The sequence below is a fragment of the Sinohyriopsis cumingii genome, chromosome 1 (genome assembly GCF_028554795.1).
Source record: "Sinohyriopsis cumingii isolate HCF-2022 chromosome 1, ASM2855479v2, whole genome shotgun sequence".
Taxonomy (NCBI): Eukaryota; Metazoa; Mollusca; class Bivalvia; order Unionida; family Unionidae; genus Sinohyriopsis; species Sinohyriopsis cumingii.
The window spans coordinates 6,412,871-6,484,959 of NC_142961.1; the positions used below are offsets into that span (position 1 = coordinate 6,412,871).

A 72,089-nucleotide genomic window follows, 5' to 3' on the forward strand; every position below is an offset into this window, starting at 1 on the left:
GAAATTCATTCGACTTACTTTTAATCAGTAGCAATGTTTATAAGTATGACTAAAATTAACCATAATTTTCCTACACTGTACCTCAACACTTGATACATTAATACAGTGTTCCCTAAAGATCACTCTGTCAAAATGTTACTTTACCCTAAATATAGTTTAAACTTTTGTTTGTCTCTGGTTACACGACTCTGTATTGCCTAAGAACCCAAACCTTTGTTTGCTGAGGTTTGGTAGAAATTACTTGCAAAAATATTAGGCAAGACAAAATGATAACAAAATATACACTATCTATGACTTTAACCATTAATCCGTGTTTCTAATGTAATACACATTTGCTAGGTAAGGTTTGACTATTCAAAAAATAAAATCAAGAGGGACTATTTACAATTCATGTTTCACTTAAATGACAATTCACCCACGGTTTATAAATAACGTGTCACCTGCTGTGGGTTTGTCAGTGAATGTGACCATGACCTTTGACGTACTGACACCAACATTAAAATGGATCAGCTGACTATGACCAAGGTCGCTATGAAGTTTGAGGACCATGGATCAAGCCATTCAAAAGTTACTGATCCGAGAATAAATTGTCCAAGTCAAGGTCACCATGACCTTGACTTTGACCGACTGATCCCACATTTCATATGGCAAACTTCCTTCAAAGCTTAATTGGAATATTTCTATTTTGTAAATTGCGTGGCGGAAGTGTTTTAATTTTATTAGACTTTATTTCATATTTAACTGAACAACTTGAATACATTCTGAAAAAAAATGATCGAGGCAACTGTCAATGTGGTTTCTTATTGAAAATAAGGCATTTTAATGAGTAAACCGTGAATTTCGGTAAAAATTATAAAAGTACAAAACATGTCAGGTGCACACCAAATTATGCATAGATGGGATATAAAATATTCATGAAATATAAAATCTCGGATGAGGATGAGGTGGGCAATCCTATAATGATGTTCCTTGTAAGTTTAAAATGATCAGTGTGGCACATCTTTAAAAAAAAAAAACAGTGTACTAGCGGGCCGTGGTCGTACTCATTATATTAGGTACAATGCTGTGAGTAAAAGGAAATGCCTAACAGTTTATTTAAAGCCACTTCTTACGTAAATATATATCACACATGGATACATTAAAAGATCATTATGTAAATATATTTACGTATTGTCACTATTTAAGTGATATTTAAATTCATATAAATATAACGCACTAACATAGGATCAAACTGCATAGTCCCTAATGACATCATAATGTAGCCCACTGCAATTATCTAACAGTAAGTCACGAATGTGTTCCCAGTGTACATCAATCTGTGTGCGAGTAGCTCCCAACCCATGAAAAGCAACGTGGACTCAGCTGGTCTCCAACCACAGCCTCATTTTTGCATACTACTTCACAAGATGGCTGTAGATAACTTGTTTCATTTGTCCGCGACGTCTCTGGTATATCTGAGCTCACATTCAAACTTTTGAAAAAGTGACAATGTTATAAAGCTCCAAAGGAACACGATGAAGTGTGTAATGGATCATATGTAAATTGAATATCAGAGATAACAAATCTTTAATTATGGTTTTCTGGAAATAAGAATTTTCTACATAAAAGCAATGCGTAAATAATGTGTTTGTAGTAAAAGGTTGTCAGATATATTGTAAATGACTTCAAAACGGCAGGGACTGTGTGACACAATCGTGAATTACAACCAAAAATCACTTATTAAAAAACCAGCGAAGAATCAGATACACACACCACGTAAAACTTGTGAATATATATCCTACTGTAAAATGACTTTTAAACGAACCATTCGATATAGTGCTACAGAAATATACATGGAAGAAATGATTTCCTCTCAGCATCAAAGAAAGCACGACAACTGATTGTAACATACTTAGAACGAAATGAGTTTGATGAGAGCAGCACGTAACATGGGTGTGTCTTATGGGTGTGGTCAAAATTATTTTAAAACCTTTTAGTGACTTCCATGGTTTATCACGCACAGGTTAGCTGTCAAGGGCCTAAAGAAGAAATTTGTTTGAATGTAGGACATTGAAAATCTTGGTTTTGAAGAAAAGTGAATTGTGTTTATTATTTGACAAAGAAGTTTTTTTCTAACATACACTCAAACCGCAAAGAACCTACATGCCTTTTGAGTAAATGAAATTTTTTTGTGGTATTTTTAGTTTAAACAAACTCAGGCAAATCTTGGTGAAACCAAATCAAGCATTTACGTTCCAGATGGAATAATACAATTGCAAGCTTTAATAATTTAAAATAGCGCACATGAATATTGTAAATATTTATGAGTAACGGCGTGTTAACACACACACACACACCATCTTTCATTTTCACAACATTGTGTGTGATAGTTTTCTGTTTCGAATTTCTTGTGTTTCCCGTAAAATCCACTTTGAAAACTGAAACAATTAGTGAATATTAATAGTAACTGGCTATATCCGAATCTTCTTTATGAAAAAGTAGCTGGGTTATAGGATTGCATTTTGTCAATATTTAAGGACGGCAGATGGCTGTAAACAAGGGTGGCGATATTATGTTTTGATATTATATCAGGGGTAATAGAGAATGTGTGGGGGTCGGTATGTGCAAGCAAAGTTAGATTCTCATTTAGACACGAATTATGATCCTCTGTCCTGTAAGATATTAATATTTATTTCTCTCTGTATAACTTCACTTCATATCGTCATCTATGATTCAGGGAGAACACTTTCCGCTCTGTTGGGTGTATATTGGCCACTCAAAATATCAACTTCTACATGCATTGATTTCTGTCAAAGGAATCTGGAAAGGCTGTGCATTAAGAAGAGAGGTCATTCCTGAGCTGTCATGCAAGTTTTATCTGAGACGCGTGAGTGTGAATATTCACAAGTAAGTTCCACCCCATTATAGGGGATGTGCAATTAGTCGAGGGAGGATTGGAGATCAGTGGGTGCAGGTTTATAAATTATGTGACTCGTAAACCTGGTTTTATAAATTTAATTTGGGGACAAATTCTTCTTCAGACTGCATCATAGTATTCTTTGTCCATATGTACTGTTCATTCAACACAACCTACACTGAATGTCCCCAGGAATTTACTTAAATAATTTATTGAAATTACTTAAAATATCTAGATCATATTGTTAATCAGTTTCATATTATCTTAAACTAAGTAATGGAAAGTTACAAAACCAACAAGTTTTCTAAAATTCAACAAAGAATTTAATTCCTTAAAATACCAAGCGAAATGTTTTTAGGAACTTAGAGTAGTGTGAATTAAATCCCAAACAGCTTTTAATGTTCTACCTCAAGTCAAAACGTATATAGTGTTCCGAAGTAATTCCAGTGTTAAATGTGCTGATTTACCGACAGTCTTGATGAATCACAATGTTATAATCGAAATTTTGTTAGAATGAGTTCACAATAATCCTAAAATAATGTTCATCCACTCATTTACCAGACCTCTTTTCTATACATACCTACTTTACATGTAACACAAGAGCATCTTCTGAAGAAAGAAAAAACTCAATCATCTTAAAGAAACATGCAAACAGGCTCGCTTCAATAATCTATAAACTCATAATCAACTCTAGATCTTGAGTGAACATTCAAGTAAAAACACATCTTAAAGAATTATGACATTAGTCGGGTAAGCCTAACTTCCTACCCTCAATTACCTTCAACGGTCAAGCATACCAAACAATTTAAATGCACATAGCACATAATAAATAAATATACTTAAAGCGCTCAAGAATTTTTTATCAGAACAATCCATTAAGCCGTGTGCTTTATTCTTGTCTTGCAGCTCAGTTTAATGCTCCATGTGATAAAAATAATAGTTTCTGCTACGATATTCAGAAGGTGTCGAATATGTAGTACAGGTAGATTAATTCCTGATGAGAGAATAATATATGGATTTGGTAATAATAATGTTAAAAGGGGGATTCATCAACGCTTGTATAATCTAGTTATAGACTAAACTAAACTATTAGTTAACTTTCTGTAAATGAAATAAGACTGTACTAAAGCTATAAGCTAATAATGTTAAGCAAAATGTTCTCACTTTGTGATTGGGGAAAACTTCAAGTTAAAATAAGAAGGAAAATGTTCTAATTTAAATCACTGTCAGTATGTTTGAGAAGACTTTTGTTATTTTGTAAAAGATAGCGCCAGGTCTAATTTGAATGTATCATTTAGAATTATTTTTATTGTTTTTAATCTAAAGATAGATCTTACAGAGGGTATATAAGGACTAGCTTTGCTTTTCAATAAATAATGTTTTGGGTTTTTTTAAGTTCTCTTTAATGACACAATTTTGTATCTTCATATACTTTTACTTTCTTTTCTGTTGTAAGGAAATAAAGCTTACTTTTAAATTCACAAAATTTCTGTATTGGATTGCCATTAAAGTCGTCCTTAAAAATTCCTGGTATATCGATTTGATTACCTTGTGCTTAATAAGTTATCTTTTTGTAAACATTTGTATCATAAAACTGAATATCTTTCTTCATAAAAAGATTATTTTATGAATGGTGTTTCTACTTGAAAAAAATTAGTAATTAGTATCAGAGAAAATTGTCGTTTCATTTTATCACCATACATATTTTTAGTTTATTATATAGAACGAAACATAACCACTTACTTACCTGTAACACTCTGAAGCTACCATACGCAAGATGTCTTATGTTTCATCATTTTAATTTTATACTTGCTAATGCCATACCTTCAGAAAGAATTGTTTCGTCTCTCAAGAGTTATATTGTTCTTAGTATCCAATATTTATTTTCATCCATAGTCGCTTTAGTTCACTTTATTTTCAAAGACTTCATTATTTTAAATAAATCTTCGTCACACTCGCTTTTTTGGGGTTTGTATCAGTCCGGTATTTAATTCAGTTGTGATTTTAACCAAGGATTTTAACCAAGGATTTTGATCATATGTTATTAGTCTATGTATCTTTATTATATTATTACTTAGCTGAATACGTAACTTTAAATTTCTATAGTGAAAGATACTTTTGATTATTTGTAATTTAACATAATCTTATTTCTTCTTATTGTTCCTTTCTTTCCATCCATTGATGTCTGTTTTAATGGAGATAATTCAGACAAATATACCATAGGACTAATCTTTCAGGTGCATTTTAAAAAGCTTTTGAATTTCTAAAATTCCACGGAATTCGGTAACATTTTCCAAAATATATTTGATTCTTGGTTTATTTGCCCATCTTAAGGTGTTCACATGCTTATATATATATATATATATATATATATATATATATATATATATATATATATATATATATATATATATATATATATATATACTCTGCGGAGATTCCAACCCAGGCCCGCGGGTAAACGGCGCCGTTCGCCACGCGTGCACACACGAGTCCATATTCCCTCACGACTAAGCGCACATCACCAAAAAATGATGTTACTCAGTCGGTGTTATATTCACTCGTGTGTAGCAGACACACTCTCATGACGACCTAGTAATTAATCCTCACGTATCGTCGCAGTCATTCCAGATTCCCATGAAAAACATCAAGGAATATATAATTAATTATATAGAATTATAAATATACACCAGACAGAACGGAAAGTGCTATAACTGGATAGCTATCCCCAGGTTCGAATCTCCGTAGAGTACGAAAAGTCTTCAAAAGTGGGAAATCTCCTGCTGAGGACAGCATTGCCTGGAATTGTTGAAGTCAGGACATACAGAAACCCCAAATATCCCAAGAAGAACATTCTAAAGATACTGGATAGGAGGAAACCCCGCCGAGTGTAAGAATGGAAAAAAAGGGTGACCATAGAGACTACAACAAATGGAGAGGTATCTACCAGTTATCCTCAACCACCAAGGTTGTATGCAGATCCATTCTCAAGAGGATCACCATCGAAGTTGATAAATCTATCAGAAAGGAACAGGCTGGTTTCAGAAAGAATGTAAAATTCTGCTTTGACCAGATTTTCACACTCCGACAGAGACAGATACTAGAGCATACAACTGAATGAAACAGTACCGTTTGCTTCTTCAACTTCACAGACTTAGCAAAAGTGTTCGACAGTCGTCACCGTGACCCCATCTGAAATTCTCCGCTTCTGTTGTATCCCACTGAAGGTTGTAAATATCATCAAACTTCTGAATCGACCCACTAGAAAGTTATCTTCGACAACCTTCTTACAGACTCCTTCAGTATCAACACAAGCGTGAAAAAGGCTGTATCCTTGTACGTTTCCTTTTCACCATTTCCATCGGCTGTCTGACAAAAGAGACAACTCTGGTCGGCAAAATAGGAATTGCTTCTACCCTCATTTCGTCCCTTGAAGACCTCGACCGCGCCATTGACACTGAGTTGTTTTCAAGTCGGCATACAGATATGCAAGAAACGACAAATACGGATAGTGGAGGTAGAGGAATTCATCTAACTTCGAAGTAAATTGTAAATAGACGGAGTCTCGGACAAAAAAAGCAGCAAACAATATAGCAAGGCAAATTGTATATTCGATATGCCGAAACCCACATGGGATAAACAATAACTTGACCCTAATGATTTAAATAAAATACCTACCTCTTTCTAACCTCCCCTTCATGTCACAAATCTATGAAAAAGTTGTTATGTCCCAGCTCGTATCCCATTTGAATTCAAATAATCCTTTCCGCAATTTATAGTCTGCTTAGAGCCATCGCTACTGTACTCAAACTGCCGTTCTGAAATTATGTAATGCCATTCTCTCTGCTTTCACACTTCTTGACGTGTTTGCGACATTTCACATAAGAGTCCTTTGTTATATTGCTTCGATGTCTCCAAACTATATTTGGCATTCGCAAGACAGCATTACTGTGGTTCAAGTCATACCTAGCCGAAAGGAGACAATTTGTGTCAGTTAATGACAAACGTTCCGGTCCAGTTAATATATGTTTTGGTGTTCCACGTGATTCTGTTATTTTACCCGTTCTCTTCATTGTATACACTCAGCCCCTTGCAACTGTCATGAAACGTCATCTGTTGTCTCTCCAGTTGTATGCTGATAACAGGCTAATATATAAATCTTGACGCAAAGCGGAAAGTGATACAACCATCCAAGGCGTAGATGACTGCTTCTCCGATGCAAATTATCGGAAGATATGTAACAAGTTGCGGAAAAATAATAAAATTAAAGCCATTCTGATCACCATATAAAGTCTTTATTGGTCCTTTCCTTGACCTCAAATAACATGTATCAGCAGCACTACTTACGTGTTTTTTTAATTTAAAAAAATCTTATTAGCCTTGATCATCGTAATTCTCTCTCTTTCTTAGTATAAACATCTACTTCACTACTCTGTATGTACTTCTCCTTACTGTACCATCAACCATGCACTCCCCTCTCCGCACTGTACATTTAACTGGCTGTCACTTCGCACCAGAAGCAAACCAAATCTGTTCTCTCTCTCTCTGAACTTGCCCATGTGTCCACCCTTTTAGACACTTCTGCTCCTCTTTCGACATTCCCATTATCCACACCATTTTCAACGGGCTACGATTTCATGCGTATAGGGGCCAAGCTACCTGGCACGAACCTCCACTTATTGCAATATTGCTCACAACCCCATCTGGTGTTCCCAAAACTAGGAAAGAAAAGGAATCTTACTGGATACGCCGCCTTACAACACGCACACGCACATACATATACATACACACACAAATATATATATATATATATATATATATATATATATATATATATATATATATATATATATATATATATATATATATCCATTTTCAAGTGTGCCCTGGTAAAATATTTCTGCCTTCTATTTAATTTAGTTTTATGTTGAATCTATCTGCTACGAATGATTTTGTTCTCTACAAACTGAGAATGCTATTCGACAATTTCCAATTCACATTTAGAAAAATTACAGTACAGATATTTGATAAACACAAAATCATATTTGTTTTACTTGTCCCAGTCACGGTAAAGAACTCTTTTCATATGGCGTGTGAATTCGTCTATGCTTTTCTTTCAACCGAATCGGAACAAAACACGTATGGAATTTCGTGTGACAGGACATCAAGTTTGGATATGGTGTTGTGACCAAAGCATCCAAATATTTTTCAATGTAATTTACCGCACTATTCTGCGATTTGGTCGAGTAAAATTAGTACTGTTCGTCGTGTCATACACAGGCATTTGCATGTTGTGTTCTCTCCAATGATATTATGAAACTCTGCCAATATGTTAAATTTCTTGCTTGCACAGGATCGTGGACGATACAAGCTATTCGACTCATGTCATATTTTGATTCGAATATCTGCCATGAGTACTCTTTTCAATTTAGTTTTATAAAACGAATCGACTATCTTGAATTCCTTTTTTGCTTTGCATGTATTAATTTTTTATACAAACTAAGTTTTGTCTCATAGTCTTCGCATATGAGGTATCTCAAGAATGTTGTTCAATTTACATCGTCATCAAGATGTATTTCACGTTGATAAGTACGCGCTAAGCTATCATGACGGCATTCAGCGTTTAATAGTATGGTGTCATACAGTCTGCCCTATATATTCCTGTACGTCGTGAAAGAAATTATTAATAAACTGAGTAATGTGTTTTCCTAAAAGGTAATTGATTTCTCGTGGCCAATCTATAAGCTCATGTCAAAACATCATCAATTAAAAAACACAAACGTGTGTGTGTGTGTGTGTGTGTTTGTCACTTTGGCAGTAAATATTTATAGGAATGATACAATTAAAACAAATTTAGATTCTGTAAAATAGTTAGGTTCTCATATTTTTTTCTGGTTTCATAATCGTTATGGTCGTTTTTAGTTTTTTAGCTTTGCTGCTTTGAGAAAGGAACGGGTTCATTCCCACAGTGCCTCAACTGGTTTCACACCAGATTCGCCTGTTGTTTCTTACATTTCTTTTATATATGTGTAGGTTATTTTCTTTATAATTTAGTTCCGTTTGAAGAGACTGTTACTTGCTGTATATTTCAAAATAGTGACACTTCCGTGAACTGGAGAATAAGAAACATTATGGAGGACAAAGAACCAACCTCATATTCTATCTTCATCATCATCACTACGGCGCCTTCTTTTGGTGAAAATTAAAAATCGTAAATAAACAAATTCTTCGGCCGAAATATGAACTCTAGTAATTATAATTAATCTAGCATGATGCACATTCTGAGGCCAGTTCATATAAATTAAATGAGAGAGGGAAAATAGGTTTTAGATAACTACTTTATATTGAACATTATTACACCCTGCTTCTGCGTTTGTAACCAAGAAATGCTGCTTTTGATTTCATCAAAATATGTCAAAATGAAAATTCATCTACTGTTGTTCATGAACATTTTTTTAACTGAGGTATACTGAGACAAAATAGCAGTACTTGTCGTTCTCATAATGTAATGAACACAACATGCAAACGTCCGTGTAGGACGCGACGAACAATGCTAAATTTACACAGCGAAAATGCAGATATCAAGGTAAGGTTCAAGACATTTTCATCAAATTTAAAAACACCATAATATTGCCTTTCAAATTTTAAGTTCGAGCGAGTGTTAATTTGAACTCCCTCCAGAAAAGGTGAATAGCCTCCAAACTAGATTATTGGAAGGATGTAATTCTATTTGTAAGCTTGAAATAACTGCAGGGTAGAAAGAACATAAGTAATGTCGAATAGTAGAATTTGAACTAAGTGGATATCAAGGGATCGGGTGTCTCTGCCTGTAATGAGCTAGTGTCCGCCGCTTCAACGCAAATGTGACATTGATTCTAACATACTGTATTGTATCAAAATCGGCCGTTTTAGAAAATATTTGCATTCTCAAAGAATGGAGCAACGTCTGTCTTTTTTGATCATTAACAACCTGGCAAAAGTAGAATTTTTAAAATTCATCCCGTATCACAAGTGACATCTACCAAAATAATAATAATAATAATAATAATAATAACAACAACAACAACAATAATAACTGCAGGCATGTACATGCAATCTGTCTTCCTCACGTTGACGGGACATACAATTGAAAATGTGTGGAACTTTTATGCACAAAAAAATCAATTTGTCAGCGTGAAATGCTTTTTACATAATCGTGCTATAAAGAAGACATGCGTTTACAAACTGATGTAATGGTCTGTTCAGTTCACCTACATATGAATACCAAATAATCCTACCAGATTTAGACCGTCTATTTTAGTGTGGGTTTGTTTGTTGTTTTTAGGAGGAGGGGGTTGTTTTTTTCATACTGCTCAATCTTGCATCAAAGACTGTCTGGAGAGACAAACCAAGTGACAAAAATTATTCTTTTTGTTGTCAAATCTACAGAGCAAACACCGTGTGGCAATTCAGCCGAAGTGTTCCTTTATTAGCTATTGTAGCATTGGACAGAAATTTAAATTAAGCCTTACTGGGATATGTGCTTTTTTGTTGTTGTAGGGTTTAACGCCATTTTTCAGCACACGATAGGCTATACATGGCGGCCAGTATTAATGGTGGAGGAAGAACCCGGGAAAACCCCGGAAAGAACCACCGACCCACGAGAAGCTACTGGCAAGCTTTCTCACATACCCACATTAGCCGAATCCGAGACTCGAACCCACACAGACAGAGGTGAGATGGCAGTGATCCGTAACGGAGAGCGCTTTAGACCACTCGGCCACTCGGGGCCCCTGGGATATGTGCAAACCGCTGAAAGTTTAAGTATTCGTTCGTCAGGAAATTAAAAAAAAATACATATTATGGGATTGAAAACAAATTTTATGATTTCTGTTGCTGTTAAAAAGACGACTACTGCAGTAGTGAATGGGGGCACCCTACGGACAATGGGAATTAGCATTAAAAACACCCTTGGGGCACTCTACGGACAATGGAAATTTAACATGGAGAAAAATCGTGGGGCACTGTACGGACAAGGGGATTTAACATGGGAATAAATCGTGGGTCACTCTACGGACAAGGGGAATTTAACATGGGAATAAATCGTGGGTCACTCTACGGACAAGGGGAATTTAACATGGGGAATAGAGTTTGGGCTTGTTTAGGGACAAGGGGAATTTAACATGGGATTTTTTTTCTTTAAATTTTTTTAAAAAAAGGGGTAGGCAATTCAAAGGCTATCTCTTTTCGAGATATATGGGGGCCCTGAAAAGGGCCTTTGGGTTTTCTTCTGCTTCTAATTTCTTCTTTTCCTCCACCAACTTCTTATTTTATCTCCAACACTCTTTCTCTTCTTTTTTTTCTCCTCCTCTTCTTTCTTCTCTTCCTCCTCTTCTTCTTTCTTCCTCTTCTCATTTTCCTCTTCTTTTTCAATTTTTTCGTTCCATGTTCTTATTCTTATCTTTTCCTCTTCATCCTCCTTCTCCTCCTTTATTTCCTTCATCACACCACTAATCTTGTCCTTTGCTTTTCTTAAATTGTTAATTTCCATCTTTACACGATGGGGACTATAGGAATAATGGTCTTCAACGAGTCTTATTAACATCTGTTCCATTATTCCTAAGTTGTCTAAAACGTCTTGCAAGGTTTGTATTTTGTCCATTTGGTTTGACGCCATCTTCTTTGTATTCTTTGCAGAATGGTTTGAACAACTAATACTGTGGGTTCTTATACGAAAAGCGCGAACGTGAAGGAAAACATCCCCCTAAAACATAAAATGGATCTTACCTAGATCATGACCCAACAACGCGCGGACGTGAAGGAAAACATCCCCCTACTTTCTCATTTCATATAATATAACCCTAACTATACTCTCCACATTTGCTAAGAAACCCATAATCTACTATTCACACAAACATACCTGAGCTCTTACAAACACAAACACATAAACACACAAACACATACCCTCACAATATCTTAAGAAAGAGTTAGTGTTTATTTTCACACTACTCTACCTACACACATTGGCAAATTAATAGTTATTTCTTTTCTAGAGTATTGGGTAGCCCTGAAAAGGGCTGTTTTGTTTGGAACTTCATGGACACCTGGTTAATGGTGGCACCTTCCAGGCCTGGCACCACATACACATCTTATCCCCCAGTTACTTTTTACCTTTTGGGGGGAGAGAGCAGAGGCAGGATATGTCGCTTCAGAATCCCAATTTTCACTCTCTGGGATTCTGAAATTTTTTCTTCTCTCCTTTTCCTCCTCCTCTTCTTTATATCTTCTCTCCTCCTCTTCTTTTTTTCTTCTTTCCTCCTCTCTTATCCTTCCCTCCTCGACAATGGCTTCAGCGGCCAGTTCATTTAATATGCGCCTGGCATATTCCAGATGCACATGAAGTTCCAACAGTTTCTCCAGTCTCGTGTTCATTTTTGGTGTTGATCAATCAACAAGGGTAGCTGGACTGCCGAACGAGTTTCAATTTATACTGAAAGCGCGGACGTGAAGGAAAACATCCCCCTAATAACATAAAATTCATCTTACCTAGATCATGACCAAAAAAAAAAAAAAAACAACGCGCGGACCTAAAAGAAACACTCGCTCACTTTTTTATGCTACCCATCACTTCAATAGACTATCCACATACGCAAAGCAATCCAATCTAACCCCAAATATACACCTCAAACAGCCCAAAAAAACAAACATCATTTTAATCTACTATCCACACCAACCTACTTTATCACTTACAAACACAATCACACAAACACATACCCTAAAATATTTGTTTAAAAAAAGAGTTAGTGTTTATTTTCACACTACTCTACCTTCACACATTGGCAAATCGATCGTTATTTCTTTTCTAGAGTATTGGGTAGCCCTGAAAAGGGCTGTTTTTTTTGTTTTTTTTGTTATGGCATTCTTTTTAGTTTCTAAGAATGCGATGTCCTCTGAGGATAGACTTTCTGGCGATAGGTCTGCTTCTTCGGAAAGAGAAGAAGAATTCTTTGGTGTCGATACGACAATCGACAAAGCCTCTGTCAGCTTCAGGTTGCTGCTGTTGCTGTTGTTGCTGCTGTTGCTGCTGTTGCTGCTGTCTCTGAAGTCTGTACTTCTCTGTCCATTCTTCTTTCTCCCTGTTCATTTCTTCTCTGAAGAGCTCTTCTATCAGGTCTTCAGTGATTTTTAACATTCTCACATTCTCTATTTCTTCTGGTTTCGGTATCAGACTGTGTCTGACCCTATGCAAATTCACGTAGGCTTCGTTGAGCTTAGCTAGTTTGGAGCACATCTTCTTAGGAGGATGAGTCGACAATGGATGGCTAGACTGGGAACAACCCGGTTCTTAAAGTTAAAGCGCGGACGTGAAGGAAAACATCCCCCACACGGTTTTCGAGCCGCAACGTTCATGAGAGGGATAGTAAGAAATGAAAGAGCATCAATCCAACATTCTTATAGCTAAACAAAAGACAAAGGCATTTTTTTCTAAACACAACATTTTTATTCAAAAATCACTTAACACTAAACAACAACATTTTTAACAATAATCCAACACTATAACACCAAACAATTTTTTTCAAATCACAAACATTTTTTTCTTTAAATACAATCTACTTTAAACAAGGCTGACAACGTTGTGAATGAAATTGTGATTTCCACTGTTGGAAATCATTAGGCCATTGATGGACACTACGTTTCCTAGCTTGAGACAAAAGATAAGCATAATGGTCACAAAACCATCGATCTACTTTCACATCGTTTCTAGCAGAAGAACGAGGATCGAAATGAGTCACTAAATGTTCTAAGGAATAGCCCAGGCTGCGATGATGCAGAAAATACACACAGTACTGTCCACACACCAAGGAATCTGTGCCTTGTAATTTCACATTATTGAATCGGGTGGTTTGAGCATTTCTTCTCATAAAGTCGATGATATCGTCTTCCAAAGGGGGCAATCCGTACGAATCGAAATATTCCACACAGCCTTCTTGAGGAAAGTAGACGGCTACCCAGTGGGTTCCTGGGAGATGACTTTCGTCCGTGTTGATCACGTAAGCTTGATGGTCTTTAGGTTTGCGATGAGGGAGTTCATCTTTAGCACAGACGACAGGATTCCAAGAAGACGTATACGAACTGTGGTTCAAAAGGTAATAAAGTTCCCAGGTATCCATTGTTTTGTGTTTTTTCTTCTTCACAGGTAATAATACGTTGTCAATTCGATCCTTACTTTTTGCTTGAAAATGTCTGACGAATAAACGGTTATTCGTTCTGTTTCCTCACTCTGATTCAGGAGAGCTTCGATACGATGGATCTCTTGAGTGGTTAATGGTGGACAAGAATGTTCACGCAAGTCTTTATACCACTGGTGCAACACGTCTTTGTTCGAGATGAGACTCCAAGCTTCGTCCAGATACTCGTCCAATTTTTCTTCTTGACTTAACATCAGGCATTTATCGTGTTGAATTTGACTGGGATGATCGTTTTGACATCCATAACAATTTTTCTTGATCAATTCCGTCATTTTGTCGACCAAGTGTTTGGCAAAACAGGAGACTAAATGGGCTTCTTGTTCTGGCCATCTTGACTTCATCATGACAACTTCTTCGTCTTTGTCTTGGGATTCTCCTTCCACAGTCTCCTCACATTCCATGTCCAAAGTTTCTCCACTAGGTAAAGAGGGACAACAGTCTTCCATGGCTTCTAATAATCTAGAATGACTTCTCTCAAACTGTTGATTTCTATGGTATTATCGAATTCTGCATACAGGATGACGTTCACCGTGTCTGGTAGATCAGTCGCAAACTGAAGTTCCACACGAATCTGGCCGGATTTTATAGGGTGGAAATGTCCCTCGTCGCTGCCCTGGTCAGGAGTGAAATCGAAAGCCCACAAAGCGTAGCCTCCGTCATAATCGTCGTACGTAATGCCGTGACTGGTGTTGGTTCCTAACTGTCCGGTGGCTTGGTACAGGGACAAGTACGATCTCAAGTAATTCGACTTAGTCCTATCGGCGGTATTAAAGACAGGTTCGAAAGGTCGGGTACACAAGGTCTTGCCGTCGCGACTGACTTCGATCTTGGACACTTTGTAATGATGAAAGTTGAAAGGATTTTCGTGGTAGGCTCCGTTGAAAGCTGAATTCTTGACGATACCAACAATCAAACGTTTGGGTAACTGTCCTTGGAACAGATGATCTTCGATCTTGGATCGGAGTCCAGAGGCAATGGTGAACGTTTTCACTTCCACGCGTCGTATGGGATACTTGGCGGTTGTTCTGCTCAACGTCTGACTGATGTCGTTACCTACTTTAGGTAACACTTCTACGCGACGCACGTAGAGTCTGGCTTCTTGGATGAAGGTTTTGTAAGTGGAATTTTCTGCAGCCATCAAATGGAAAGCGGCACTGCTGCGATTCAGTCTCAGGCAGACATCCACCCCGTTCAGCAAATACTTTTCTTGTAACCACATGTCCAAATGCAAGTGATCCATCAGTTCTAAACTACGACTTAGATGAGTTTTCGCTCGTCGTTCTACAAATCCCGTTGGATTTGAAGCATCCCCAGCAAGTACAACGCCGTTGAACTTAGTCGCTTTGTCAGGTTTCCATACCATGCAAGCATCCAGATGAGTGTTCTTGGCTTCTTTTCCGTACGTCAAGAGATTTTCCAGGTACGCTCGGTAAGGGTAAGTATCCATGCTGCTGCTGACCAGTTTGTTATTCAAGTACAAGTCCACTTCGCTAAACAAGGAATGCATGAAATTGTTGACGGGAGCTACTACATCATCATTGTCTATGGCATCGTTGTTCGCTTCGGTTACTTTGACTTTCAAGTACAGGTAACTGCTATTCAGATCGATGTAATCTTCGGGCTGTCCTTTGATTTCGAACTCGATGGGAGCAGAATCGGTCAATGAGGAGACGGGGTGAAATTCCACCCACTGGGATTCTTGCATCGTCATCATGGTGGGGGGCATGTCAAACATATCCAGTTCCGTCTTGGAACAAGCGCAAGACTCTCGGTGCATCATTTTGTCTCTTTTCTCAATAATCGAAAACGTCTAAGTCTCGAACGGTTCTTCTTTTCTTGGCCTTTCTCGCTTGAAGTCTGGTGAAAGGGTGTTTTCTTCGTCGTCTCTTTCTGCCTTGTCCTTGCTGAATGCCTGACTCGGTAGCGTGCAGGGCATTTATAGGTGTGTCTCGTCGGCCCAAAATGTCTTTACCCGTTTGCAGCAAGACATTTTTGCCTGCCCTCATGAAGGCTTCTTTAGGGTTTTGTTTGTCGATGATGACATTTTGGAGAAATTCTTTGCCTTGCGTCAGTGCTGCATCTTTCAAGGCGTGCAATCCGCGTGTCACCATCGGTTTCAACACCGGGGCCACCGAACGAAAGGCCGATTTTAACATATCTCCTAAACCGTGTCCTCGCTGTCGTGCCACCCCTTGGTACACTGGATATATGACTTGCTTACGAGTCGTGAGAGAACCGTTTTCGAAAATGGAGTTTCACCGTGACTTTTCCTTTGGTGAATGGAATATTTTGTCCCAGATCTCCTTTTATAGTAATGTTGACCGTGTCCAAATACGACTTGCTGACCGGCAAATAGTGAGGATGGACAAATTCGCGGTGGACGTGGTAAGTGTTTCCACCTTCCTCGTCAGCGTTTGCGGCAGAATCCACTTTGAAAGGAATGACACGCAGTAACGGCACGGAGGTGTGTCCCACCACGTTGTATTCCACCACATCGGAATACACAAACATCAAATTCAGTCCTTGGTTCAGTTCTACCGGGGTACGAAAATACTGACCAAAAGACTCGTTGCTGTAAATGACGGTTTTTTGGGCTAGTGTTTGTTCTGTTTTCTTCCTCATCTTTATGTCACCACCCAACATGTCAAACAATTCATCATTAAAATAGAAACCCATGATTTTTTCCCCCTCAGGAAATTTGATCAGGAAGCGACGAGCTGTTTTGTGGTATTCCAGGGTGACAGTTTTGTTCCTGGTATTCTTAAAAGCTTCCCCAAACACGCCATTAAACTTGGTGGCTATGGTGTTGATCAAATGTTGACCACTAAAATAATAACCTGGGGGAATGAACAACTGATAGTCGGTCCACTTTGGATTGACTTTGTTAGGGTTTTTATACTTATATTTGCTATTGTCATTCATCCACTTTTGCAGTTCTTCGTCATAAACTTCCACATCAAATTTATTTTGATTGGGAAGGACAATGAGGACTTGGGTCGGGTGAATCATTTCTACTAAAGCCACTTCCCAATGGGCTTCGTGATCTAAGGGAATGGCTTGAGGTAATTTGGCCGTGTAACAGCACAACGTGTTGTTGGGAAACACCTCCATGGAACTGTCACTGGGTAAGGTTAAGTAAAATTGGTTTTGGTGACTCATAATTCCAGAGTTCTGTGACTGTCCGAGGGGTTAGTGGATGTCAGAGGCGTGTCTCCGCCCAAAATGGGGTTCTGGTTGTGGTTGTTATTGGAGTGGTGACTGACACTGGCACTGGACACAACGTTCCCGTTCGAGGAGAATTTCAGGGAGGGATTGGGAAGCAGGTAACCGATGCAACTGCTCAATAAAATGGTCCACAATTGTTTGTCTCCTTGTTGCAAACTCAAATTGGCGATGGCTGCCCCGATGACACAATACACCACGAAGATTTGGCAGAAAAAGACGATTTGCGTTTTAGGCACACGTTCTCCACACCACACCCACAAGGGTTGTTTTTGTAAATCTTGCACAGAAGAACTAGGGGAAGAAGGACTGGTCGACGTAGCTGCGTCTGCTGCTGTGTGAAAGGGCATGATGGTCACTTCTTCTTTTTATAGTCGATGACTTGCGAAGCGTCGATCCAAGAATCGAAACTGGGTGGATATCCTTTCCAACGTACTTTGACTTCTTTGACACGTCGTTTGCCCACTTTACGGGTTCTGCGTTCGAGAATGCTTTCGATGTCGTACACGTCGTCTTCTTTTTTGGTGACACGTTGTAACTCGGGCAAATAAAACGTTCCTTTGAGTACTTCTCCGTTCATGTCTTCCAATTTATAGACGGCAGGATGACGGCCATGCACTCGTCCAGTGACGCGAAACAATTCGGTCGTCCAGTTAGGTAAGTAACCTTTGTCGAAAGTGCGTTTGGTTTTGCCAATGCGCACCCAATCTCCTACGGTCAACTCTCCACTTTTCTTGGGGACAGCCCTCGTCGGGGACGTACCGAACAGGCGCTCGAACACCAGCACTTCGTTGTCGGGAGTCACGTCTTGCGGGGCACGTCCGATGCTTCGATGGTAAGATTGGTTGTACGCTTGCACCAGGTGCGGTAAGATGTCGATGTACTTCAGAGTGTGGTGATGCGTAAAATATTTCCACATGCGTTCTTTCAAAGTGCGTTGAAAACGTTCCACGATGCTGGCTTTGGTTTCGGGATTCTCGGTGGTAAAAAAATGAATGTCACGTTTCTTTAATTCTTTTTGGAAAGCTTGGTTCAGAAATTCGGTGCCTTTGTCCGTTTGCCATCGAAGAGGGCGAGGACCGCTTTGTTTCAACACCCGTTGCAGGGCTCGCACTAACTCGCTGCTCGATTTGGAAGTCAAGGGCACGACCCAGGCAAATTTGGAAAAGACGTCGATGACACAAAACAAATATTTGTAACCACCATTGTAGCTGGCCAAATGAGAGACATCGGCTAAATCGGCTTGCCATTGATGATCGATGCCTTCCACTCGGGTGCGACTTCTGGCAAACTTGCGTCGAATGGGTTTGTGTAAAGTGTAGGTAGCTTGTTCTTGTAACCATCGTTGCACTTGAGGTAAACGGAGACTTTTCAGTCGCGTTTTGGCAGCACGATACAATTTTTGAACTCCTGCGTAACCTGCAGGATGGGAGGGATCGTAGTAAATGCTAGCTAAGACTTTTTCCATTTTTTTGCTGTGTTAATAAGTCACCCACTCTTCGGTGATGCTACTTTGGGTGGGTCGAAAGGGTGGTTTGGAAACGGATTTACGTGTCCGATGGGCTACGGGAGTAGAAGTAGAAGGTAGTGGTGGTGGTGGAGGTGGCAATGGAATGGCTTTGGTTTTCTTTTCTTTTTTCGCTTCTGGTTTCCCTTCTTTCTTTTTCACTTCTGTCGAAGGAGGCGTGGACATCATCTTTTTAACCCAAGCTTTCATTTCTTCTCGTTGGGGTGTGGGGGACGGGGTCAACAAGGATGCTGCAATCTTACTCGAAATGGGAGCTGCTGACGGTGTTTGAAACACTTCGCGCATCTCTTCTTCCTCAGGTCTTTGTGGGGTAGCATCTCTGGTGACCCTTGGGGATGGTAGTGGTGGTGGGGGTAATGATGATGATGGTGCTGGACTTTTCATCAAGGTCTTAAAATCTTTCAGAGTGGGTAAAGCTGTTTCGTCTAAAGCTTTCTGGTGAAAGAGTTGCAGTCGTTGCAAGAGTTGACCGTACTTTTGCGATTTTTCTGTTTCGGACAAATCTTGGCGATCCAGCAAGGATTGCAATTCGTGTTGTAACTGGGACATCTCGCTCAAATTGGGATTGGGAGGTAAATGCGGGGTGCGTTGTTCTTGCCACCGATGGTATTCCATCCATCGTTTGTAAGGCACTAAAGCTAGTTTTCGTCCTTCCATGGGGTTGTCAGGGGTGAATTCTGAGATCTTGGGACTTCCGAAGGCCTTTTTATCTTGCTCCCACCAGTCCTCTCCACGTTGGACCAACATCTTCTTTTTTTGACGAATGGGAATTTTCTTTTGAACCATTTTCCGAAGAACGTGACGATGTTTGCCTAAGCATTGTTTCTGGTGTTTGGACAAAGGGATCGTGCCTTTCAAAACGTTCAAACAACATTCGCACACGGTATCGATGACCTCTTTGGAGGCCGTTTGAATGAGTTTTTTTCGTAGGGGTGGAGAAGCTTTGGACAGGACAGATAACAGGTCCCCATGTTTGGCTAAACGTGGTGGTAGTCCTTTCCTTTTCTTTCCTTGGGGTTTTCTGGAGGGTGACATCTTTGAGTCTTTAGGAGCACCTAAAAACACTGATACCCTACTCGGTCACAGGCCTTTTTTACACTGGAACGCGTCGCCACTGATTGTCTTTACGTTTTATCAGTTTGAGGACAGGCATGACACGTCGTGCAGGGGTACGTAACGGACTAAATCGAGCCAGTTCTTGCTTGGACAAATCCAGTAAACTTTGTAACATGCCCGATCTTTCTTGAACTTTGATTTTGGGAGAAGGTACTTTGTGAGCAGCAGCCACTGCCGCTAAATGGGAAGGTCCTGCCACTGGGGAAGTTCTTTTGGGGGTCATCAACGGAGAAGTTCTTGGTGTAATCAACGTCTCCAAGTACTCTTCAGTTCCTGGTGACATCAACGGAGAAGTGGACAAACGTGAGGCTGCCGGAGACGTTGTGGCAGGTCGTGGCTTGCGAGTGTAAGGTTGCGTCCTGGCCGAAGTGCCTCTCTTGCGACTAGTTTTCTTCTGTGGACTTTTCTTTTTTTGAGGACTTTTTCTCTGTTTCTTTTTCTGGGGGCTTCTTTTCTTTTTCCGGGGTGATGGTGGTGGTGTCTGGTAAGAGGAGGGTCCTGCCACTGGAGAAGTTATTCTTCTTGGGGACTTGGTCTTTTTCTTTTTCTTCTTGGGGCTTCGTTGGACTTTTGTCTTAGGGATAACTTTGGGGGCATTAGGATCCCATCTTAAGATTGAGCGAATGATGACCCCTCCTAGAGTACCGCTCCCTCCAGGTTTCAAAATGATTTGTTTTTTGGTTTGAGTGTCGATGCGGGGATCGGCCAGTTGGACCAAAGCGACTTTGCTTCGATCGAAAAAGCGTTGGGTTTGATGAGGAATCTGAATGATTCCTTGGAGTAATTGACGTGCCGTCACCGTGAACCATCGTAAGACTTCTTTGAGACTAGCTTCTAAGACACGAGCTCGTGTTTGTGGATCTTTTTCTCGGCTGATGCCATACAAGGCACGAATCAATTTGACGGGAAGATGCGACTGAAGGGACGTCATGTTCACACTGTGTGAGACAGACGAAAAAGGGTCTGAGGTTTTTATAGATTTTTTTTCATGGGGAGTGAAATGAAGTCGAGGACGGAGACGTGTACAGGACAGGCCCTCCGTCTTGGCACCAGTGGTGAAACAAGTGGGTACGAAATCGCAAATCCTCGGGGGTCGTAGGTTTCAAATCGACGAGCAAATAGGCGTGTGGAGTTTGAGTGGCATCGTCGTACGCCTGAGTCATCCAAGGCGTTCCTAACTGTTTGGCTAAAACTTGCACTTGCGATTTATCTCGAGGGCTTTTAAACAAGACCACGTAATGCGCATTGAGACTGATGGTGCGATGGGCTTTACTTTGTTGAAACAAATTTTGGGTGATGTAAACGACACTGGCATTACGGTGATGCCCTTTGCGCGTGAACCACAGTTTAATTTCTTCTTCGTCTTCTCCTAACATGTCGTCGAAAATGACCAAATGGGTTAGACGGGAGTCAGAGACGATGCCATCGTCTTCTTTAGGAATGCCTTCCACAAACACGATGGAATCGCCTTGACTTTCTCGCAAGAGGCTGTACGCCGATTGCCACTCTTTGTAACACCACACGATCCGTTGAGGGGGTCGATCGATCAAATGATGTTTATGTTCGATCAAACGTTTGACGAATTCGGTTTTGCTCGAACCGCTAGGTCCAGCAATGAGCATGTTAAAGGGATGGCGAAGATACAAAGCCTCCCAACTGGCACGATCTAAGTGTTCGTCGATGACTTTGACAGTAGAGGAAGAGGGAGCAGAGACAGCAGAGGTAGCCATGGTATGAGAAATGTCACTTGTGACACGAAAAAACAAACAAGACAAGAGTTTATATACTTTTTCAGAACACGTTTATTGAATGTTTTTTTTCAAATATGAACACGAAAGACAAAAATACATACAACCCAAATAGTGATGTACAGGAATATAAAACACAGCAAAGCGATCAAAGTGAAATATAAACAAGTGTCTGTACAACATGTTTTGGGTAACCAAGATGTCCTAGGGACAGTGTGTAATGTTCTTACAGTCTCTACATGAGGTATTGTCACACAAGTGTCCTCCCGGAATGACCTTTCAGGCATGTCCATGACAGTCCTGTCCTGAAGCGAGTGGTTGTTCTCGGTGACGGGTTCTTCTGGCACCGTCACTAACACAGGTTGAAAAGTAACTTTTTTCCTTGAACAACTCTTGTGCATACTGGGCCACTTCTTGGGTCCAAGGCTCAAAACCCCCCTTTTTCCAATCACGAACATCTGTCCAATGAGCGTGTAAGTCACAAGCTACACACACATCGTCATACACGTCTTGGGTCGCTAAAAGTTGACGAATCTTTTTTTCCTGTTGAGGTCGAGAAGTATCCAGATGAAAACGCAAGGCTTTGAACAAAAGGAGTTTTTCGTGACCATTTAAGGCCATGGAGGTGGTAAGTACTGATCGTAAAGAGTCCACAAAGAATCGGCTGGTAAACGAAATCCCAAAAAACAAGTCACTAAGACACACACCACTTGTCGTCCCAAATTGAATGGATACAGTTCTTGTAATAATCGATGGTAATGATCCACGGTTTGAATATGGTCATTGAGTTCCTTCCACGGAATCTGTTGGATGACATGTGACATAAGTCGTGGCATGGCAGCCTGTTTTTATAGTCTCTTTGTTTCGGAAACAATACACGTACTTTCTAGCCAGAGATCTTCGTTCTCCAGTAGGGAATCTAAATCTTGCATACTGTAACCGAAACTTCAGAGTTCGTTTAGAAGTTTCCTCTTCCTCTAAGTAGATTCCACGTAAAATATGTTGATAATCCTTTAACTTGTCTTCCTCAATGTATTGCTGTAGGTGAATCTCGAAGTAACCAAAATAATGAACATTTCGATCAGTCACTAACTCAAAGTGTTGAACAAGGTCTGACCACTGAAACAATTTCTGACGAATCAGTTCTCTTATACCATTCAGGTACCAGTGGTTAAAGATCTGGTGACGTAACGGATGCAATTGTTCTTTACGTTTGACTTGTATTTTCACCAGCTCTCGGTAAATGCGTTCTCTCAACTCCACAGGCAAAGCACGAATGTTCTCTAGCAAAGTATCCATGAATAGGTCATACTAAATCCTCTTTGGTCTGACACAAGAAATGTACTCTTTGCACAAACATGGTTTCACTTCAGTGTCAAATTTAAATCGTTGAGTCACTAATCTACACATTACAATTCGTTCAGAAGTTTCCTCTTTCACTAAGTTGACATTGTGTTCAAGATGTTGGTAATTCGTTAACTCTTCCTCTGGAATTCGATGCAGTACGTTTACAATGATGTAGGTAGAATCGTCCATACCAAACCAATCCTTTTTAAAACTAGAGGATCGTTCATCAATGTCTGTCCGATGAAACACTTTCAATTGAATCAATCCTTGTATAGCCTTCAGGTACCAGTGGTTCAAACACCGGTGACGTAACGGATGCAATTGTTCTTTACGTTTCACTTGTATTTTGACCAGCTCTCGATAAATGCGTTCTCTCAACTCCACAGGCAAAGCACGAATGTTCTCTTGTAAAGTATCCATGAACAGATTATTATGGTAAGAAGTTACTTCAATGTCTCGGTCCCACTAAAGGTAAGTAATGACAATTCGGTGACCATCGAGCATGTTCAACGTAGGCCGAATCTTGTGGTTTCCAGTGGTGAAGTGACACACCGCAACTGAAGCACTTGACTTTATCTCCTTCGCCCAAGTAGAAAAATCCGGCTCTGGCTAATTCTTCAGGGGTCGGTCCTCCCAGATACTTTGGCCATTTTCCTTTGAACGATTGAAGACGATTTTCAAAGTCGCAGTATTCCGACAAACGCACAGGGAACGAATATTCGTCTTTCACAGGTTCGTTTCGATGAGGGTTGGGTGACAGGAACAGGAGTTTGCTCAGGGCTGGATGACATCCGTAGGGAGGTAAACGTGAAGGTCGACATTCCCCTTTAAACCCGGTAAAATGTCTAAGAGGACGAGCGGCATCGCTTTCGCATCCCTCAGGTTTGACACGCACAGCATCACTTTCCATGATAGGGGCAGTGAGAACAAAGTTCCCATGATGCTTTACGGCATCGCTCAGGTCACAAGGTACAGCATCGTATCCATCGCAAGGCTCACAATCGCACTCGTCTGCAAACTCCGTTACGCAATTACAATGGCAACCACATGGACAATCGCAGTTTCCTTCCGGACATTTTCCGTCGCAATGCCTGGGTCTTATCCATCCAATATTAGTCACATTAGAGGAAGATACAACTTTTTTACAATCCCCTAACTGAAACGATGTCTTTTTCAAAGTATTCATCTTGTTCGCTCGGTCTTGGTAGTCACAATGAACTATCGATCTTGACCATAGCCCCCTTTTTATACTAGTCGCAATGCAGTCTCCAGCTTGTACATCTTTCCTTTTTTACGTTTTTTATGTCTTGTTTCGGAAGGTACCGTCTCTAAGGTACCGTCAACATTGTACCGTAGTGTGATGGGTGGAAAGGCCATAGAAAGGTAAGGGCAGTGCGGAGACCATCGAGTATGTTCCAGAATAGCTGAATCTTTATAGATACATAGATCCATTCGTAACTTCAGTCCGCAAGCGAAACACTGTACCTCGTATCCCAATCCTGACTCAGGTCCCAAGTAGACAAATCCTGTTCTAGCTAAAACATGCGAAGAAGGTAATCCTTCCCTATCCGTAGGCCATTTCTGAAACGTGTCCAATCGACGGGCACAATCACAATAGTCAGGTAAGAAGACTGGAAAATGGTAGGGTTTGAACTTGGAGTTCTCATCGGGTTTCTCACTCGATTCTTGCTGTGGCGAAGTCATCTTTCTGGTGGGTGGCTATCCTCTTACAACCAATGTTTTATACCAACGTGTCCATACGGTAAGGTGAAATGATTGGGAAGTCGAACTCGCTTCTGGTACACGATTTGATAAACTTTTTCCAAAGGTCGACTGACGATGTGGTGAGTGGGTAAACGTACAATCTTGTTCGGTTGGTAAGTGGTCACTTTAAAGTTTCCATCCTCTCCCGATTGCAAGGCTTCTTTCAATACCCCAAAGTTGACCACTCGACTGGTACGATAATTCAGAGTCAGTCCTTTCACTTTGCACGTCGTGTGCACTTCTCCTTGTTTGTCACGGTATTCGTAGCCGTAATTTTTGGGGCCGCCACTGACGAAACTTAGAATCTTGTCGTCGGGATGCTCGTCTGTCCAGGCTCCTAAACGGTCTCCTTCGATGTCAGGGTGCTGTTGACTCGGGTGATGGATGTAAATGCAACTGTCCGTGTCAAAGTACAGGACGCGTTCTTCTAACAGTTCTAAAGCTTCGTACAATTTTAAGCGAGCATGGGCTGTCACGTAAGCCGCAATGATGACATTTCCAAAAGGGTCGTCTTGTACAAAGTCCAGATCTTCTTCGTAATTGACCAAGATCAAATTCTCTCGAACGACGTCCACGTGTTTCATGTATTTGGTTTTGTCGTGAATCATCTGGAAGTAGCGGGAAGGTTCTGTCAAATATTCCGTCTTGGGTAAACACGGTCGTTGTGCCATTTTACCCCACAAGCAATTTAACATCACTTTGGCAAACGATCTCCTGCCTTCGTTTTTCTCGATGTGGTCTAAAGAGATGCCTTCTTGTTCGTAGTATTTCTCTTTGAATTGTATTTGGTCTTCGGGAGTGTGACACCAGGAAGGATAGCCGCTGGCTTCTTGCTTCAGTTTCAAAAAGACATCCACGTAGTCGGCGAAAATGCCTTTCTGAGTAGGGTCACCCTTGCGGTATTGTTGTGTCTTGGGAAAGTGGCAAATTTCGTACACTTCTAACAGTTGGTATCCCTTGTCCATAGCTTTGAACAATTCTACGCTGACCCAGGTTCCCGTCAAGGCACGTTCTTCCTGGCTGTGCTGACAAGGTTGGTCTTGGTTGCACGTTTCGGCACAAGTACGGCACAAGGGAAACATCAGTTTGCCTTGACAATGGTGAGGTAAGACGGGATGGTATAGGTTCGTGGGGGGCAAAACTTTGCACTTGATCAAGCCTTCGTATTGTCGAATGTTGACCAGGTCGATGTGTTCCGTCAGCAATTGCGGGTGTCCTACAGGAAAGCGACAATATTTGCACACGTAAGGATACAGCGAACACACGTCCAAGTATTTGATTTCTTCTCCTTTCTCTTCGTCGGCTTGGTACAGCAAACAGGTGGCATTGGTCCTTCCTCCGTACAAACTATCTCTCGGGTTTAGGGGGTCCATCAGCTTGTAACTTTCCACGGCACGTTTAAACTCGGGATCGGTTTTCATACGGTGATCGTATTCGTGTTCCCACATTTCCACCACTTGGTATCCTTCCTGTTCCAACTTTAGGCGCCGCTGACAAGTGTCCTGGTACAAGTCTTCCATGGTTCGTTGCAAAAACTGATTTTTAGTGCCACGGTCAGGGTAACAGACGGGACATCCGTGAAATAAGCAACCGTTAAACTCGTACACGATCTTGGGGTTTTCTAAGTCCCAGCCATCGACCGAATACGTTCCGATGGTCTTTTCGCCCCCTCCGTTGCGAGCATGCTGAATCCACTTGTCTTCCTTGTCGCACAAGTAATGTAACCAACGTAGGGCTTTGACCGAGTATTGACGCTTGACAAAGTGGGTCGTTTGAGGACTGATGACAGCCACGGTGTTTTCAGGCATGAATCGTTGTCGATACACTAAGGAACACGCTTTGGCAATGGTGCAAGCTTCTTTCAAAGGATCGACCCCTCCGTGTTCCATGAACAGTTCTCGAAATTTTCCACAACAACGTCGTAAAATGTCCACATCGGAACGACAATACTTTAACATTTCTTCCTGAAAGTCGAAAGGGTCCGAGGCGTGAGCCTGGTACCAAGCGTAGAAAGCTTCTCGTTGTTCGGTACGCATGTTGTCGGGGTCGTAATAGTGAGCCTCGGGCAAATGGGGTAGAACGGCGTGTTGATTGGCTTCCGTATTGAAAAAGTGTGGAAAGTACCCTTTAGCCATTTCTGTCATTCCAAACGTTTTAGGCATTCGACTCAAAGGCATGGCCAAGTAACTCATCGAATCTTTAAACTGCACTTGTCCCACTTGCATGAAAATGATTTTGGCTCCGTTCAAAGTCACTTTAGGACGCTCGGTGCCTTGTTCCGTATAGTACCTCAAAAGAAACTGTCCATCGTATCCGGAGAAATTGTGAGCCATCACCGTGGCATGACGATGACAATCTCCGTAACGTTCGATGTCCTCTTGGCTCCACGTCTTGTCGACGGGGTCTAAGACCCATTGGGCAAAATCGGCTAACGTGTTTGGTCCCCGAAAGATTTTTTCACGCCCTCCGGGAATCTTGCTGCAGTGATGGCAATGACTGAAGATAGGTTCTTGAATGCACTTCTCGCACGCTCGATGAGCCACGCAGAAATTAGGAATGTGAATGCCAGTCTCTTGCATGCATTCGAAATCGAAAAAGATGAAATTGCCTTTCTTCTTGTGACCGTCCTCTTTCTCTGGTGGGGGTTGGTATTTCTGCACGTAACATTGGTGTTCCAAGTCCACGATGTGGTGACAAATGTGACATTTTTTCTTTCCTGAACATACGTGTGCCTTGACACTATTGGTACGTATGCCTTGTCCACACGTAGGGCACAATCTCAGGAGTTGACAAGCGCATTTCTTCTGTGAACCTTGCGTTTTCAGATGTTGTTGGTAACAGGTAGGGCTGACAAACGTGCGCAGACAAGTGGAACAAGGCACTGGTTCTTCGCTCAGACAGGGTGAAGAGGCCAAACATCCTGTGCATTTCGATCCACAATGCTTGTGTTGCTCTCGATTGTTATAACCATGGTCACATTTCTCACAGTAATAACTGTATTTCAGGAATCCGGTGATACTGGTAATGGTATCGAAATGTTCATCGTGATGATAAAGGTGAATGTATTTTCCGTCCTTAAAGTCTTGGCCTCGAAACAACAGAGGTCCGCGCACTTCTTGAGGGTGCACTTTCAAGGTGTAGCGTGGAGCTAGGGCATCTTGCAATTTTTGCATCTCAGGAATGCCACAGGGTGTGTCTTTGGACAGTCCGGCTTGTTGTAACAGGAGTTCTGCTTCGTTTCGTTGTTTGGCTCGGTCGGAACGTTGAATAGTGTCCCAGGTTCTTTTCCATTCTACCGTGTCGTTCTTGTTGGCATAGGTTCGTCCCACCACGATGGCACGGGCTAAACACATATGGTCATGAGGGTTCTTAATTCGGACGAGACTTGTTTTGGTGTTGCGAAGATCGTCCACCAATAACATCTTTTTGCGTCCAGTCCCTTGAGGAGGAGAGACGTGGGTCATGTCCAGTGTGGCTTTACCATCGGTGATGTCAAACTGATCATTAGATTGTTGTACGTGTTGAATCTTGTCCATGACTTTGGAAGCAGTTAATTCTGCAGGGGTGCTAAACTCGATCCAAACAGGGGATTTCAAACCGTCGTGTTGTATGGAAAGTCTCAAGCGATCGTCTTCTTTGGGTTGACATTGTCGCTTGAGTGCAGTGAGCAAAGAATCCCACACCTCAGTGATGAACACTTCTGCTTTCTCTAACGGCACTTCAGCCTTGAAATCTTTAAACTTCACCGTGTATTTGTAAGCCGTGGTTCTAAATTTTCTAGAGGAGCGCTTTTCCGTCTCTCGAATGGAATAGTAATTTTCAGGGTTAACTAAGGGTGATGAACTTGGTTTAGAGGGTTCGGATTCTGGTTCACTCATGTCCTCTTCAAAATCACTGGCATGAATTTGTGCCAAGATTTCAGCCCTGGTACGAGGCGATAGATCACGTTTCTGCCTCTTACTTTCTTCTTCTTTCTTCTCGAATGAATGGGATCGTTTCATCTTGAAAGCAAAAAGTCAAATGACTCAAGTTCAAACACCATAAACTACTTTATAGTCATAGCAGACCAGCGTATATAAAAGGGTGTGTGTCTTGTCCTTTCACTATTCATTTCACTCTCAAGCCGAGCACAACGATGGAAGAGACTGACCAGATGGAACGTTTCGTCAGAGCTTTGCGAGGGGTGATTAGAAAATTCTCTTCAGACCAGCCGACGGACTACTCTCCTTCCTTTAGAGATAAAAGTCAAGATACTTGCTATATCTGTCAGAAGAAAGGACATTGGTCTTCAGAGTGTCCAGACCGTCAAAAAAGAAAAAAAACAGGGGATAAAAAAGACAAAAGTCAAGATACCTGTTATTATTGTAAAGAAAAAGGACATTGGTCTCCAGATTGCCCAAAAAAGAAACAAGAGGAGTCAGAAGAAAAGAGGAATTCTTCAGAAGAAGAGAGGGATTCTTCAGAGGAAGAGAGGGATTCTTCTGAGGAAGAAAGAAGACAGGTGAAGAAAAAGAAACAGGAGAAAAAAAGAAGAAGGGAAGAAAGCGAGGAGGAAGAAGAGGAAAAGAGTGTGACGGTGAAGAAATTCAAAAAACAGAGAGACTAAACAAGGAGAAAAGAAGAAATTAATGAACTTTTCTTTATTAAAGTGTTGTGTTATAAATTGTGAATTGGATTGTAAAAAATGGAGAAAAGAATAAATGAATGATATAAGGTAAGTGTCTTTGAGTTGTGATTTTAAATTAAGAAGCTACACTCACGCACTCATACACAGACACGTACTAAAAGGGTAACATGGGTGAGTTTGTTTTTTTTGAGTTATTGGCAAATTGAAATTGTATTTCTTTTCGAGAAATGTGGGTGGCCCTGAAAAGGGCCTTTTTTCTTCATGGTGTAGGGGTGAGTTTAAGCAATCAATTTTAACTGCCTTAAGCCTTTGCCACGGCCAAGGCCTACTTCTGGACTGCGTAATGTTGATGATGATAATGATTGGGTTGAAATCACTAAGGGTGGTACGGTAGGCTTAGTCACAGGGTTGACATGTTTGGCTCGGGAAGGTCGTATTCTCTTCGGTCGTGATAAAGAAGTCTGATACATTTGTTTCAGACTTCTTAACTCCGCTAAAATGTCCAACAGTACCGTGACCGTTTGATTTTCACCCTCTTGTTTCTTTGCTGCTACTTCTTCTTGCTGTTGTTGCTGTTGTTTTTTTCTTACCTCTTCTTCTTCTTGTTGCTGTTGCTGTAGGAGAAAAGCCTGTTCGGCTTCCTTTTGTCGTTGTATAAATTTCTCCAATTCTTCTTTCTGTCTCTGTCTAAAATTCTCCACTTGCGGTAATGAAGAAAGTAACGAAGGTTCCGGAACAAATTCTTGCGAGGAGAGAAAATCCACAAAATCCCAATTCACCTCTTCTGAAAGTAAGTCCGGGTTCCCTTGGGCAGTCTCCCCTGCTGGTGCACCCCACTGGATCGTTTTCTGAGTTTCCGTCATGTTGAATCACTGTCGCATAGATTGACTGCACACAAGCGCTAGCGAATCTATATTGACTACGTGACGTCACAGACTGCTCTCTTCGGATTGGATGCGAGCTGACTGAATTCTGTAACGCGTGTTCGGATTGGTAAATGAACTCAATCCGTTTCAATCCTTCCTCCGCCTATAAATAAGCGCCGTTCAATGCATTGATTCACCTGTTCTCGTCGCTTCAAGATGTGGACTACAGTTGAGTCATCCACCCTTGTGTCTTCCATGATGTTTCGGACAGACTTGCTCATGTATGTCCGATCGAAGTGGACCGTTGTCCACAGGACAAACACCAGCCTGTGGATACGTAGGATCTACGTCGAAAGACAAGGATGCCTGAAAAGAGTGCTGATGTACGGACCAACAGTAAGACGCAGCCTAAGGACAAGAAGAAGACCAATGCGGTGCCCTTTATGTTAATGAATACATTAACATAAAACCCAAAGGCCCTTTTCAGGGCCAGCCATATTTCTCGAAAAGAGATAGCCTTTCCATTGCCTACCCCTTTTTTAAAAAAATTTAAAGAAAAAAAAATCCCATGTTAAATTCCCCTTGTCCGTAGAGTGACCCACGATTTATTCCCATGTTAAATTCCCCTTGTCCGTAGAGTGACCCACGATTTATTCCCATGTTAAATCCCCTTGTCCGTACAGTGCCCCACGATTTTTCTCCATGTTAAATTTCCATTGTCCGTAGAGTGCCCCAAGGGTGTTTTTAATGCTAATTCCCATTGTCCGTAGGGTGCCCCCATTCACTACTTACTGCATTGGAACATAATGTCTACCTCATAGTGCGTGCATTTTTCACTAAAATGAGCCGGCATAGTTCAAAGACACGCGTAGAAGACAGGATACGACTCTCAATGTCCCGATGATTTACCGTTTAGGCGTTAGTCTCGTAACCAGAGTGGTGTGTTTGTTCAATTCCCAGCATATTATTTGTTCTCTTTGGCTAACTTGATGTGTCCTAGAGATGAGTTTACCGTATTAGAGTACAGTAGCAGATTCGACACAGTAAAACCTTCAAAGTGTTGATATACTGTCAAACACAACAACTACAACCACAACAACGACAAAGAAGAAACTAAGTATTCCGTGCAGTTTATTTATTTTCACTAGATAAAGAAACATGTTATAAAGTATCAGAACGAGTATGTTGCTCGGCAACGATGAGTAAAATTACATTATCAATTCGAATGGGTAGCATTATTTTCTAACATTTGTGCTACTTATTTAAATCGCCATATGAAATCATCAAATGCTTCACAGAAGAAGATTATTCTTCTTATAAAACAGATATTCTGAGACATGTAGTCGCATTCAAAGAGTTTGAACCGTGGCAACCCTGTTATGAACACAGAGTGAACAATATATGACGGAAGTTAATATGTGATATACACAAATTAGTCTTAATATAAAAAGAACTTTCGTCTTAAACTTATTCGTTTGAAAAGTGGATCCCTAATTATAATTGTAATAATAGGTTTAAGAATCTTGACTACTAATAAATCGACATGCTAACCTTGGATTCTGGTATCCATAATGTAATTTGTCTCAAGACGTATCTGGATTCGATCTCAGATATAATTGTATGTACAAAGTTGGATACGATAAATCCCTTTTCATTTAATTTTAATATCTAATCACAGCGTTGATTAAAGCCGAAATAAAAATACTTATTATATTACATACACTTTTGGATTAATATCTGTCTGAAGGAGTGAAGCATTTCAGCAGCCTGTAATTGGTTTCATAACAGTTATTATCTTATACAAATATAAAAATGTTTTTTGGAGCTTTCGAAAGAAAAAAAAATAATATTTTATTAGACAGCAAATAAGAGCGTGGAATGAACCGCTTTTTATGCTCATGTAATTATATCTTCCTTTCAAGATCCGAATGGTGTATATTAAATATTGACAACAACATTGTGCAGATACATGCTAACCAATAGTAAAAACGCTATTTTTCAATGTAAACTTTGCATAGTATTAATGGCTATTTAGATTGAATTTCCACCAAGTCCGAGCATGAATACAGATAGGAAAGATTCTAAACATTATACAACATCTAAAAATTCATTTGGAATGTGAATAATTAACACTCAAAGAAAGAACAGTAGAGTTACATTCTTATTTAAATGTTGTAAGCCATTCTTTCAAGCAAAAATATATGAAAAACTATTCTGTCTCTTTAGGAGGTGGGGTTAATGACACCATATTTCTCTTCGGTCTTTCTGCGGGACTCTTTTTCGCGGCGGAGTCGGAAAAATAAGTAGACGGCGAAGATGAGACACAGCAGCATCAGGATCCCAAAGACCAGGACCACGATCCAAAAGGTGTAAGTCTGATAGCAGGTGTCCACTGTTCCCTTCACGTAGTTCGTGCCTGTTAGAGAAGTATTGGGATAAGTATTGTAAACATTATATAACTTAAATTGTTGAGTATTCAGACAATTCTTTATTCTCTTCAAAGCATAAATGTATAAAATTGTCCACGGGCGCAAATTGAAGATAAGAAAATCAAGAAAGGTTAAATACAACAATTAACACACCTATCTCTTTGCACAGTGTGTATTACCAGAATAATCATTTGCAAAATGCCTACTTATAACTTAATACCGCCTCTACTTGCGTATGTGCCGAATCTAAATGTGTACGGAATAGACCTTTATCTGCCGTCGGATAGGACGTCAGTGGATTCGGGTAAAACTTGTTTGTGCTATTGATTTCTCCTAAAACACTGCATAGACCGAGATCTGCTGGCGCATCATGCAGCGGGAGCTCTATGTTGTTTTCAATTTGCAGTTAGATTCGACTTAGAAAGTTTAGCATTTCTCCACGATAAAATGAAGAACATGACGTAAAATCAAAACTGGCCGTTTCACTAATAGGGTCACAAACCTTTCAACTCAAGTAGATATGATATTTTTGTCTTTGGTACTTGATAATAAATATTGCTCTTTTCGCTAATTGACATGTGCTTGGTCTAGATATTTATGAGGGATGGCCCTTTTCGGAACACGTTTAATGAAATTGTTTCATTTCATATGCCAGTCATTATTTTTATAGACCGTATAATTTAATAATAACACTACTGTTTACTTCATTACAACTTTGAGATAAAGCACAAAATGTATTTGATAAAGTTATTTGCTTGAATCCAAACATTGTGTTCGTCGGTTAACGCAAATATGCATCTGTGTAGTCTGAGCTATTGAGAAATTTCCGTAATGAACGCTATTTTCAAGATGGAATTCGCCTAAATGAACTCCAAACATTGCTTGGATTTTTATCATTTTCTTATGCTAAAATAACGTCATCTACATACCTGATGTCTGGTCATTACTTCCGGCAGACAAGGAAATCGTGAACCGGGTGCTCAGGGTGGTCAGATTTTGAAGACCAGTGTCTTCAGCAGCCCTCCTTCGTCGTCGTCCGGCAACACAAACATTGGCCTGAAATTAAATCTGTACACTATTACGGTGCTTTTGGTAGTTTACTTGCATTATATGACTGCCAAATGTTAGTCTTACCCCTTCAATCGCATATGAAACTATGAAACTACTGATGTTAACGAATATTTACGACCCTATATTAATGCACTTGATACTAGAATTCGCCTCTTGCAACATGTATAAGTTAGAGATTGTCACTTCTATAGATAAAACTTACCTGTGGGTCATCGCATTTACTTTGGTCATTGTACAAGCACCGCACGATCACAGCTTCTATGTTCAGATTTGTACTAATCCCAGTTGTTTTCACCCACAGTGCTGGTTCAAAACTGCCACTCGTGGTGACGTAAATACCGTCAGTACCTCCAGCTGCAGTTCCACCACTGGTTGGAAGAACGCTGCTTGCATCCTTAAGAAAATTTTGAGTGAGTCCGTATGCCGGTACCGTTTGATTACATCTGCAAGGTTGAAAGTTTGAAAAAACATTTTAAAAAATTGCTGTAGATTAGGTAAAAGCAGCTGAAAAAACATAAACCTTTGAATGATTTGTCAATGTGAGCTACGTATTTCTCTATATATCCTGTTGATTGTCAAGGAGTAATTCCTGAAGTTTAACATTTAAATGTTTAACCTAATATGTGCAGATATATTTCAGAATGTCTGCAGACAGAGGATAAATGACATGTGAAATAATTTTAATATCTGTTGAAAATTATTAGGAAATAGGAAATCAGTAAATTGTATATTCTTCTCCCGTTAATACGGATCTGACGCTGAAAACATTCATATGACAGGCAAAAATGTATCTTACCCGTTGTCGATGGCGATCACGTTTGGTGTAGTTATTGAATCAGCTCCCTCATAAAAGACCAATCTGTCTGCGTATATGCCAATTTGTTTATTTTCTGTGGAGGAAAATAGACCTTTCTTGAATTTGAAAATTCTGTTTTAGTGATTAAATTCCTCTTCTTAATATAAATCAATTACCAAACTAATGACGGGAACATAAAATGGAAAGTATAAGATCCTAAAGTTGTTGAATCATCTTCCAGCAATATTAATGAGCGAAATGGCTTTCTGAGTGTAAAGCATCAATAGTTTCTTAAGGAATTAATAATTCATTGAAGTATTTCAGTTAGTCATTATATTCTATCAGTGATTCATAGTACTCCAGACAGACAAAGAGAGATACAGAGAGTGAGGGAGACATTAACAGAAATACTAACTAGAGTTGGCGTAAATGTGCTTCAGTTTTAAGGTGTAAGAACTACCAAGCGTCAGTTGGCTGTCAAACCCTTGCAATGTACCATCTGCGTCGTAGACCTCAAGCGCAAGCTGCGATTTTAGACCCAGATTATCTACTGGCAATGAACTGAAAAGCATAAAGAAACATCAACACTGGTGAGTCATTGTACTTGGAAGACAAGACATTCTACTTGGCTAATGTATATATGAAATTAAAAAACTAGGAAAATCTTGTCAGTTAGCAGGTTTGGATGGTTATTGCTTTATATGAAGTCTGGTAATAGTTATTGCTTCATTGGCTATTGTTCTGAGTTCCTATACAAATTGTTTGGAGATCACAGTTTCCTCAAGAGTACATTTATATTTAGTCATTAGTACAAATTCAACATGAAATAATGTGAGCTCTTTTCTGCAAAACCGAGGTTGCTGACGGTCTGATTAGTGATATTCAATTCGGTTATCAAAGTTCAGAGTTCTTCAATAAATTGATGATGTTCTGTTTTCTATTGCAGTTCCCTTTAAAAAATGTTTTTAACAATACTTCATTTAATTTCAGGACGCCATTGGCTGCATTGTTACTGCTTTATATTAGATTTGGACCAGTTTTTCTCTAGTCGAGAATCCAGTTTGATGATTGCATGGTTATTACATTAAATATATGCAAGATACTAACCAGACTTTAAATTAATAAATGCAATTATAACAACTTTACTGATTTACGTATGATTTTCAGTAGGTTCATTTTAAGAAATTGATCTTCTTTCATATTGTTCTTCATTATAATTATTTCAGGAGGTATATAAAAATTTATTTTTCCAGAACAGGGCTAAGGACAGCAGAGTTGCTATATAAGGAGTTCCCAGAGGGAACAATTTGATACACTATTCTCCATTGTCGTAGTCTTCCGAACTATAAATATGTTATATGACTAGTTTAGTAATGACAAAAGTTACTGTTTTATATGAATCTTTTACTGAGTTCAGTAATAACGTCAAAATTGGTTTAGTCGATTGTATTGCCATTTCTTTACCTTACGTTTTGATTGCGTTTCTTCGAGGTACAATTTTTTTCCATTCAGTCAGGAGAATCAACAAGTTTTACAAAGTTGAATAAAACATTTCTAATGTTCCTACAAGTACGTTATAGGAACGAATATTTTGTTGACGTGGTTATTTATTCGCATGGATATGACATGCCATTATATATATATATATATATATATATATATATATATATATATATATATATATATATATATATATATATATATATATATATATATATATATATATATAGTGAAAGTACGCTTCCACAAATTCTTTATCATATAATAGAGCACAGCAATTTAAATACAAAGTATTTAACCTTTCGAAGTACAAAATATGAGTTCTCATCAAAAACTGTATTAAATGATGCAAAGCCACATTATAGCTAATTTATATTAGACGGGGCATTTAATGATGCAAATTCACATAGTAATTAGTTCTCATTAGATATAAACCAAGCGCAACAATCTACATGTAAGTATACAAAACAACTAATTTTAAGAAATGTAATTAAATATATTGTCACAGCAATAACAAGGTGATAATTGTGGGATAATATGGTAACTCACTTCAAGGCTGAGATTTAGAGAACTACATGTTAATGCTTTAAATTATGTTTTCACCGACTATCCTTACTATCATAACTAAAATTTGTTTTACACTATTTCAACGTTTGGAAGCATGGTAGCTGTTTGCAAAGATGTGATAAATGGCTGTACAGGAAGTTCTGAAGACTAGATGTCCCACTAGAAAACTTTACATATCCTGTTTTATATTAATAATCCTCGCAATGATATGAAACTCCATTATAGATCTGAGATTAATTGCATATTTTCTGATGTGTATGAAGTATTGATACGTGATGTACTGTCTGGCAATGTTGTTTATAATATTATTCTAAAACGATAATTAAAATTACTGTAAATAGTTGGCGTTTTCAAAGAAACTCTCATTAATAAACTATTTCATAAAATTGTTTGCATTAGTTCGTTCTGCTTTCTTGATGATGTTTTTACAGAGATCACGAGTAAAAGGTGGATAATCTGATGTAAACTGTAACGTTCGGAAATATGTTGCAAATATTCCCAAGTCAACGTTTAGTAATAGCATTATTAATGTTCAGTTTCAACGGATACTTTCTTAACTACTTAATGCATTACCTTTTGTCCTTGAAATGTTGTCGTTTAGAAAACATTTGCTAATATCACTGGTAGTATTGATTGTATTTTAAAGATGCTGAGGACCTTCGTTGCATATTGGCTTTCGTCACATTAAGATCTCAGAGGTTTCCATTTTAGACAGTAAATTGATATAACGTTTCCTCTCGGAAATATTGTGAAGGTCAACAAATAACTTAAGAAGTGCGACTCATTATCTTCGAGTTGCGTCGATTCAATTGGCTATAATTACAAACTAACATTTTTCCTCCCATACTAATTACGAGACATTATTTACTGTTAACAAAAAAGGTACAGATTATTATAGTTTTATCAACAAAGCCAAGTACACATATTAAAATATTTAAATTGATAGTATGAACAAAGCATGACGTAGTCAAGCAGATATATTTTACTGGGTGTAACGATGTATCATTTTCCTGGAGTAATTACAAAGTTCCTTCATGTCATGGAGATACAATGCTTCAGACTTTTAGAGTTGTGATGTCTTTAGGTATGTATCGTTCATATTTTTAAAGTCAATGATTACTCCTTTCAACGACGATTACGAATTACATATACAATTACAGATCTCCAAACTTACATTGAATAAATTTATAACAATTTGACTATAATGAAATTAGTTCCGCTTTTCCAACAGGAAATTTACGTATTGTTAGAGTGGCCGAGTGGTCTAAAGCGCTCACCGTTCCGGATCACTGCCATCTCACCTCTGTCTGCGTGGGTTCGAGTCCAAGGCTCAGCTAACGTGGGTACGTGGGAAAGCCTGCCAGTAGCTTCTCGTGGGTCGGTGGTTCTTCCCTGGATTTTCCAGGGTTCTTCCTCCACCAGTTATACTGGCCGCCATGTATAGCCTATCTTGTGCTGAAAAATGGCGTTAAACCCTAGAACAACAACAATAACGTATTGTTAGAAATATTTACACTTAAGAAAGGACAGTCGAAATATTCTGCTCTTTCTGTATTGGCGTTAAACCCTTTGGAATAGAGCAAGACTATTTGATGGTATTATTCCATATAACACTTCCTAGTTCCCATATCTAACATAACATAATAAGTGGCGGACATGCAATGTGCCAAATCTGATTCGGGCTTTACACATCATCAGATAGCATCGCATAAAAATGGCTCCTTAGAGCGCAGACAATAATGGAAAAGATACTCACCTAATTGTGAAGGTAGATATAACCACGTTGTTGTGGTCATCTGTTGTGCATTTCCATTTAAATATAATATCCGTATCAAATACGTAACCATCGATGGTTTGCACAAGAAAAGTGAAGATAACTTCCTGTAAATGAATACGATAACATAAGTGTGAGTTCTGCATGTCATCATTCAAAACTTGTTCCGATGTATGAAATATCATTAGCCTAGGGTCCACTGCGCTTGAACTAAAAATTAAAATGTCTTCTCAACCAAATGTTGACCCACTACTCAAGTCACCGAAAGAGAGAGAGAGAGAGAGAGAGAGAGAGAGAGAGAGAGAGAGAGAAACCTTTTTTGAGAATTTTATTGTCACTTAATTTCAAAATGCATACACATTAAATTGTCTGCACATTAGGCTTATACGAAAATGAGCCGATTTTTTCCTTAGCATGATGTAAAATCACTGTTTGTTACGTCAAATTCTTATTTGGGCTCTTTTATTACCATTATCAAGTACTTATGAAAGGAGAAGAAAACAAAAGATGGCAGGGTAATATAATAGAAATATGAGAAATAAAACAATTATAGATGAGTATTATATAGCAATATATTGATTAATAACGGAATATTTGTGACAAAAGTTGACGAATATCATCATAATCATTCGTATTTCAAAGTGAGCAGTAAAAAGATGAAGATGGATGCGTTAAATGAGACTTAGATTATTTGATTCGAAGTGAAAATATATGCAGAACCATCTTGGAGTTCATGAATATTTTTCATTGTAATAAAAGCCATTACTAAACATATTGCTTGATAGCTTTGATTCCTTTACAGACAGATTAAGAGACCAGGTTTACAATATATTTCGAGTACATTTTGAGTTTTATTAGGCCTATGTACTACTATTAAAAGCTTAAACGTTATCTGTAGAATTCGATTATTAAACCAACGTTAAAGCTACACTCGTTTTACTATCCGATTGTGTATGATTTTCCTGTCTTTATTTCTTCTTTCCCCTTTTAAGCTCAAACCATCATGTCAATACTTTGAATTATTATAATGACGGCACAATTTTTAACAATTAAATCACTTCATGTCATAATTTAGGTTTCATTTTCGAGCATGTCCTTGTATTTTTCAAGCTCAGGATTGCTCATGTAAATGGAAACATAGGAGGCCACAGGACTGAATTTGAAACTGGATAGGATAAATGTATGCAAGATCGTCTGTTTGTTGAGTCTAATTATTTTCATGAATATGCAGTCATTATGCTTAGAGAAAGACATCGAGTTCCACATAATTAACTTGAATTTGTACGTACATCGGCATCGCCGTCAGAACTTTCATCTACGACTTGGAAGGCACTTGTACATGCCGCAGGAGTAAATGAAGTTCCAGCAATGTCCACCGTGTATGTGGAGGTATACTCGTTGGTGGTTCCGACCTGACTTATTGGACAGCCCACAGCGATTGCGTTATCTGATGTAAGAGCTACAATCTGGTAAATAGTGTCCGTTTCACCTTTCTCGACCACTACTTTGGTGGAGAATCCGGTCGTAGCGTCATAGTTGCATTGGGCCATGTCTGAAATAGACAGTTATTACAAACATTACTGTAATATGTGTAATTAACGACAACGTAAGAAGAATCCAGAATGCAGTACAGTTTGACAGACCGTGTACTAATTTACTTGATCTGCTTAATACCATTCTTGACTAGATTAAAAATATTTGTTAAACTTTATGTTAAGATAGGCTAGTAATACATTGGTCAACAGCGCTATAAGTGTTCATGTTTAAGGAAAAATAACAGTACATTTTAAAATAGAAAGTGCGAGGTACTTTCATTCGCATTTATAAAATTGACTTGGTTCAACTGATTGACACCCTAAATGTAATGCTTTAGATTTGCACGTGAATCCACATATTGGCATACACTATTTAGTACAGATATTTTTTCTTCGGGTTCATGTTTTGTAATCATGAAACAATAATTTCAAGAACGTGGACCACACTGTCTTTCCAGATATTTGCTTCCAATTATTACACACACACACACACACACACACACACACACACACACATATATATATATATATATATATATATATATATATATATATATATATATATATATATATATATATATATATATATATATATAAATCATCTGATGTTCTAATATATGTTATTCCAAATATAGAACTCTTTTAACAAATAAAAAAAAACCATTTTTTGCTTGGTGATAATAAAATATGTTTTTGGAATTATTCATGCGTATAACGATTTTAATGACAGTTACACCAGCTAACCATACGGCCATGGCTTCTAATTGGTATGTTTTTCAATCAAATTAAAGTTCTTCTAATGATCATTATACAATATGGTTCACGAATCTTTGAGACACACAACTAGGAGCTTTTTGTCTGGCTTTTAAAAGGTATTTTAATACTGTCAGAGATTTGAAATGTGTCCATAATGTACAATTATTACATCTCGGTCACTCTGCTACTACAAACGAGATAAACACACTCGGAATATTTTTAGTTCATCATTGGTTTGGAAATGTAAGTAATTCTTTCAAAACATTTCAATCTGAATGCATACTTCCTAAATACATTCAAGTTGCAACCCCTACACTATTTTTCTGTCAGATATAAGTACAAATCGGAATCCCCACTGTACAAGAACTGTAATTCAGCTCGATGAGTCGATTTGCTGATTGGGTTTGAGACTCATACTTACTATAATAACTTAAGAATGTGTGTTCTATAATTATTTTAAGCGTTGTTTTCTTGTCAAACTCGTCGATTGGTTGAGTACACAAGCATTACTCCTTGGATCTCAAATGATAACCAAAGACTACATACTTTGAAGGGTCTTACATCTGTTCGCTTTAGAAAGGCACTTTGGTCAGTACTTTTCTATTTCTCAAATAGACCTAATCAAATTGACCTAAGATCTTTCCACCCACCCACCGGACCCGATTTGCGATCTTTTACAAAGTAACTCATAATAATGTGCAAGGGTGGCTGAATTTGCAATATTGTACAGAGTAATCTATAAACATACAAGGGTGGCTATTTGTTCTTGTTCCTGTTGTTTAGTTTAACGCCATTTTTCAGCACAAGATAGGCTATACATGGCGGTCAGTATTAATGGTGGAAGAAGAACCCGTGAAATCCCCTGACAGAACCACCGACCCTCAAGAAGCTACATGCAAGCTTTCTCACATAACCACATTGGCCGATTCCGAGACTCGAATCCACGCAGACAGAGGTGAGATGGCAGTGATCCGTAACGGAAAGCGCTTTTGACCACTCGGCCACTCGGGGCCCCGGGTGGCTATTTAAAAGCACATCTATTATAACTTTATCAAAAATGAGATAACAATTATATTGATGTGAAATCGTATATATATATATATATATATATATATATATATATATATATATATGTAAGTACTTGCGGGGCAACAGTAGATGGGATTATTCTTTTGTAACGCAAGCGGAATTACGTAGAGATATTGTTGCCCTATCCAATTAAACGTGTTCAGACGGAAATTATTCAAAGGTAATTACTTACATGTTATTGTAGACTGTGTCGGTTCCTGAACAAAATGAAAGTATTTTAAAGCAATTAATTAATTTTTTATATTCACAAAAGTGTTGCTTGTATGTTTGTTAATAGTTTTATTCGTTGTATTCGATATTTTGAATATGTTAAACCACATTTTATTGAACTTGGATGTCAATAATTTGTATCTAAATTATACACTTACAAAATGTTATTTTTGTAAACAAATATGACAGTGTAGTTGCAGTGATAAATCTTTATCTGATATCCTCAAAATATATTGACTGATATTGATTGAAACATATCTATCTATTTTATCTTTCTTTTTGATCTAGTTTTTCTCATTTTCTCTCTTTATTATAAATAAATATGTAATTTACAATAAAAGGGCGTTAAAATGGAAACTAACATAAATTCTTTTCGACATTAAATATCATCATCGTTCAACGTTAGCAACAAAACCCTCTGTATATAACAAAACCTCTATAATCATTGGCCTAAGATAGTAGAATTACGTCAAGACAAATAAACCGAAAGTAAGTACTAGTAAAGACACCCAATGGGATGGCAATTCATAAATTATTATATTTTCTTTCCGCCTCCTCTACATTTTTATTACTCCTTTCTTCCAATCTACTCTTCTTCATCTTATGCTAGTCATCTATTATCTATTATCAGAAATCAATACTTACCACGAGAAATGTAATAACCAGGGTAAGAACGAAAGTCCGAACAGCAAGCATCTGTAGGAAACATATTGCAAAAAAAGAAAATAACTATTGGTGTGAATCTAAGACGCACAACAAATTGTAAGTTAGCTTCGTTAAGCCTACGTGTTTTGTCTGAACGATTTTCGTAATATTTTTCTAATAACAACCTGAAAAGATGCACATAAGGTAGCAGTTTTAAGACGGTTTCAGTAACGTTGTTTAAAAAGGTTTATCGCAACCATCCGTGTATAAATGACCATGTAATTTCAATTGTTGAGTAGTTGTCTTCTTCAACTGTATCATAGGTACAACATTGTCGTGTAGCTTTTCTCTGTTGTTACTTATTTACTAAATTTTATAAGGCGAATTTTTATTTATTTTGTATTTTGTTATATTACAGTTCTAAGGTTCTAGGCCTTCTACTGACCGTTACCAATTTATAAGTCAGTACCAACATCAAATTTTGATAACTATGGATTAAAACGAGCAAGGTAAAGCTCGTCTAGTATAAATATTCACAGACTCTACTGACCACTGTAATCCTTTGCTGTTTTTCTGTTTTTCGTTACTTTTCTTTTAAGGAAGATAACTTTTTTACGTTTTATGTCTGTTTCTGTTATTTCGCTCTAAGCATTTTGTAGGACCATTTAGATGAGTTTAATCTCATCTATGTATTCATAAAACTGCGAACCGCCTGTGTATGCAGAATATTTTTTATAAGTGTAACAACAGTTTTTTTTCTTCCCTATTGAAACAGAATTAAATCTTACACCAAGATACATTATTTTTGGCACATTATTATTTCACGAATCAAAATGAAGGACAGACACTACAAAATAACAAGACAATATTAAACAATAATTCACAAACTTATTTCTTAAACTCAGACAAGTTCTTTGCTTTAATGGTATCAAGCAATGCACAAAAAAGCAATAACTGAAAATGTTGCGCCATATACTTTTACGAAAGAATAAGCTTAATGGGGAATAAACAAAGGATTTGAACTGGGTCATCTCAAATATTCATCAAATTATTCCAACTGTATTATATGTAGTATAAACAGTGTCAATATAATATTGCACCACGTTTGAATACAGTATAGACATCTCATTATATTATAAAAATATGTCCATGTATTCGAAAGTATTGCGCTTTGAACTCGTATTCTGAACATCGATATGATTCGCAGAGTCGAGTTTTCAAATGTTGTTAGTATCTTTCTTTTTTGTTTCTTCTGAAATGTAGCACCGTAAATGTCTGTAACTGAGGTCAAATTTTTTTGGACAAACCTAAAATAATGTTAAAGTCTGAAAATGTTTTGGTTGTTTATAACATTATTACAGTTATCATCATCATTATTAATGATCATCATTTCGAGCAAACAGCACTTTTCCATTTTGTGAGCATTTCCTAATTGTTTTTTGAACAAGCAGTTGACAATGTCAGTGTAAAAACATAATTTTCCAATGTCAATAATACCTTCAAGGAAAATTACCAACGGGTTGGTAAAATATCCTTAATGATAAAGAAAATGAACGCAGCCAGATTTCATGCGGATCTTAACAAATTCGTAGTAATATTTACAAGGATATTGTAACATTGGCTTTTGCAAAATACATCGCAGACCTATTAACAGCCATCTTCATTTAGAAGCGCTTGAGTGGAGGAGACACAAGTTTGTTGTGTTATGTCGTGATTGCCCAGTTAAAACCCGATTGAAATTTATGAGCCAATCTAACCATTTTACTGGCATGAAAGTGTACAGTAAATGTAAACCAAACCTAAAAGGACATGGATTATTCTGTGCTTCAGAACAATATGTCTTAATCTCCAGCTGTTTATCTTAATGATTGTAGAACTTGTACGTTAATCGTATCGTATCGTAATTCCACAAATCTGCTAACTTCTCGCTAAACCCTATTTATCAATTATCTCATGCCAATAGAGTATTATCTATCATAAAGATTTGGCCATAATTCAGCGAAATGTAAATGATAGTCCAATGAAATCAGAATATTATGTCCACCTAAATTAATCTTAAATTTCAATGTAATCTGTATTTACTGATCAACTGTCAGCTCTCATGAAAGTGTTTCCAAAATTATGTCCTCTTACTTACTTTTAATCATTGAATCATGATTACAAATCTTATTACAAATGACGAGGTTCACGAAATTTGACCGTCTACTAATTGATGATACAAAACAATTTCACAAGCAGACTATGAAAATAGGTATAAGAAATTGTTGACTGATTATGTACATGTGCAAAATACGTTCCTACCAATGACGTCTATCTTTCTATCTTTCTCTCGAACACAAACACATAGAGATACGCATACAACAGGCGATTGTAGTGCAAGCATCCCTTTTCAACATTGTGTTATTGTAAATCTCAAAATCAAACTAAATGTCCAATGTTTTGCATGTTATATCTGTATAAAAAACATCATGACTACTCTCTCTCTCTCTCTCTCTCCACAGGAAAATAAACAAGCACGTACACACAAATACGCAGTTGACCCTTTCAGAGCGTCGTAGAAGCGCTTTGAGTCATTTCTGTCTGCATAGGCCAATTCTCCTATGCTTTACTTCTGAGACTGAACTCATGCATCTTGCAAAGCTTTGCGTGAACTGTTCTGCGCATATTGGTAAAGGCTGCCCTCTTCGAGGGTGATGAAGGATCGTTCAGAAAGTCTCTGAGTATGCGGTGTTTTTCTACGACTAGTGTCTTAATCTCCAGATCGTTCTCATCGAACCAGACCTAGTACTTGCGTGCCCTTTGCTCAGCTAAAGAGGACATGTTTTTAGGCCGCCACTTGCGTGGTCATTGTTGGAGGGACCCCAGCTGCCGTCTGTCCCAGAAATAAGAGGGTGGTGGAGTAAATAATGTCTCTACACAAGGCCCAGTCCTCTTCACATAAGCTGTTTTTCAGCTTGGAGATGTGTATTCTCTTTAGACTACTTTTCCCCTGGGGACTCTTCTAGTGCTGGATATGGAGGTTTAATCTTAAACACAATCCGCCTGTGGGTCCGTCCAACAATAGGCACCACACACGGCCTTCGTCACTCGTACGTCCTGTCCGTTATTCATCCTGATGATGAAGATAAGATGCATTCAGCGGCAGTGCATCCAAGACGTCTACTGTCGGGTACGTAGGCGGAAGAAAGTGTTGGTGATGACGACATCATGTGCGGCGCACAATTTGAGCCTTAATATTCCATTGCTGTTGTACTAGCTGACACCATGCATTACGAAAACACCTTTGTAAGTCTGGTAGTCAATCCCCACTCTAGCGCTGAAGTTGCCAACAAGGACGAGCATTTTCGATTACAGGGTGGCTGATATTATACAAAGCAATTATTCATAAAACTTGCCATTCACATGATCTGGGTTGGTCGCTGTGAAGAGTAGGCACGCTCATATGATATAAATATATTTTCTCAAATAAGGAGAAAATTCATAAGTTTTTGCAAACAGAATGTTTCAGACTATGATCAGTACTCTCCTACGGTCTTTGAAGATGGCATAGTTAAGCAGACTAATATGCGTACTGTTTTACAAATCAGTTAAAACACTAAACTCAAAAGAGTGCTAATGAATGTGCTGGGTACGAAACTAATAACATCAGAGGCAAAAAGCACAGACCACGTAAAATAATTATTTTCGCTGGCTAAATTGACTGTCACACAACCGTAGCTTTGCAATTTTACTTTTTAACTATTTGGATACAATGTTAGGTTAGCGATACAAGCCATATTGGTCATAGATGAAGTCCTTTCAGCAGCGACCATGCAAATGATGGGGCATAAACATGTCTTCTTTAACTGGTAATAATAACGGTAATACATATTCTTACATTTATGAATCTTTAATTTCCTCAGCATGTACTTTCTTAGTTCTGCAAATCGGAATGACATGCCTCATGTCATGATAACACTAGACTCAAGATAAATGTAAAAATGTTGCTGCATGCAGACTTTATGATTCTGTTTAAATTAGATTTTGTGATAACTGCCTAATACAATTGTTTTTCAACCAATTAGAAAACAAAAAGCAGTAATGATGACTTTCATGTATAACACTTTCAAAAGATACATTGTTCTTTTGTTACACTCCAAAACACTTTTTTGTGACATGATATATATAACCACTCTGGTGGTCTAGTGGTAACAACGTCTGTCTCATATTCAGGAGGTCGTGGATTCAATCACCGTCCGAGTCATACCAAAGACTTACAAAAATGGTACTAACAGCTGCCTCGCTTGGCGCTCAGCATGAAAAGGTTAGTGTTAGGACTGGTAGGCCTGGTGTCAGAATAATGTGACTGGGTGGGACATCATGCTACATGTCTGCGGCATTATGCCTTAGTGCTAGACATCACTATAAACTGCCACACTACAGATATCATAAAGATATGACTGAACAAATTGTTAAAGCTACGTTAAAAATCCAAATCACACACACACACACACACACTAAAACACCTTTTTTTACAGTGACCTGTATTAAAACTAAATACTTATTATTAGTAGTAGTATATGTGAACTCATACCTCCATTTTGGAACCTGTTCTTCTTCTCAACTCTGGTCTTGAGGTACTTCGTACTGTATATATGTTGCTCTTCACGCGGTGGGATCGTCGCGTACTTTCTAAATGGAATGATCTGCTGCTGGATCACTGGAGACCTTTTATAGCGCAAATCCGTTCTCTGACAACGTCAATGTCACGTAGCTTTTTGTTTTCTAAAAGCACCCCAGACAAACTGGAGCCTTTCTTATCCTCATTTAAAGAAAAAAATTGTACATTATAAATATATAATTATCTACCCTTAGTTGCTTATTTTGGAAGTTTTAAAATCGGATAATAGTCACGAATACATTTGACGCCATTAAGATAGTACCACCTAGTGTTAAATATCAAAGAAAACATGTTATTCTTCTACTGTGGAAAATTAAATTACACCCATCATGCATAAATTATTAAAAGCTTCCAAGATATCATATCATATAATATATTATCAAACTAAAATATGTATTAGAAACCAAACCCACAAGTTGAGAGTTTTATGTGACTCATTTTTATTTGTCCGCTACATTCCTTATTTTGCGATGGAGACCAACATGTATAGCCTATCCTGTGCTGAAAAATGGCGCTAAACCATACAACAACAACAACGAGACCAACATGGTATGAGCAGACACTGAACTCTTTGAAAAAAGTAATCATGTCACCTAGCTGTAAAGGTCCACATCGATGCGTGTGCTATGTAAATGGTACAACAAGATTTTCAAAGCAGTAGATTGACTGTGTCACATGAAAGTACGAAACAAAGTGTGTACAAAAAATACTTTAATTTGAAATTACTGATGGCAAAAATGGACGGTAAGGCTCGTAAATAGGAGAGGAATCAGATTAAAGCAATCATTAAAAATTGTTAATGCTATGCAAAACAATACTTAAATAATCCAGCTTCTCCACTCCTGGTCGTGCATGCCGAGTTATTTCTATGCAATATATTGGACAACACAATAATTAAAGCAGAGTGCTTTCAAACAAAATTAACCACATAAATGTTGTAAGTGGCATGGGTGTGTTCTATCAATAACTACCGTGGAAACGAAGCTATTTTCAAACCTTTTTAATGAGCGTCCATGGTTTATAAAACACACGTGCGCCGTAATGCGTATAAACAAGAGATTTCGATTGTATGAATAACATTATAAATCTTGCTTATCAAAACGAAGAAAAACGTTTGTATATTATTTAGCGAAGAGGCCATTTTTGTACATTATTTAAGTGTTTCTTCTATCATCTAGCAATTTACACTCAAACATAACAGATGTACATAAATGTTTTTCTTTTAACAATCATCTCAGGCAGATCGTTTTCATAAAGTTACGTATATATTTCTCTTGGTTGTAGTTCACTCTGCGCGGCTTTCTGTTTATCAAGGCTATTGGCTTGCCTACATGCACCAATTAAGTTTGTTGTGTAGAGATCTTTTTAGTATACAAATGATAACTGGGTCGACACTTCGGGTCGGCTTTTAGAAGAGATTAAGTTTGGAATTACTGATTAAGATTATTTATATTAAAAAGTTACAAAGTTACAAAAAGTTAAAAAGTCACAAAGTTAAAGGTCATATGTATGAATGTTTATATATATATATATATATATATATATATATATATATATATATATATATATATATATATATATATATATATAAACATTGATTAAAAGAACTCAATTTTAGGAGTTTCAGAATGATCTCTATTTCAATATTAAATCCAAATAAAGTGAAGTACTTGTCTAATCTACTAGCACCGTAGGTCGTGGCAAGAGTAGCGGATAACGAATACTGGTTGATTTACGCAGTCAGTGTGACGTGTAACACAGCTGGTACGCGCAGTTTGATTCTGATTTGGGGTTAACCTATAATCCTGTAAACGGTATGATGATTGTATAAATCTAAGTATAATATCACTTCATATTATCAAATATCCTATTATAGGCTCCACAGATGGCACCTTCTGCTCTTTTCATGTATATTTGCATCTTAGAGCATTAGCTGCTACAAGTCATTCTAACAGAAAGGGAAAGATTTATCCCTTAAAGCTTTATTTTGTGTATGTATCAAACACACAGATGATACTATTATCACGTGTCCCAAAATATGTCCTAAAAGTACTTCAAAGCTCACACTTACTTGTTGTTGTTGTTGTATGGTTTAACGCCATTTTTCAGCACACGATAGACTATACATGGCGGTCAGTATTAATGGTGGAGAAAGAACCCGGGAAATCCCCGGAAAGAACCACCGACCCTCGGGAAGCTACTGGCAAGCTTTCTCACATACCTACATTGGCCGAATCCGAGACTCGTACCTATGCAGACAGAGGTGAGATGGCAGTGATCTGTAACGGAGAGCGCTTTAGACCACTCGGCCACTCGGGGCCCCCTCTCACACTTATTAAAATGTATTGTCAAATTTGCTTCACTGAGTCTATCAAAGAATTTTCAAACGATGTACAAGTGATCTTTCCAAGATGATCATCGATGTATATGTCACAATTATCAAGACCAGGCGTTATCATGTTCATTAAATGCTTGCATATACGGAAAGTATTATCTAGTTTAGGTACAAAAATATATGTAGAATTCCAGTTGTTTTTAGTTTTTCTTTCGCTTGTTTCTGTTATATTTTGTTCTTTTCTAAACATTCCTGCTTGAGAGGAATCATCATCTAAGAATGCTATTTGACAAGTGTTTTATCTACAATTTCAACGTTACGGTAGAACGTTTTTGTTCGTGTTGGACATCAGTAAAAAATTGCCCATATTCACAAAATGGTTATTGTAACTCACGCTTTTCTTGTGGGTGCAGATGCGAAACTTTCTGGTTCAGATTAATTCCAAAGATTGGTTTAAACCAGATTCACTACAGTATACTTTCATTCCATTATTTACTGTGCGGAACATGTACAAATAAACTGATTGAAGGATTAGCATGGTTATTTCTATCAAACTAAGTCTTTAACATACTTATATCATAATGTTGCTTCATTCTCAAGAGTATTAATGATAGTAGTTAAGTCATTTACTTTCTTTTCAATTTTAGAAGAACCATACTATTTTGTCCGAAGAGGGTTCTGAGGCATGGACAAAAGAGCCAGAACTCTCACACTAGGATGAAATCTTCTGTAATACCTTAATTTAATTTTTGATTGAGTAGAATTAAAATTAGCTCTTGCTACTTTAAATACCCTTGACAACTTTATTTAAAATTAAAGACATGGGCAGGATGAATAATATCTAAATATTCGCTTGTAAGAAGTTTCTCTTTAAATAACTTCAATGGTTCATGGAGAGTATGTCCAAAACAAGTTCAAGAAAACTAAAACCCACTGATTCTTGAAATGACCCCACCCCCAAACAGCAATCAACAGCAAATTAACACTATCATCCCAAAATCTTCCGGGGTCAAAGCACCATGGTTTAAGTTTTAGTTATCTTCTGGTTTCGTTTTCTTGTCATTTGTCAAGTTTGACAAGATCTACAGTATGTAGAAACATCGCGTTTATTTTTCGGACAACATAATTGACTCGAGATTTTATGATTTTCTTATTGACTCCGAAACGACCAAGCAGCCGAGTTTCATGGACTAAAGTACGAATTTTCGGTCGAGATGACCTCTGAACGACAATGTGAAGTTCACTCACAACGTGTCACCAGTTGTAGAGGAGCTCTCCATTTTTTCATAAGAACCCAAACTGTCACAAGGGAACAAACAGATATTTGTGCCCAGATTCGATAATAGTCATCTCAAACAAACAGGAGATCTAAGGGTTTTGTTCGTGATCGACGTCAAGTGACTGTTGTTATTACCCTGATTAGAATAAAGAAAATTAGTAATAAGAAAAGGATCACTGTGATCAATACCTCTTTATCAATAAATACTAGAAGCCAAAGTAACCTAATTAAAGCTTTGACCAATAAATGTGTCAGCCAACGGTATAATTTCCTGATCAACACCATAATCAAGATCTCTTTTTGCCATAACTATAGCAAGATAAGCAGGATTTAAATCAGGTATTTCATTCTGAATAGGATCAAGAGAGAAAAATATTCCAAACAAGGCTTTTCAGTAACAAGTAGATTAACCACGACCTTATCTAACCTTAGGTCAATGCCTAGTAATAAATGAATACCCTCAATGGGTAAAGTAACACTGCTCCAACAATCACGAATTCTGACACGAATTCTGGTCCAGAATTGACACAGTGAAGAAGAACATTAAGAAAACCGCACACTACTCCCTGAATAAGAACACTTTCCCTAGAAGACTTCTCAGATAAAGTCTAAGTACCTGATAACAAAATAATCTGAAAAGATCCTTTGTCTTTTGCTATTTTAAAAGGGACAAGCATGGCGGATTTAACAATAAAACTGGAGTTTGTTTGATCTAATAAATATATTGCTTTCAACACCGAACCATGACCTTGATCCTTTGACATAAAGCATTATGTATGGCTCTGTCTTTATTCTGTTGCTTAATTTCCAACATTTTGCAATTCTTCTTGCAATAAGTGCACATTGGAAGCGATAAGGATTTCTAATAAGTTTTAAAGTACGTTTGATTGCAAAATGTTGTGCCAGATGGAAAATATTTAGTTCTCGTACGATACTGAGATGATTTTCTCCCAAAACCTGCTAAGATGATGACCAATTGACAAATACAACATTTTATGTCAAGGAATATCCATTAGCTGTACGAGCAGAATATTCCATTACTTCCTCGTCAAGGTAGATCTCGACATCAATATGTACGTAATTTTGAATTATTCAATGATAATGAGTTATCATAAGTTATCGGAATCTTGATCAACTTTCATATCTGAGCACCACCTATCAAATAGCTGTTCTTTGTCCCTAGCAAATTCAACATGTGTTTGTCGAGTTTCTTTTCCACGATTTCTTATTTGTATCGATATGACTCAGATTTATATTCATGTCCCTTCAACATGAATTCCTAAACCACATTATAATCAGTAATTTGTTGTAAGAACATAGAATTTTAAATGTTGCTAATAAGTATAATTTGGAATAATAAAGTCAAATTCTACCTTGGCCTTTTCAAGTTTTCAAAATCTCAAAATATGGAAGTTTTTCTCTTTTTTCCTTAAAATGGTGTAAAACAACTAATGTTTCTAAACCTTAAATTGTATATAAAGGGAGTGTGCTCAAGCAGCCAATTTTGATTCTTATAATTTTAATTGTATTTCCTATTTTTTCTTCTTCTTCGTCTTCTTCTTCTTTTTCTTCTACTCTCTCTCTCTCTCTCTCTCGTTGCATTTGTATATCTCTTTTCTATTTTTTTCTTCCTTTCATTTATCTGAATTTGCATTTGTCTCTCTTCTCTCTTCAGTTACATCATTTCTTTCTGAAGTTGGAGCTTTAGTTAACAATATATAATAATAATACATAAATGATTATTACTCTAGACAGATTACCAGATATATTTATACACAGAGGAATAAAAATGATGTAATAGTTTAATGATGTGAAGAAATATTTCTGTAATGAACGACAAAGCACATTGGAATTTGTAATACCACTGTTAATAATGTTTATGCTGATAAACGAATTTGTAATTTCACCGTTAATATTGTTTATGCTGATAACAGTTATTTACCATTGTAGCTAAGAAACGCACATGATACTAGATTAAGTAAATTAGCTCATATTTAGTAGTGGATAAACATGCATACAAACCGAAATAGTGTGTGTGTGTGTGTGTGATTTGGATTTTTGACGTAACTTTAACAATTTTTCAGTCATATCGCTACGATGTCTGTAGTGTGACAGTTTATAGTGACGTCTAGCACCGGGGCATCATGCTGCTGACATGTAGCATGATGTTCCACCCAGTCACATTATCCTGACACGAGGCCGACCATTCCTAACACTAACCTCTTAATGCTGAGCGCCAAGCGAGGCAGCTGTTAGTACTATTGTTTTTAAGTCTTTGGCATGACTCGGCTGGGGTTCGAACCCACGACCTACCGCTTCCGAGGCGGATGCTCTAACCACTAGGCCACCAGAGCGGCCATCTAACAGTAGCATGTGGAAATAACTAGACAATGGTCGCATAATTTACAAGAGTAAATCAACACTTGTAACAAAACATATCATCGATTTATAGATAATGGAGACAATAATAAAGGTAAACATAAACAATATGGATTAATTTCTTTGATACGTAACACTGGTAGTTTTGGAACTACTAAATTCAAAATTTAACAGCTTTTTGTGGATATTGATATATAAATAAATTATTAAAAGGCAGTGGAATATTCCAAATATTATAAAAACGAGTTTTGCCATTATATAAAGTAAAGTTAAGAGTCCAAACTGTGTATAAAGTAGTTTTGCCACTTAATATAGTTAAGATTCCAATTGTGTATAAAGTAGTTTTGCCATTCAATAAAGTAAAGTTAAGAGTCCGTATTGTGTATAAAGTAGTTTTGCCAGTTAATAATGTTAAGGGTCTATTTTGAGTATAAAGTAGAAGTTTTAGATGGTGTAGAAATTAGGTGAACATTTGATGAAGATGAATTATCTCTGTGTACTATACAGGAAGCCTGATTCAAGATTTAAAGGTTTATAAAGATTCAAACAAAAAATGGAAAATTATTTAGTTAAATGAGAAGGATTTCAAGATTATTTAACAATCGGAAATCCCATAGTTTCATTTCCTTCATATGGCTGTGCAGACATCAATTTCTATACTACATCTTCTTTCTCATCATCATCATCTAGTATGATTTTTTTTCACTCCCAAACCAGCTTTGCGTAATATTTCTTTTAATGTTGCAGTTGGGATGGATCTACTTCCCTTGTTTGCTAAACACACAAACTGAACAGTCCAACCGCGGGATTGAGCTTTTTTAAATATGCCATTATGGGTGCTGGACATTTGCCTTTTCTGGCCTTTTATTCGCCCACTGAATAGGGTCGCACGTTCATGTGCTATCTGTTGAGCCATCCTACCCCTTGAGCTGGTTATGTTATGTTATGACTGGAACCGTTCAAACAGTGTACTAAGACCTAGCACATCCAATGTTCTTTGAAGTATATCCACCATTTTTTAATTAAGCAGCCACACACCTCCAAAGTTTTAGACACAACTTGATTTTGGGGTATCTGCAAAATAACATGATTTATTTCTTGAATCATAGATGAAAAGAGTAATTAAACCATTTAGCTGTCCTACACTACACATGCAGTAACCACCTAAATTTGTGCTCATAGGGTAGGTCCCTAGGATAAATATACACATGAATGCCAGTTTTGTTTTGTTAGTCTTTTTATATGTAGCACTTGTATATGTAACAAATGGGTGGGGATTTCAATGGTTTTTCTAGGCTTTAACCCATAGGCATACAGCCACCATGACTCAGTGCTTTCGGTGATAGACTAGAAGAATACCAGTTTGATTTCATTGGGTCAGATTGGCTAAAGCAGCATGTTCTATTACAAAGTACTTTATTCTGATTGCCTCAACATGATATAACATAAAAAGTGTTGCTTTGCCATACATCACCAAACAAAACATGAGACAATGGCTTCAGGTCCTCATCTCCAACCAAAAATCAAATACACTCATGATGTATATCCATGCCATGACTGCATATACAAAGCTTGATCCAAAATTATTTGAAAAAGTCATTGTAATTAAAATTTGTACTTATTAACCTTGGATGATAGATATCTGCCCTGCAGACACCTGGGCAGAGAGCCAAAATATGAAGGTCTGGTGTAAAAAGCATTTGCTCACTCGACTAATTTATATAATAAACTTTTATAACGCATTACCACTTAAAAGCTGACAAATTACACCTACTCTAGATCCATCTTTAGATATACATGCTAATGACAGTTTGTGTCTTTTGATATTTCTATAAAGTTAAGACAGAATGTACAGCCATCATGTGCATGGATTTCATGCATAATCTGAAGGACTTTAGCTATACAAATAAGCGGTCATGCATACTAACTACAAGTCATTTTACACAATTCCTATCACTCAGACTGTAGCTTGAGTTAATTTACTTGCTGAAGTTATGCGGCATCCGTTTCGAATTTCCTATCTAATCTGGGTGGTAGCGGAGGCTGGTGTGGCTGGAGTCAACTCTAAATATAATGGTAATATACCATGGTCCATCCATGTTCTTCAAACAGCTATTATTTATGAAGCTGAAAGAAAAACAAACCTTAAAATACTGACTTGAGGCCTTGACGACAAGACTTTGAAAATGCAATGTACATTGTAAACCTATTAGTTATGATGTAAAAGTAGTCTTAGTTTCATCACTTAATCTCAGACAACTTTTGAGGTATACTGCAGAAAGGAAAGTGTCAAGGAAATGTACAATATTGTAATATGATTTTGACCTAGAAGACAGGAGCCCCTAAAATAAGATGCAATACACCTTATAGTGATGATGTATATTATTTCTTACCTTACTCTCGACTACTTTTAAGTTACTGAGCAACAGGGAAATGGTGATGGAAACATAAAATACAGCTTTAACCTTGACCTTTAAAGATAGTACATAAATATGGTGTGTGACACATTCTAGTTAGCATACCTAGTTTCCGTTTTTAATATAACACAATTTGAAAGTTTCTGACTAGATAGAAATGAGATAGAAAATGTAAAATACCAAAACACTTAGGGTTAATTTTAGTAGGCCTATTTATTATGTATTGGTAACATTGGGAATGACTGGATAAAAAATATACTCCAACGCTGTATTATCACGGGCTCTATATGATCATGGCAAACTGGATTTTCTGATTATTTTTGGACATGCGCTGTCTAGCGGCTGTTTACAGATCTAAAGCTGCAGCCAGTAAGAACGCAAATATCGTATATAACACTCGCCTCTAAAATGTCAACTTTTTTTTTATAAGTTTACAATGAAAATGAATGAACATCACTTTTTTGTACAGTGCATGCAATTACGTTCATCATATACAAAACTCCAGTTGAACTTGCTATACCTGCATTGACTTTGATTATGAAATATATTAAGTGTATCTTCTAATATTTGATGATTATAGGTCATATACTGAGGGTGACATACATGTCCTTACAAGGTTAAGCTTGGAATTTCATTCCATGGTAGCCAATAACAACTAAACTTTATTGAAATCAATAATAGTTCAATAATAATAATACATTAATAATATTTTGTAACATTTGTTAATCTTTGCCCATATTGCATTTAAAATTCATATAAAGTTAAATAATACTTGTTTTTAATTTAAAATGTTCTTAATTACGGATTTCCACTCATATTACATTTGTGTGTTTGATTTGATCATTGGATCCTTTCGTTTATTGTGGAAATATTCTGCCAGTACAGGCATGGACATTCCTTCTCTTAGGTATGTCGCAATTTTATTTTAATACCTGCCTGCTACCATACGTACGTTAAGCAAATACCGCGATAATATAGAGTTGTTTCCCCATGGTACGTTAATCTGGTTCAGCCACCATATGCGGTTTTATTTATATTTACGCGCTTCAACTCACACAGATTTTTTTTTTATAGGAATAGAAAGAGGGAAAGTCATTGAAACGTTACAAATCAGAAGTAAGCAGCAATAGCAAAACAGTTTTAATACGTGCCGATAAGCACATTAAGTACCGAGTTAATACAGGGCCCCTTCTAAAAGTATAAATTAATGTCTGAAATACATGGCACGTACGTACTTACATAAATGTATAGTCTATGGTCTTTCAACCACTACCTAATATCGTGATCGTGTGACTGGTCATTTGTAGCAAACCGGATAGCTGAAATACATCTGGACCTAAATGCGGATGGCAGACATGGTAAAATGGAGTTATAGTCTATATACTCTAACATATTGTAGAAGATTAAACACTTGCGTTGTCAATGAAACATATTAGCTGCTTTCATAAAAAAATATACGAAATAAATGGAATCAGCAAACGTTAAACGTGGTAGTGGCACGGGTGAACTCCACCCCTTTGCAACTTTTCTGTAGTTTCGTCTGCTCAGATTGAACGAAACGGTGTTTGACGAAATTTTTCCCTTAGCACACACGTCCGCATGTTTCAGTCCTATGCAATTTTACTGTATAATCTTTTCCGTGTAATTCATTCCTTTGCATGAAAGTTTCATGTTAGAATTAGAATGAAACATTTTTTAAGCTTAGAAAAAGCTAAATAAAATTCACAAATGATCCATAAGTGACAAAACTATATTATGATATTAAAGCCCTTTCAAATTGGTAATATAAAAATTAACAAAGAAACAAATTAGTGCTTTCCAGTTATTCTCCCCAGAGCCACAGGCTCTGGACCCTGGTTCTAGTCCTTTTCAAGTTCGCCCCAGAGAGGCTTTTGCCCTATGCCATTTCAGCCAGGCTTCACGCCCTAATCATTTGAAGGATTTTTTTAAAAACAAAATATTCTGTTTTTCATCTTCTAACGTATTAAAGAAAAATACATTAACACTGTGATAATGTCTGGGTTTTTGACCTTTGTATGTTCTCATGAAATAATAGGTCTGTGATATAATAGGTTTTCTTTTGTACTGTTAGTTATCCTAATTGTTTGTTGTGCTGTCATATCATGCATACATTGACAGCATTTCATGATTAATTATGTTTATGTTATATGTGCGAATATTCACAACGTACAGCCGAGCGCAATAATATTGGAATTGTATCAAGTTCACATGACTTTGGTGCACTCTTCATCAACATTGTGCGTACTAAATCCATTGAGACAGGTTCAAATGCTGCTAATCGTCGCCGCTGAAATGTACATACATACATACATACATACATTAGAAACGAAATGGAAATATGAAATGTGGTTATAATGCCCGAAGTAAAGAAAAATAAAGTAGGAAAAGTAGTAAAATGATTTGGATCTCATGAATTTCATTATTTGAATATAAGGCTAGAATATTAAACAAATAATGTTGATTTAACGGCTGAATATCATGCAGCTTTGTAACAAACATGTTTCAGCGTGATTTTAAATTGTTTACGATTGGAGTTTAAAATAAAAGTCTTCTGCACTGTGAAGGTAATAATTATTTTGTTGTTTAAGTTTAACGCAATACTTCAATAAAAGATAGGCAACACATGGCATTCAGAATATTTACTGGAATAAGAACCCGTACAAATCCCGGGAACCACATACCGACCGAAAGCTACTGGATAGCTTTCTCAAATACCACTATGGCCGAGCCTGAAACTCGAACCTTTACAGGCAGAGATGACCTGTAATGGCGAAAGCATTAGACCACACGGCCACTTGGGGCCCCTGAAGCTAATGATCTGAGAGAGAGAGTTCTATTAAATGTAATGAAGGTACGTTACCTCCAAATGGACTATCGGTGTGTGTGTGTGTGTGTGTGTGTGTGTGTGTTCAGTTGCATGTATAACATTTTATTACTCTTTATATTATCATCTTTAAACATTCTGCGTGGAATATTAATTACCGGATAATTTTGTGGGAGTATTTAATTTTCCGGTGCGTAAAAATTCAAAAGTAAACTCGCAGTTAGTCGACAAACATAGCACTGCACCTGAATCACGGCTCCTGCAAAGTATTTTCTAGAACGTGAAGGCGATCTGAAAACCGGCGATATCGGACATGCTAGTGTGGAGAGAGAGAGAGAGAGAGAGAACATTCGATGGTAATTGGATTTGGAACTTGTACGTTATCTTTGATTTAATTTATATTTGATTTACTTTGTGTTTGATTTGATTTGATTGTTTGCGAGTGTTTTCTTTACATGTCAATGTAATGTAATTTTGTTTACTAGGAATTTGATATATTTCCTGATTCTTGCTTTCAATACCTAATAGTAGAAAAACTATTTCTATTTTTGACTTAGTTCCTGGCCTTGTTTGAGGTTAAAGTAAAAAAACTTCTATTTTCGGAGTAAAATGATTGTTTTTTATCAAGGACATACAGGGGCTATCTGATTTTTATACGTAAATATGATCACGTGATCCTCTATTTCGTAATTAGGCTATTCCAAAATTGCGAAAGACTCTGTGTGTGTGTGTGTGTGTGTGTGTGTGTGTGTGTGTGTGTGTGTGATTTGGATTTTTAACGTAGCTTTAACAATTTTTCAGTTGTAGCGCTACGATGACTGCAGTGTGACAGTTACATAGTGATGTCTAGCACTGGGGCATCATGCCGCAGACATATAGCATGATGTCCCACCCAGTCACATTTTTCTGACATCAGGTTGACCATTCCTAACACTAACTTCTTAATGCTGAGCGCTAAGCGAGGCAGCTGTTAGTACCATTTTTGTAAATCTTTGGTATGACTCGGCCGGGGATCGAACCCACTACCTTCCGCATCCGAGGCGGACGCTCTAAAAACTAGGCCACCGGAGCAGTATCAAAATACTTAGTATTAATAGTGATGTTTAGAGAGAGATATATAAGTGTTTTAGGGCTTTTAAACACTTGATGTCAAATTCTTTTCTTCTGTTGTGACCAATGTTGATTTTTTAGTTTTTTAGCTTTATTTTAATTTTTCGGATTCTAAAAGATTAATTCGTTTCTCTGGAAATATTTTGTGCTCATACAGAATTCTGAAATAAAGACATTTGTTAAAAACATTATTTGGATTTCAAAACCTGGATGATTAATTATTGTGTTTCTACAAGGAACTGTTGAAATCAACACAGTACATGTTACATCATAGGTCATCGCCTTCCATCTTGGATTCTTCGTCCGGACTGGAACTTGAAATCATTAGAAAATATAATTATTAAGACTTCTCAAATTTTATTCGTGTATTATTCTTGGATTATTTTTGGATTTGATTCTTGATACCGTAAGTTAAATTGTTTTGATTTTTACAGTAGTTTTCCAGGGAAATAAATTGTTATATTTTTCAAAGCTTGTTAGCGTTCACTCTTTCTCGTGTCAATGTTTATTCGAGCCTAGACACGTAACACAAGAGGAACATTCTTTGTACAAATGCATCATTGTTAGATGCAATATTTCAATGCATTTAGCTACTCTGTAATCCAAAATTGTACTAGTTTCGCGTTCTTCGATTCAGTTCAGAATTAAACATACGTCCCAAAAAATGAATTTATAAATTGGAAATGCTCAATCTACTTTTGGTCTGGTTTGCAGATTTATATTTTTAATGGAGGAAGATACCAATGTCATGAACTAAAGAGAAGAAACTTATATATAACGAGGTACGAACACCATATTATATCTTCATCCTCAAGATCAATCAGCCTTTAATTTGGTGAAACTTGTATAACAGCAGTCAGCATATTCTTCTTTAGAAACATGACCTAGCATTTAGAATTACTAATGCAAAATGTCCATCTAGATTCGAGTTCGTAAAGTTAAATGAGAGAGAGAGAGAGAGAGAATATTTCGCTTTGATTATTATTATAGTTTATCAGTGCATAGTATACATAGGTGTTGTTTCGAATTTCTGCAAAACGTCTTAAATGAAAATGCATCCAGATAGTTATTTTCTAAGCGAAATTTGTACTAAGACCGAAGGGTAATGACCCGTTTATTGCGTGGACTAATTGGTTGGCCATCAAAGTTAGGCTCAATATAATTTCTAAAATTTCAACAAAAGATCTATTAGAAACTGTAAATGACGAAAGTAGTGAAGGGGGGAGATTAGCCTCAATGGGAATTAGCATTACAGACCCCCTTGGGTCAGATTAGCCTCAATGGAAATTTAACATGGAGAAAAATCGTGGGTCAGATTAGCCTCAATGGAAATTTAACATGGAGAAAAAATCATGGGTCAGATTAGCCTCAATGGAAATTTAACATGGGAATAAATTGTGGGTTAATATATGTACAAGGGGAATTTAACATGGGATTTTTAAAAAAAAATTAAAAAAGGGGTAGGCAATGGAAAGGCTATCTCTTTTCGAGAAATATGGCTGGCCCTGAAAAGGGCCTTTGGGTTTATGTTAATGCATTCATTAACATAAAGGGCACCGCATTGGTCTTCTTCTTGTCCTTAGGCTACGTCTCACTGTTGGTCCGTAAATCAGCACTCTTTTCAGGCATCCTTGTCTTTCTACGTAGATCCTACGTATCCACAGGCTGGTGTTTGTCCTGTGGATAACGGTCCACTTCGATCGGACATACATGAGCAAGTCTGTCCGGAACATCATGGAAGACACAAGGGTGGATGACTCAACTGTGGTCCACATCTTGAAGCGACGAGAACAGGTGAATCAATGTAGTGAACTGCGCTTATTTATAGGCAGAGGTAGGATTGAAACGGATTGAGTTCATTCACCAATCCGAACACGCGTTACAAAATTCAGTCAGCCCGCATCCAATCCGAAGAGAGCAGTCTGTCACGTCACGTAGTCTATATAGATTCGCTAGCGCTTGTGTGCAGTCAATCTATGCGACAGTGATTCAACATGACGGAAACTCAGAAAACGATCCAATGGGGTGCACCAACAGGGGAGACCGCCCAAGGGAACCCGGACTTACTTTCAGAAGAGGTGAATTGGGATTTTGTGGATTTTCTCTCCTCGCAAGAATTTGTTCCGGAACCTTCGTTACCTTCTTCATTACCGCAAGTGGAGAATTTTAGACAGAGACAGAAAGAAGAATTGGAGAAATTTATACAACGACAAAAGGAAGCGGAACAAGCTTTTCTCCTACAGCAGCAAGAAGAAGAAGAGGTAAGAAAAAAACAACAGCAACAACAGCAAGAAGAAGTAGCAGCAAAGAAACAAGAGGGTGAAAATCAAATGGTCACGGTACTGTTGGACATTTTAGCGGAGTTAAGAAGTCTGAAACAAATGTATCAGACTTCTTTATTACGACCGAAGAGAATACGACCTTCCCGAGCTAAACACGTCAACCCTGTGACTAAGCCTACCGTACCACCCTTAGTGATTTCAACAAAATCATCATCAACATTACGCAGTTCAGAAGTAGGCCTTGGCCGTGGCAAAGGCATAAGGCAGTTAAAGTTGATTGCTTAAACTCACCCCTACACCATAAAGAAAAAAGGCCCTTTTCAGGGCCAGCCATATTTCTCGAAAAGAGATAGCCTTTCAATTTGCCAATAACTCAAAGAGAATATTAAACAGCCCATTTTACCCTTATACTACGTGTCTGTGTATGAGTGCGTGAGTGTACGTTCTTATTTTAAAATCAAAACTAAAAGACACTTACCTTATATCATTAATTTATTCTTTTCTCCATTTTTACAATCCAATTCATAACACAACACTTTAATTAAAAGTTCATTGATTTCTTCTTTTCTCCTTGTTTAGTCTCTCTGTTTTTTGAATTTCTTCACCGTCACACTCTTTTCCTCTTCTTCTTCTTCCTCCTCGCTTTCTTCCCTTCTTCTTTTTTTCTCCTGTTTCTTTTTCTTCACCTGTCTTCTTTCTTCCTCAGAAGAATCCCTCTCTTCCTCTGAAGAATCGCTCTCTTCTTCTGAAGAATTCCTCTCTTCTTCTGACTCCTCTTGTTTCTTTTTTGGGCAATCTGGAGACCAATGTCCTTTTTCTTTACAATAATAACAGTATCTTGACTTTTGTCTTTTTTATCCCCTGTTTTTTTTCTTTTTTGACGGTCTGGACATTCTGAAGACCAATGCCCTTTCTTCTGACAGATATAGCAAGTATCCTGACTTTTATCTCTAAAGGAAGGAGAGTAGTCCGTAGGCTGGTCTGAAGAGAATTTTCTAATGACCCCTCGCAAAGCTCTGACGAAACGTTCCATCTGGTTAGTCTCTTCCATCGTTGTGCTCGGCTTGAGACTGAAATGAATAGTGAAAGGACAAGACACACACCCTTTTATATACGCTGGTCTGCTATGACTATAAATTAGTCTATGGTGTTTGAACTTGAGTCATTTGACGTTTTTCACTCAGGATGAAACGATCCTATTCATTCGAGAAGAAAGAAGAAGAAAGTAAGAGGCAGAAACGTGATCTATCGCCTCGTACCAGGGCTGAAATCTTGGCACAAATTCATGCCAGTGATTTTGAAGAGGACATGAGTGAACCAGAATTTGAAACCTCTAAACCAAGTTCACCACCCTTAGTCAACCCTGAAAAATACTATTCCATTCGAGAGACGGAAAAGCGCTCATCTAGAAAATTTAGAACCACGGCTTACACCTACACGGTGAAGTTTAAAGATTTCAAGGCTGAAGTGCCGTTAGAGAAAGCAGAAGTGTTTATCACTGGGGTGTGGGATTCTTTGCTCACTGCACTCAAGCAACAATGTCAACCCAAAGAAGACGATCGCTTGAGACTTTCCATACAACACGACGGTTTGAAATCCCCTGTTTGGATCGAGTTTAGCACCCCTGCAGAATTGACCGCTTCCAAAGTCATGGACAAGATTCAACACGTACAACAATCTAATGATCAGTTTGACATCACCGATGGTAAAGCCACACTGGACATGACCCACGTCTCTCCTCCTCAAGGAACTGGATACAAAAAGATGTTATTGGTGAACGACCTTCGCAGCACCAAAAAGAGTCTCGTCCAAATTAACAACCCTCAAGACCAGATGTGCTTAGCCCGAGCCATCGTGGTGGGACGAACCTATGCCAACAAGAACGACACGGCAGAATGGAAAAGAGCCTGGAAAACTATTCGACAATCGAACCGAGCCAAACAACGAAACGAAGCAGAACTCCTGTTGCAACAAGCTGGCCTGTCCAAAGACACACCCTGTGGCATTCCTGAAATGCAAAAATTGCAAGATGTCCTAGCTCCACGATACACCTTGAAAGTGCACCCTCAAGAAGTGCGCGGACCTCTGTTGTTTCGAGGGCAAGATTTTAAGGACAGAAAATACATTCATGTTTATTATCACGATGACCATTTCGATACCATTACCAGTATCACCGGATTCCTTGGATACAGTTATTACTGTGAGAAATGTGACCATGGTTATAACAATCGAGAGCAACACAAGCATTGTGGATTGAAATGCACAGGATGTTTGGCCTCTTCACCCTGTCTGAGCGAAGAACCAGTGCCTTGTTCAACTTGTCTGCGCACGTTTGTCAGCCCTACCTGTTACCAACAACATCTGAAAACGCAAGGTTCACAGAAGAAATGCGCTTGTCAACTGCTGAGATTGAGCTCTACGAGTGAACAAGTCATACGTACCAATAATACCAAGGCACACGTATGTTCAGGAAAGAAAAAATGTCACATTTGTCACCACATCGTGGACTTGGAACACCAATGTTACGTGCAAAAATACCAACCCCCACCAGAGAAAGAGGACGGTCACAAGAAGAAAGGCAATTTCATCTTTTTCGATTTCGAATGCATGCAAGAAACCGGCATTCACATTCCTAATTTCTGCGTGGCTCATCGAGCGTGCGAGAAGTGCATTCAAGAACCTATCTTCAGTCATTGCCCTCACTGCAGCAAGATTCCCAGAGGGCGTGAAAAAATCTTTCGGGGGCCGAACACGTTAGCCGATTTTGCCCAATGGGTCTTAGACCCCATCGACAAGACGTGGAGCCAAGAGGACATCGGACGTTACGGAGATTGTCATCGTCATGCCACAGTGATGGCTCACAATTTCTCCGGATACGACGGACAGTTTCTTCTCAGATACTATACGGAACAAGGCACCGAGCGTCCTAAAGTCACTTTGAACGGAGCCAAAATCATTTTCATGCAAGTGGGACAAGTACAGTTTAAAGATTCGATGAGCTATTTGGCCATGCCTTTGAGTCGAATGCCTAAAACGTTTGGAATGACAGAAATGGCTAAAGGGTACTTTCCACACTTTTTCAATACGGAAGCCAATCAACACGCCGTTCTACCCCATTTACCTGAGGCTCACTATTACGACCCCGACAACATGCGTACCGAACAACGAGAAGCTTTCTACGCTTGGTACCAGGCTCACGCCTCGGACCCTTTCGACTTTCAGGAAGAAATGCTAAAGTATTGTCGTTCCGACGTGGACATTTTACGACGTTGCTGTGGAAAATTTCGAGAACTGTTCATGGAACACGGAGGGGTCGATCCTTTGAAAGAAGCTTGCACCATTGCCAAAACGTGTTCCTTAGTGTATCGACAACGATTCATGCCTGAAAACACCGTGGCTGTCATCAGTCCTCAAACGACCCACTTTGTCAAGCGTCAATACTCGGTCAAAGCCCTACGTTGGTTACATTACTTGTGCGACAAGGAAGACAAGTGGATTCAGCATGCCCGCAACGGAGGAGGCGAAAAGACCATCGGGATGTATTCGGTCGATGGCTGGGACTTAGGAAACCCCAAGATTGTGTACGAGTTTAACGGTTGATTATTTCACGGATGTCCCGTCTGTTACCCGGACCGTGGCACTAAAAATCAGTTTTTACAACGAACCATGGAAGACTTGTACCAGGACACTTGTCAGCGACGCCTAAAGTTAGAACAGCAAGGATACCAAGTGGTGGAAATGTGGGAACACGAGTACGATCACCGTATGAAAACCGATCCCGAGTTTAAACGCCTCGTGGACAGTTACCAGTTCATGGACCCGTTGAACCCGAGGGATAGTTTGTACGGAGGAAGGACCAATGCCACCTGTTTGCTGTACCAAGCCGACGAAGGGAAAGGAGAAGAAATCAAATACTTGGACGTGTGTTCGCTGTATCCCCACGTGTGCAAATATTGTCGCTTTCCCGTAGGGCACCTGCAATTGCTGACGGAACACATCGACCTGAAAAACATTCGACAATACGAAGGCTTGATCAAGTGCAAAGTTTTGCCTCCCACGAACCTATACCATCCCGTCTTACCTCACCATTGTCAAGGCAAACTGATGTTTCCCTTGTGCCGTACTTGTGCCGAAACGTGCAACCAAGATCAGCCTTGTCAGCACACCCAGGAAGAACGGGCCTTGACGGGAACCTGGGTCAGCGTAGAATTGTTCAAAGCTCTGGACATGGGATACCAACTGTTAGAAGTGTACGAAATTTGCCACTTTCCCAAGACACAACAATACCGCAAAGGTGACCCTACTCAGAAAGGCATTTTCGCCGACTACGTGGATGCCTTTTTGAAACTGAAACAAGAAGCCAGCGGCTATCCTTCCTGGTGTCACACTCCCGAAGACCAAATACAATTCAAAGAGAAATACTACGAACAAGAAGGCATCACTTTAGACCACATCGAGAAAAACGAAGGCAGGCGATCGTTTGCCAAAGTGATGTTAAATTGCTTGTCGGGTAAAATGGCACAACGACCGTGTTTACCCAAGACGGAATATTTGACAGAACCTTCCCGTTACTTTCAGATGATTCACGACAAAACCAAATACATGAAACACGTGGACGTCGTTCGAGAGAATTTGATCTTGGTCAATTACGAAGAAGATATGGACTTTGTACAAGACGACCCTTTTGGAAATGTCATCATTGCGGCTTACGTGACAGCCCATGCTCGCTTAAAATTGTACGAAGCTTTAGAACTGTTAGAAGAACGCGTCCTGTACTTTGACACGGACAGTTGCATTTACATCCATCACCCGATTCAACATCACCCTGACATCGAAGGAGACCGTTTAGGAGCCTGGACAGACGAGCATCCCGACGACAAGATTCTAAGTTTCGTCAGTGGCGGTCCCAAAAATTACGGCTACGAATACCGGGACAAACAAGGAGAAGTGCACACGACGTGCAAAGTGAAAGGACTGACTCTGAATTATCGTACCAGTCGAGTGGTCAACTTTGGGGTATTGAAAGAAGCCTTGCAATCGGGAGAGGATGGAAACTTTAAAGTGACCACTCACCAACCGAACAAGATTGTACGTTTACCCACTCACCACATCGTCAGTCGACCCCTGGAAAAAGTCTATCAAATCGTGTACCAGAAGCGAGTGAGACTTCCCAATCACTTTACGTTGCCGTACGGTCACGTCGGTATTGGTCTGTATATAAAAAGGAACCCTAGGCAAGATCGATAGTTCACTGGGACTACCAAGACCGAGCGAACAAGATGAATACTTTGAAAGAGACATCGTTCCAGTTTGGGGATTGTAAAAATAGTTGTATCTTCCTCTAGTGTGACTAATACTGGATGGATAAGACCCAGGCATTGCGACGGAAAATGTCCGGAACGAAACTGCGATTGCCCATGTGGTTACCATTGTAATTGCGTAACGGAGTTTGCAGACGAGTGCGATTGTGAGCCTTGTGATGGATACGATGCTGTACCTTGTGACCTGAGCGATGGCGTAAAGCATCATGGGAACTTTAGTGTCCCTACCCCTATCATGGAAAGTGATGCTGTGCGTGTCAAACCTGAGGGATGGGAAAGTGATGCCGCTCGTCCTCTTGGACATTTTACTGGGTTTCGTTTTAAAGGGGAATGTTCACCTTCACGTCTACCCCCCCCCCTACGGATGTCATCCAGCCCTGAGCAAACTCCTGTTCATGTCACCCAACCCTCATCGAAACGAACCTGTGAAAAACGAATATTCGTTTCCTGTGCGTTTGTCGGAATACTGCGACTTTGAAAATCGTCTTCAATCGTTCAAAGGAAAATGGCCTAAGTATCTGGGAGGACCGACCCCCGAAGAATTAGCCAGAGCCGGATTTTTCTACTTGGGCGAAGGAGATAAAGTCAAGTGCTTCAGTTGCGGTGTGTCACTTCACCACTGGGAACCGCAAGATTCGGCCTACGTTGAACATGCTCGATGGTCACCGAATTGTCATTACTTACCCTTAGTGGGACCGAGACATTGAAGTAACTTCTTACCATAATCTGTTCATGGATACTTTACAAGAGAACATTCGTGCTTTGCCTGTGGAGTTGAGAGAACGCATTTATCGAGAACTGGTTAAAATACAAGTGAAACGTAAAGAACAATTGCATCCGTTACGTCACCGGTGTTTGAACCACTGGTACCTGAAGGCTATACAAGGATTGATTCAATTGAAATTGTTTCATCGGACAGACATTGATCAACGATCCTCTAGTTTTAAAAAGGATTGGTTTGGTATGGACGATTCTACCTACATCATTGTAAACGCACTGCATCGAATTCCAGAGGAAGAGTTAACGAATTACCAACATCTTGAACACAATGTCAACTTAGTGAAAGAGGAAACTTCTGAACGAATTGTAATGTGTAGATTAGTGACTCAACGATTTAAATTCGACACTGAAGTGAAATCTTGTTTGTGCAAAGAGTACATTTCTTGTGTCAGACCAAAGAGGATTTAGTATGACCTATTCATGGATACTTTGCTAGAGAACATTCGTGCTTTGCCTGTGGAGTTGAGAGAACGCATTTACCGAGAACTGATCAAAATACAAGTGAAACGCAAACTCAAAGTGATTCGTCCGTTTTTAAATTATGCTATGTTCCAAAGTACAAGAAGACTGATTATGAGTGGATATTACATTAGGCACAAAGTTAAACGAGGCTATTGGCCACCACCCAACGATTCCAAAAACAGTGTATATACTTATGGATACTTTACAAGAGAACATTTTGGGCTTGCCTGAGGAGTTGAGAGAAAGGATTTACCGAGAGCTGGTGAAAATACAAGTGAAACGTAAAGAACAATTGCATCCGTTACGTCACCAGATCTTTAACCACTGGTACCTGAATGGTATAAGAGGACTGATTCGTCAGAAATTTTTTCAGTGGTCAGACCTTGTTGAACACTTTCAGTATATGAATGATGATGAAGGACCAGACGTTCGTAATTTTGGTTACTTCGAGATTCACTTACTGCAACGTATTGAGGAAGACGAGTTAAAGGATTACCAACATTTGTTACATGGAATCTGCTTAGAAAAAGACGAAACATCTAGACAAACTCTGACGTTTCAGTTACAGTATGTAACATTTAAATTCCCTACTGGAGAACGAACGTGTTTGGTTAGAAATTACCTTTATTGCTTCCGAAACAAAGAGACTATAAAATCAAGTTGCCGTGCCACGGATTATGTCACATATCATTCAACAGATTCCGTGGAAGGTACTCAATGACCATATTCAAACCGTGGATCATTACCACCAATTATTACAAGAACTTTATCCATTCAATTTGGGACGACAAGTGGTGTGTGTCTTAGTGACTTGTTTTCTGGGATTTCGTTTACCAGCCGATTCTTTGTGGACTCTTTACGATCAATACTTACCACCTCAATGGCCTTAAATGGTCACGAAAAACTCCTTTTGCTCAAAGCCTTGCGTTTTCATCTGGATACTTCTCGACCTCAACAGGAAAAAAAGATTCGTCAACTTTTAGCTACCCAAGACGTGTATGACGATGTGTGTGTAGCTTGTGACTTACATCCCCATTGGACAGATGTCCGTGCCTGGAAAGAATGGGGTTTTGAGGCTTGGACCCAAGAAGTGGCCCAGTATGCACGAGAGTTGTTCAAGGAAAAAAGTTACTTTTCAACCCGTGTTAGTGACGGTGCCAGAAGAACCCGTCACCCAGGACAGGACTGTCGTGGACAGACCTGAAAGACCCTTTCGGGAGGACACTTGTGTGACCTTACCCCCTACTATAGAACTGGTTAGAACATTACCCAAAACATGTGGTTGTTGTAAAGACACTTGTGTTTATTCCACGTTCATAGTTATCATGTGCCTTTTATCCTTGTACTTAAGCCTTTGGCTTTTATGTATTTTTGTCTTTCGTATTCATGTTTAAAAAAAAAACATTCAATAAACGTGTTCTGAAAAAGTATATAAACTCTTGTCTTGTTTGTTTTCGTGTCACAAGTGACATTTCTCACACCATGGCTACCTCTACTGTCTCTGCTCCCTCTTCCTCCACTGTCAAAGTCATCGACGAACACTTAGATCGTGCCAGTTGGGAGGCTTTGTATCTTCGCCATCCCTTTAACATGCTCATTGCTGGACCTAGCGGTTCAGGCAAAACCGAATTCGTCAAACGTTTGATCGAACATAAACATCATTTGATCGATCGGCCACCTCAACGGATCGTGTGGTGTTACAAAGAGTGGCAATCGGCGTACAGCCTCTTGCGAGAAAGTCAAGGCGATTCCATCGTGTTTGTGGAAGGCATTCCTAAAGAAGACGACGGAATCGTCTCTGACTCCCGTCAAACCCATTTGGTCATTTTCGACGACATGTTAGGAGAAGACGAAGAAGAAATTAAACTGTGGTTCACGCACAAAGGGCATCACCGTAATGCCAGTGTCGTTTACATCACCCAAAATTTGTTTCAACAAAGTAAAGCCCATCGCACCATCAGTCTCAATGCGCATTACGTGGTCTTGTTTAAAAGCCCTCGAGATAAATCGCAAGTGCAAGTCTTAGCCAAACAGTTAGGAACGCCTTGGCTGACTCAGGCGTACGACGATGCCACTCAAACGCCACACGCCTATTTACTCGTCGATTTGAAACCTACGACTCCCGAGGATTTGCGATTTCGTACCCACTTGTTTCACCACTGGTGCCAAGACGGAGGGCCTGTCCTGTACACGTCTCCGTCCTCGACTTCATTTCACTCCCCATGAAAAAAATCTATAAAAACCTCAGACCCTTTTTCGTCTGTCTCACACAGTGTGAACATGACGTCCCTTCAGTCGCATCTTCCCGTCAAATTGATTCGTGCCTTGTATGGCATCAGTCGAGAAAAAAATCCACTAATACGAGCCCGTGTCTTAGAAGCTAGTCTCAAAGAAGTCTTACGATGGTTCACGGTGACGGCACGTCAAATACTCCAAGGAATCATTCAGATTCCTCATCAAACCCAACGCTTTTTCGATCGAAACAAAGTCGCTTTGGTCCAACTGGCCGATCCCCGCATCGACACTCAAACCAAAAAACAAATCATTTTGAAACCTGGAGGGAGCGGTACTCTAGGAGGGGTCATCATTCGCTCTCTCTTAAGATGGGATCCTAATGCCCCCAAAGTTATCCCCAAGACAAAAGTCCAACGAAGCCCCAAGAAGAAAAAGAAAAAGACCAGGTCCCCAAGTAGAACTTCTCCAGTGGCAGGACCCTCCTCTTACCAGACACCACCCCGGAAAAAGAAAAGAAGCCCTCAGAAAAAGAAACAGAAAAAAGTCCCCAGAAAAAGAAAAGTCCACAGAAGAAAACTAGTCGCAAGAGAGGCACTTCGGCCAGGACGCAACCTTACACTCGCAAACCACGACCTGCCACAGCGGTGACTGCGTCTCCGGCAGTCTCACGTTTGTCCACTTCTCCGTTGATGTCACCAGGAACTGAAGAGTACTTGGAGACGTTAATCACACCAAGAACTTCTCCGTTGATGACCCCCAAAAGAACTTCCCCAGTGGCAGGACCTCCCAATTTAGCGGCAGTGGCTGCTGCTCACAAAGTACCTTCTCCCAAAATCAAAGTCCATGAAAGATCGGGCATGTTACAAAGTTTACTGGATTTGTCCAAACAAGAACTGGCTCGATTTAGTCCGTTACGTACCCCTGCACGACGTGTCATGCCTGTCCTCAAACTGATACGCCGTAAAGACAACACTGGACAACAAATTTTTACAAAAGTCATGTTACTGAAATAAAATTAGTCAATTCTTATCAATTTTTATGTGCTGAACACGAATATGACAGTCAAATTGCAAAATTGGCTCTAGTTTTTTTGTAATCTGCAAGAAATTAATGTTTACATAACGAAATGCATTCCAATAGTAAAAGGTCAACTGTAATAGCCTACCTATAAAAAATCAAGTCATTGACTACATCTTAGATTTCTTCGCCTGTCTCTTGTACAGCTGTTCGGGAGCATCTCTGAGGAGTGTCCAGCAGTAGTCAGCCAGCA

General features: G+C 38.6%; 1 protein-coding gene across 1 annotated transcript; it reads right to left on the reverse strand.

Moving 5' to 3' along the window:
- Positions 1–31,462: 31,462 nt before the first annotated feature.
- LOC149806364 (uncharacterized) lies at positions 31,463–47,381 on the reverse strand. The gene is made up of 10 exons (XM_089972816.1): positions 47,288–47,381; positions 42,715–42,765; positions 42,032–42,056; positions 39,769–40,031; positions 38,462–38,586; positions 35,054–35,199; positions 34,639–34,732; positions 34,045–34,285; positions 33,701–33,827; positions 31,463–32,758 (listed from the first exon to the last, which is right to left on the reverse strand). Exons 1-10 carry the CDS (start codon positions 47,291–47,293, stop codon positions 32,565–32,567), a joined length of 1,272 nt encoding a protein of 423 aa, XP_089828942.1. The 5' UTR covers positions 47,294–47,381; the 3' UTR covers positions 31,463–32,564.
- Positions 47,382–72,089: the final 24,708 nt, after the last annotated feature.

Bases quoted from the DNA above. Each gene is read 5' to 3' on its own strand.
- LOC149806364 (XM_089972816.1), bottom strand. The intron at 34,733-35,053 runs GTTAGTATTTCT...TTTCCTCCACAG, and splicing joins GCACATTTACGCCAACTCTA to AAAATAAACAAATTGGCATA. The intron at 34,286-34,638 runs GTAAGATACATT...TCAACCTTGCAG, and splicing joins GTGATCGCCATCGACAACGG to ATGTAATCAAACGGTACCGG.